The sequence below is a fragment of the Phragmites australis genome, chromosome 1 (genome assembly GCF_958298935.1).
Source record: "Phragmites australis chromosome 1, lpPhrAust1.1, whole genome shotgun sequence".
Taxonomy (NCBI): Eukaryota; Viridiplantae; Streptophyta; class Magnoliopsida; order Poales; family Poaceae; genus Phragmites; species Phragmites australis.
In genome coordinates, this window is record NC_084921.1 from 36161539 (window position 1) to 36232103 (window position 70565).

The window sequence follows — 70565 nt, forward strand, 5'->3', positions numbered from 1 at the left end:
CTCATCCCAGAGTCGACACCCCCTTCTTGCCATCGCCGTCCTCATCCCCATTATCGTCCTCATTCCAGAGCTGACGCTGCCTCAGCACCGTCGCCGTCCCCGGAGGCCACACGCCGTCATCATTCCCATCACCGTCCTCATCTTGGAGCCGATGCCACCTCCCCACCATCATAGTACCCGGAGCCCGCACACCGTCTTCATCCCCATCGCCCCGCATGCCATCCTCATCCCCAGAGTGTTGCCAGCCCTGCTATCCCCGCCATCTTGGAGCCCCATCCTCATCCCCATCGCCCATGCTATCGTCGAGGTCGTACAGCTCTGCCATCGATTCGGTAAAAAAAATTGGTTACTTTCTTGTGTAATCAGATGACAATTTGGTGGTTGAAGGAATTGATGATCTTACATAGCATTAATTTAATTGTGCTATTGGTTTGTTGAAAAACGAAAGTGAGCATTTTAGTTCACCTGATTAAATGTTAGCCATTATTAATGTAGATGTTATGTTATATTGTTTCAATGTGAAAGTACCTCTATGCTTATAAACTAGTTGAAGAACAAAAGCGACCATGTTGAAGAACGAAAAGGTTGGTTCTGAAATTTTGTTATTGTTGTGTTGGAACTTTCTTAGGACAAGATTATTTAAAGGAGTAAACTAGCATGATGATTTTAACCAATTTTCTGAGCTCGCTAAGTACAACATGTTTTGCATCCCCGACCTGCAGGTCCATCACATTCCAAATTACAGATAGGTAGCCACTAGAATATAAATTTGGTGCTCCCTTATTATTTTCAAGTTGAATCTTGATATACACCAACATCAAGACATTGTTTTAAGCATGTGTAGCTTGGGCCCTAGGGCCGACCTCCAGAGAAGTAAATTTTGTTGGTTTACATATGCCTTACTTTTTTAGATGTCGCGTGGATCTAACAAATATCGTGGATGCATCCGAAGTAGCATCTACATCCCACCACGGGGTCCCCTCGCGTCCTCCCGGTATATTCCTCTACAAACTCGACATCCCGTCCTCATCGGAGCCCTTAGGGATGATCAAAATGGTATACCTCGTATCTATTTTGGTTGGATAACTGATAATCGAAAAATGTGTAGTTATTAAATATATGCATGTATTGATGTAGGTGATTCCTCCTCTAGGTTGGTTAAATTGAATGATTGCTCACATAGAGGGTTGTACATAACCTGTTGTGACTACCACTATAGGTGATAGTGATACAAGAAAGATATCAATTAATTATTAGATGTCAGTAAATGAAGAATCTACCAATATTGTTATCTCTGGCATCCAATCACTTGAGATCTATGTGGCTAAAAAAATACAATGACAAAGATTCTGCAAGAGATTGAGGATTAAGTTAGGTACATTTTACCTGACTATAGCTATTTCAATTGAAAGTGCCTAAGCAAAATGTGGAGGATGTAGCTTCGATGACTATCAGTCTGTCGTGGTTACATACACTTGACATGGTTGGTGTCATGAATTTTAGTCTATAATATTATTTTATATATTATCAATTTTTCTCTTCATATTTATACTCTTTGCCTGTATGATTTTTACTGGAACAACATGATGTATTTGGATATTAGCTTGGGTTCACTCTAACATTATATCATGGAGTGGCTAGGTTTCACAATGATTGGTCCGAAAGTTAAGAGAGTTCATGAAGGCAGGTAGCAGTCTTATGTGGAGTTCAGTGGAGGAGGTTTTGCTGTTTATGGAACTGTGATGGATCTACTATTTCTTGCTCGAGATTGTACACTCGTTTATATACTACGCCATTTGGATGAGATATATGTAGTTGATATCATAGATGTCAACTATGAAGACTATATGATTCGACGTGCAACGTAGAATCAGAGATGATTACATTTGCAATGTATTTAACCTATGGTGTAAACTATGATAATATTTATGTGTGGATGTTGATGAACTCATAATTATATGTAGATATGGATAAACTATTTGTGATCTATATGTATAGATCTTCATGTGATGAGTGCTTACATAATTTGAATGTAAATTTGAAATCAAATTTGAATGTTGTATTATTGAATTTATAATTTATTTGTGCCTATAGAAATATTAGTATCGGCTTGTCACACTAGCCGGCACTGATACTCAGACTATTAGTGCCGATTGGTTCTTATGGACCGGCACTGATACTTATTATCAGTGCCGGTTCATAAGCAAACGCTAATAATTCATGACTATCAGTACCGAGTAATCAGTGTCGATTTAAAATTGTCACTGGTGATATTTTTAAGCCGTACTGATAACAATTTCTATAGTAATGAAGCTGTTCTCCTACTTGTTCGTTAAAAAAAAATGCAAAATCTGGAGCTGTAGAAGCGTTGGCAGAAGTGCAAAAGATTAGCTTCGAATTAGATGGGTAAACTCGTGAAAACCCCACATATTATGACTTGTTTAATTTGACAACAACGACCGCGCTTTTAGCTAGCGGCATGTATGTTCCAGGCTAGGTAGCAGCTGCAGCTGAAAATAACGGTTAATGATCGATTTTTAAAATGTTCTCCTTTTTCTCACACTAGAATCAGGTTCTCCTCGGGAAAAAGCCGGAGTTTGGGTTTAGAAAAGCAAAGGCTACACTTTGAAGACTGGTGCAAATTAAGCCAGCCGGCAAATATTATGCTGCGTTTTTCTATGTATCTTTTTTGGTGAGAACGTGATTCGGCCAGACAATTTCTTTGAGTAAACAAATAATGTATCAGCATGCATGGCATCATTCTACAAAAATGTAATTCACATTAGACTACATAACGGAGCATGTTCTAGAATACCTTAATGATGCGATGCACAATTCTCGCTATATATTTTCAAAGAAGACAAGTCCCAACATTAATATAAAACAGAATAAATAAAGATACTGCTACCAAAAGAAAAATATTTTATATGATATTAGGACACTTGCAATACGGAATTTTTTTTACTACTTTACCCAATAAAAATTCTTAGCGATTAACCTGTCTAGGTTAGGACGCAATTTGACTATAAACTTTTTTCACAGTAGATTCTTTTTTGCGAGACAATATGTTTATATAAGTCATTAAAAGGAATAATAATATATCATAAATTTGTTCATACAACTTTTGCGTGGCCAATGTAAAATATAAAATACAACATACTGGCCAAAGATCCAAATTTGGATGACCGCCTCCTTTCCCCTTTCTATGGTGAGGAAGTTGTGACCTGAGTCCAAGCACTACCCATTCACCTCTAATAATGTAAATAATCTTACAGTACATATATAGCTAACACCGTATATACTTTCTCTTCCAACTTGGTTTCTCTTCTGCAGTCTGCACCCTGCACCATCAACCAACACCAACAAAGACCTTAGACCTCTCTAAACCTGAAAACAACTACTGTTGTCCCACCCCAACGGCCCAACCGATGCCTTTATCCAGACCTCCTATCTCTGGCAAACACAAAGGCCTGACTGGGTTATTGCAAAAAGAACTATCCAAAATGCTTCCTATCTACATGTACTAAGCTAAGTATCTGTATGTTGCAACGAAGATATAAATATTAGATACGGTAACATCAATACAAATTTAAGATATAAAGATGTAGATGCATCATGGGAGCGCCGCCGAGCGAATACGTCGGGAGCGGTGCTGTAGTTTGATTTTAGACAAGATTAAAAAAAATTAGAAGAAAATTATCCACTAATTTTTCTCTTAATTTCTTTATTTATATTTATTAGTAAAACATGTCATATATCCGTAACCAGTAAGAGAGAAGGGCTAGAAAAATAAGGTGGAAGGCAAATATGAGTAAATTATTCAAATTTTAAAGGTTTTATTAGATGAGAGGGGAGTAGGGGAAGATATGATACGAGAACCAACTCATATTTTATATAATAGATATTTGCAGAAAAACTTTGTTAACACATCTAAAACTAGTATTAACTCACTTAATATTGTATAATTCCATATGATCTTTTGTCTATTAATAAAAATATATTGTACAATGTATTACTATACTGTACAATTTTTTGCAGACTGATTGGTCTAATTTTCCAGAAACAAATAACCATAAGACCGAATACTTGAAACTGCCTATTCAGCATAAAAAATTATAAGAGTTCATGCAAGGTTTATATTCCAATTTCCAAAAGAGACATGAACGATATTGCTTGGACCCTTCCGATTTCAGAACTCTCAGCCGTCACTTTCTCACCGCCTCTTGCTGTTGGCTTCCTGCAACAGAGATACAATGTGTAGTAAACCGCAACAATCGGATACGGTAACTCTCACCCCACTGGCCACCTGGGCTTAACCAGTTCCTTTCCAGCAACAAAATTCTCCATCAATAACATTTCCCTGCTTCATTTTTTTTGGGGGGAGAGAGAAACTTGGGGTTTTGAGGAGGCACCTTTCCAGTCCTATTTAACCCCTCGTCTCCACCCATTCCAGCCTAAACCTCACCCTGGCCGCCTGGCGTGCTGAGCCTTCCCATAACTCTTGCACCTTGGCACCACACTAGCCTAGCCTAGTGCCGAGCTCGCACTTGCTCATCCCTGTTCGTGCACAGGAGCAGAGCCAAGAACCGAAAGTTCAGGTCTCGTAGGAGACGACGGCCATGAAGTACGTGCTCGTGACCGGAGGGGTGGTGAGCGGCCTCGGCAAGGGCGTGACGGCCAGCAGCATCGGCGTCGTGCTCAAGGCCTGCGGCCTCCGCGTCACCACCATCAAGATTGGTAGCCATTCCTTTCCCCCGTTCGCTTCCTGGCGATTTTTTTTTTCCTTGGGGGCTCTGGCTGTGGCGTTTCCGCACGGAAATAACCGCCGCGAGCGGAGAATCCGAAAAAAAGGACGGATTTTCGGTGGGAAATTTTGTTTTTTTAGCTGGGTTTGTATGTGATCTCGCCGTGGCGTTTGCTCGGTTTTTGTCTCAGTCGGAGCCCAGAGCCCAGGCCCGAACGCCTTCTTTTTTGTCGTTACAGTTGTGGAACAAGTGCTATCTTGGGCAAAGGAAGCAGCATTTCCGAGTACCGGGGAGCTGCCAGGGGCCTGCGATGGCCGCGTGGCAACCTCTAGTGTGAATGCGCCTGGGATTACTTGTAAAGGGCCATCTTATCTAAGCTGAAACGGAATGGGATTTCAATTTGGTTGAACTATCAAATGAACGGTTTTCTGCAATGCTTGAAGCTTTTTAAACTCTTGTTCTTCAACAAGATTGCATTAAACGAATGCATTTTTGACCTGTTACGCTGTTTTCGCTATTGTTGCCTTTCTCTTCTCTGTTATCGTCCATGGATTTTGTGTACTTGCAATTTGCTTTCCTTTATTGCCTTGAAGTGTTTCTTAGCCTTCCCCCCTTTCAGTTTCTTTGAATTAGAGACTGTCACATGAGAGATGCCTATATTAAGTTAGTCGGAAGCTTTTACTCATTGTTGTTGTTTTAGCCTTCTAGGCCTGATTCTGTACATGTATGCTAATATTCGTGAGTAAGCAGTGGGTTGCAATCATCTGCTTCAGTACCTTAAATCTTGCATTGCTCTACATTACATAATGCTTTTGCTGATTGTTGGAAAAATCTTTGTGTGCCTTCATATTTCCTTTCGGTAAATTAACCGCTTTACCCTCTGTGTTTTTGGACGTTGGTTACTCGTTGCTGTCTCAAAGAAGCTGATATCTGAACTTGGGGTCACAATCTTAGTTCCTTCAAAGAGACGAAATCCTCAGTTGCTTAGGTCAAATCTGTCACCTCATGCATTAAAATCCTTCAGACGAAATTTTCGTACCGTTTCCTGAAGGTATTCGTTTCGTTCTATTTGATGGGGGTGCAAGTACAGATTTTAGAAATGATTGAAAATTTGTGCCTTTTTTCCCCTCCGAGGTGCTGTGTACCTTTATTGGGTTAAGTTGATTGTCATAAGACTCATTTTAACCCTGTGGAGCATCTGATTGCGCATTCCTTAATTCTGGTCAAGAATTTAGTTGTAAGGTTTCTATACTAGACGTTGGCGAAGGGTTTAAAGAAACCATTTAGTTTTGTTAGGTGAAGATTACTTGTTGTTGTTACTTTCTTATGGTTGTTCACTTGTGACTACTCATCTGCAGACCCATACCTCAACACTGATGCTGGAACCATGTCTCCGTTCGAGCATGGTGAGGTCTTTGTTTTGGATGATGGTGGAGAGGTAACTACAAGCTGTTCCAGCATATCCTGTTCGGTGCCTCTCTTAACAGAAAAATACTGTTGATATAGTCTTCAGTTGCTCACCTGTTATGGATATTCATGGATTTATCTTGTCACATAGTTTCACGTTTCTGAAATAAAAAGAGGGCTAATTGGTCTTTCTTCCCTTTTCTTTTCTTGAAGGTGGACTTGGACCTTGGAAATTATGAACGTTTTCTGGATATCAAATTGACCCGTGACAACAATATAACCACGGGAAAAATCTATCAGGTAATTGGGCAGATCAGCCCTAATCCATGTGCAATTAGAGCTTGTGTGGAAGATTGTGCTATCAAGTCAAAAGTTGGCTTTATACTTCCCTATTTTTTTTGATAAAAAAGGAGAAAATTGTGTTTCTTTTTTACTTTGACCCCGCAGCATGCTATGGATTTGTGCAAGTTATTGAGCGTTTCATTGACTGAATGCACATGGAACCCACAAATCTTTATTGAGTCACTTTATGTTTCATCGATAAGATCCACTGCAGTACAATTATGCATGTGCAAAATTATCTGGGCCTCTAGCCTGCCACTGTTGTCGGAAGCAACTGATAAGATTCAACCTGTCACATGGTGGATCAATTGTAGAGTTGATGCTCTGTTGGCTGTTTCTGTCAAATGGTGGATAAAAAATCCTTCTTCTATTAGCCAACTGCATTTTGTACAGATTGCAAAATAGACTGGTAACTAGGCCTGTAACTACAAGTTGAAACAAACACAACTAGCAGTTAGCTGTTCTGTTACCGTTGTAAGTTAGTAGTACCAAAAGTATTATGCCTTTTTACTACTGTATCATGTGATGTCCTGTTGATTATGCATAGTCAAACTCTTCTTGGAAGGAACTGAGGCTAGCTCAGTTGGTTAAAGGTGTGGATGTACGCCTAAACCACTCAGGTTCGAGTCATCTTCGACGCGAATTTGGGTGCCTATTCCTTCTTATATACAATGCCATCTAGTTTCTCCTAGGTTGGTCGAGTTTTCTAAACTCTTCTTGGACTTAACACCAACTATACCTGCTGGTCTCATGCTCAAATCAGGTTGCCATTAATAAAGAAAGGAGAGGAGACTACTTGGGAAAAACCGTTCAGGTGCGAGATCAGTATGTGGTGGAGCTTTCATATGAGAAAACTATATTACTGTTGACAGAGGTTACTAAACCTGTGTTCATTTTCATTATCAGGTTGTGCCACATATTACAGATGAAATACAAGATTGGATTGAACGCGTTGCAATGAATCCAGTCGATGGTGAAGAAAGGCCTCCTGATGTCTGTGTCATTGAACTTGGTGGCACTATAGGTGAACAAAATGATTCCATATATTGAATAAATAGCAGCATTACATACTTCAAATGTGTAGTGTAGTTTATCTTTGCTCAATTGTTCCCATAGTTGTGCAAGTATGCTGGTGCAGGGAACAAAATCTTTTCGCATAACGACAGTGGCATTCTTGATGCAGGGGATATTGAATCAATGCCTTTCATTGAAGCACTAGGTCAATTTTCATACCGTGTTGGTAAGAAAACAAAAAGCCTTGCCAGGGCATTACAAATTTCCTTTTGGCGTGGTCCTTTTTACAGTTTCCTTTTAGCCTCAGTTGATATGCTTGTTCCTGCTCTGTGTTCTAGGACCTGGAAACTTCTGTCTGGTTCATGTCAGTCTTGTTCCGGTTCTAAATGTAGTTGGTGAACAGGTAAGGTTTTCTAGTACGAGAGGTGTAGGGACTTGTGGTTTTCTGTTAGTTACTTTCATGCAAATGACGACTTTTTTCCATTTATGTAGAAGACTAAGCCTACACAACATAGTGTTCGAGGGCTTAGAGGACTTGGGTTGGCACCAGATGTTTTAGCATGTCGCAGTACTGAGGTACACTATACAGTCGGCATTCTTCAATTTTCAGTCTTTAAAGCCCTCTATTGTTCGTTTCCTTTGATACTGAAAATTGCATCACTCATGGTCATTTCTACGTTTTTGGCAGCCATTAGAAGAACATGTGAAAGCCAAGCTCTCACAGTTTTGCCATGTACCGGTAATGATAATTCTTGCCATTTCAAGGCTACTTTTGAGTTTTTTTCCTTTACCCTTGTCCTCACAATGCAACTTATGTTGCAGATCTCAAATATTGTGAGCCTCCATGACGTGACAAACATTTGGCACATCCCTTTGTTGCTAAGGGTAGGATACTTTTTTTTTTGACGGAATGTGTACCACAAATTCGGAATTCACATCTTATTTAACCATCTACATGTACTTTTTTATAGGACCAGAAGGCCCATGAAGCTATTCTGAAAGTTTTAGACCTTCAGTAGTATGTATTTTTGTGTGATCACAGTAATTTTATTCATATCTTAGTCTGAAGGAGCAATGCTGACATGTTCATTGTTTTTCTTCACATTATGTATGCAGTGCAGGGAAAGTACCTCGGGAACCCAAGTTGGAGGAGTGGACCAAAAGAGCCACCAAGTTTGACAAATTGAAGACTCCGGTAGGATTCATTAGTCATTATTCTTCCTATTGTTGCCAGGCGTGAGGGTAGTATCACCCCTTATGTTTTCGAGCTGCCAGGCGTGAGGGTAGTATCACCCCTTATGTTTTCGAGCAAATGATTATTTAAACTGAGAAGTATATCACAATTAACTTTTCAGGTCAAGATTGCCATGGTTGGAAAATATACCGGCCTGTCGGATTCCTACCTGTCTGTTCTAAAGGTGAAGTTTCTACCAGGTTCAGCTATACACTTGTACTTGCAATGACGACAAACAAGATTCCTTGTACAGTTTTTGAATTTGCAGTTGATAACTCGATGGATATAACTCCACATTTGATTATGAATCAGCGAAAAACATACTAGACCAAAAAGACTCATAAGTTATTTTAAGGTTACGATTTTTCAGTTCTTCAATCATGACACTACCTTATTTTTTGAAAATAAAGGCAGAAGCTTTGCCGTTAAATTAGACGAAAGAAGAAAACAATGTTGAGATGAAACTACCAGTATAACTGTACTGTAAACATGTGCCGCAGTATACAACATACATGCAACTCTTTAGTATTTCAGTTGAATATGAGAAGAGCTTGGGAACCTGCTTCAAAAGATTCAATTTTCTTACATGGTATTTTTTTAAGTTTGTTTAAATTGTAGGCTGTAGCTATGCTTCTTAGTTCATTAGAGTTGTGCCAGTGAAAATTCGTCCTTTCTGGCAAAACAAAGCTGCACTCCTGACAATATTACTACTCTTCCTATTGACTAATTTAGCGTATTTGGCCTTATTTCAGGCTCTTTTGCATGCATCAGTTGCTATGGAAAGAAAGCTTGTAGTGGAGTGGGTTCCTTCCTGTGATCTTGAAGATTCTGCAGCAAAAGAGGTCAGTTTATTATCGACATCAGATCAATTTTGTTCCTCAATGTAGCTTCTGCTGATACTTCCAAGATGTTTGTTTTGTATAGACCCCTAAAGCCTATAAAAAAGCATGGAAACTGCTGAAGGTAAGCGCACTTTACATCAAATGGTAGCATGATGTAATTCTTGAAAGTTCTGTACTTCTGTGCAGTCATGTGACGAAATTTCCACCTCAGGGTGCAGATGGTATACTCGTTCCTGGAGGCTTCGGAGACAGGGGAGTTCAGGGCAAAATTCTTGCTGCAAAATATGCACGCGAAAACAATGTTCCTTATCTCGGCATTTGCTTGGGAATGCAAATTGCAGTGATTGAGTTTGCTCGTTCAGTCATGAAATTACGTGGTGCAAATAGCACAGAATTTGATCCAGCTACAACATCACCCTGTGTCATATTCATGCCAGAGGTAGGTTATGTTCACTGTCACACTTGGTAATTGTTCCTTATTAACCATTTCACTTTGACCTGTACACTTTGGGCAACACTTTCACAGGGCTCAAAAACCCATATGGGGGCTACAATGAGGCTAGGATCAAGAAGAACATATTTCCAAGTCAATGGCTGCACATCTGCAAAGCTGTAAGAAAACACTAGCCCTCTTATCCCCCTATGTTTTTTTTTGGAAAAGGGAGCTTTATTAGCTCTCATTGTTAATATCCCCATACGTCTATTGTATAATTGTGCAATTGATATTTATTCCCCTTTATGTGGTGAAATATAACTGTTGTAAACCTATCTTAGGTATGGCAATGCTAGCTCTGTAGACGAAAGACATCGCCACAGATATGAGGTTAGCCTTATTGGATTATCTGAGCCATATTGAATCAGTATGTCATTGTTTTTCTTTTGTATAATGATGAAAAGTTTTATTTTTTTCAGGTGAACCCTGAAATGGTCCCAGACTTTGAGAGGGCCGGGCTTTCGTTCGTGGGCAAGGATGAAAGTGGAAGACGCATGGAGGTAGACTTGGAATTTTTCTTGGATGTTGTAGACTTAGAAATAGTTGCTAAGAACTTAATATGAAACTTTCTCCATCACCTAACGACTGATGCTCTGCTGGATGCAGATCATTGAACTACCCTCTCACAAGTTTTTCATCGGTGCACAATTCCATCCAGAATTTAAGTCGAGACCAGCAAAGCCATCTCCACTTTTCTTAGGTAATGGAATTGTTCTTTGCAAAAAGACGCAGCATTCTCTGAGTATGGCAAAGTGCTTCATCTGAATCAACAAATGCATCTCTGCTGACAGGACTAATAGCAGCGGCATCTGGACAACTAGAACCTTTGCTTCAACGCAGTTGCAGCGTGGTCGATTCGAATTCTACAAAAGCATGTATCAACGGTAAAGTTTCAAAACCGAAACTGTACTCAAATGGACATGTGAAGAACGCATTAAACAGCTTGGTAAACGGGTACTACGCAAATGGCAATGGCATTCCCATCTAGAAGCATAATGCTAAGAGCTGGCCTTGATTGATATTTGCTTCTATGGTTTTGCTTGTACCGTTTTTCATCATTGGTTCTCTTTCCTTTTTGGTTTGTATTTGTCTCTGATCAACTGAGAAGGCTAAGACTCGCAAGCTCCAGGTCCAGCGCCACATGGTTCCGACATTTTTACGAGGAACGTCCTCCGGTCCGTTTTTTGTGAAGCAAATTAGCTATAGTGTGGTCTAGTGTGATGTTTCTTTTTTGTTTGAGGCCTCAAACTAAGGCTGGCCTTGGTAGCTTTACTGGAGTCTGGAATCTCAACTATTTGTACATTATGGAAGAACTTATCTAAGGACTGAATATACAGATGCTTGGCCATGATTGCTTTGTTGCGTAAATATTAACCACCTCACTCAAATGAAACAGTTGAACTATCTGATTAAAAAATGCAAGCAATATTGTTGTTAAAGTTGGTGCCTGTGTTGCTCTGCTGCAAACTTTTTCATGGCTCCGAAATTTTGGTGCTCAAGGCAACGATGTAGGTGTCAGTATATCATAAATGCACATGCTTTTCTTTTCTAGTTTTGAAACCAAAGAGTACTTTATTCGTCTAGCAGAGAACACATTGCGCATGCAGATATATTGCAGTTGGAATTTGCAATAATGGACTTTATATTTGAAGGTAGAATAATGAGGTTGTAAACGAGTTTGATGGATGTCTGTATGAACCGTTGGTTAGGGCTTACAACCGAAGTCTGCTAGAAGAGCACTCATCATAATATGTTATGCCTGGTTGGGAAACTTGCCTTCATTTTCTGAAAGAATTACCTCAAATGGAACAAAATGAACTGCTATATTCCTGCTGCGATTGAATTGGGCTCCATCAAACATAAAAAAATAAAGTCCAAATATTCTACTAACTCAAGAGTCACATAATATTGTTGCAATTATTTTTATCAAGAACTTTATGGAACTATTCCATTTGCGAACGATGAACTTTATGGAACTATTCCATTTGCCAGTTTCATGTAAGGAGAGCCTCCTTCTGAAAGATTGTGTATGATAGCCCATATACAGGACACAACTGACATGTACCATGGAAATGACATTTTTTTCTTTGTTCAGGACAAAATTCCACGGTACTTTGTTATACAAAGCCATAATAATATAGTGTTGCGGAATACAAAATCCTTGAGAACGTGATAATTGATAAAACCGTCCACACAAAGCAGCAAACCTTCAGAATTTTGCGTTGCTGTCTGTGGGTAAACCAAGCTACGTAGCATAAGCCTGTCTCCAAAATCGCTTCTCCATCTAGAAAATATACCTGTTCATTGTGACAGAGTTAGCTGCTAGAAAAGCACTCTGAACAGGCGCAATAGGCTAACACATTAAGCAGGTTACCACAAAACAAAATTTACGGCACAAAAAAGAAAAAGATTAAACAAACCCTCAGTAATCATATGAAAGAAAGACACAGAAATTTAGTGCGCAGATGTACTTGTTAGTATTAAGCAAATAGCAACAACCTAAGCCCAAAATTAGAAAGGAACAAATTATCAACACTTAGAAAAGTTCAAACTATCATATCATGTAGATTTCTCCTTGAAATTACTAGCCGAATTGCCAAGTTTTTGCTGTAAAGAGTGACACCAAATTCTGCTAAGACAGTCCTCTTCTAGGCAAACACATGTGCACATGTCATGAGCGGGGGTAATAATGAAGTGAAGAATTCTTCACTGCTTCTGTAAAAGGAAAAACTCACCGGTAAGCAATTTACTACAGCCAATGCTGCAGACACATGAAGCAGGCTACTTAAACCATTTCCCAAGATATATGGAATATCTGCAATGAAAAGGAGGAGTGCCCATCGAGGCCGGTAGGGGGATAACCTAACAGAACGTGCTGATGATAACAGATCACCCACATAAACAAAAGATCCCTCACAAGGACTCTGTCCAAGGTTATTATTTGTAGCATGTGATGATGATAAATTTCCTTCTTTCTGTAAACATCCCAAAGAGTATGGCCTGGCATAGGAGACCTCAATCCATGAAAAGCCTGGGGTCAGAACAGGTACCAAGCAGTACTCATCCTGTCAGCATTGATCAAATAGACTTGTATCAAACACAGTGGATAAATCATATAAAAGGATAGCTTTTATTACAAGAAGGAACGGATTCCTCAGGATTGATCCTAAAGATTCTAAATTCATTGTTACATTGTAGTATCAAGTAAAACAAATCAGGGCTCTTATGGTCTTACCTGAAAACATACACAACTACTTCCATCATCTACAGTCCTCCGCCATCCATTTCCACATTTTCTAAGCTTTACTACATCTTTTGCAATCAAACAATATTTTCCCTCAACTTCCTTCTGGTCACTACCTCTGCCAGTCTTCTCAGTGAAAATGACTGAGCCATTACAGATCATTTTTTCAAAGGCTATCAGTTCATCTGGGCAAGACAGCTTGTCACTTATCTGCCAGAGATTCTTGCTTGCATCCATCCATGAATTGGGCACGCAATAACCCTTTCCAGAACTAGTGGCAACATATCTCTGAGAGCCTTCAAGGAACTCAGGACCACTGTTTTTCTCTGTAGTACTTTGATCCAACATTTTGATCCATTCATCAGTTGTTGTTATTTTCAGACCATCCACAGAGAGGATAACATCATGAGCATACAAGTATTCTGACAGAGGAGATGTTTGTGGGATTCCCACGACCTGTTCTGACAGTATTTTAGATTCTAAAGATTGTTAAGTTCAAAATGATGTAAACGCAAAGAAGCAAACTTACCATAAGGCCATCGCCACTCACATAGAGAGGATACAACACCACCGGAAGTAATAGTGTCATCAGCACACATACTGCACAGAGCTATTAAACATGAAATCATACCAGAAACTTGCAGAGCATCAACATGAACGAGTAACATGCTTAGGTAGGATGACCAGATATACCATTAAATTCCACTCTTGAACAATGTCTAAGACTGCAAGTGTTGTTACAGAGTCTACAAACTCCCAACAGTATCCTGTATTCTGATCCTCCTTTCCCTGGATCCATGTAAATAACTGTTTGTGTTTCTAGACATTGTACACTTCTCTAGCCAGAGTTTAATGATCAATTTCTAAACCAGCAATTGTTTCTATTTGCTTTGTATACCTCGAGGATCTGATTTATGCTACAGTCAAGCAAAGGAGAGAAAAGAGAGAAGAAAGCAAAACCATCTCCTAAATATTGGTATCAGTTTCTGATGTCCCGGCCAAATGAAATATTCCCTCCAGTATACTTTAGGCAATATACTCTCTGATGTATCGTCTCAAATATCAACTTGTAGATAAAATCCTAATTACCACCTTAAGAGAAGATCGACACATACTTGTTTGGTGGAGTTAAGAGGTTAATTTCCAATATATCTCAGCTCACATTGTTTAAAAGGGACATTCAGTGACCAATGACACCTTATCCCAAACCACATAAAGCTAATTGTTCTTGTTTCTTGTTTGTTGTCTCAATCATTGCAAGCAAACAAATAATTATGCACGTTTCTTTTGATTTTGGCACTACAATTCTGTATAGGTTAGCAAGAAGTACCACAAATACTGGCAGTAGATAGCAATGCATTATGAAATAAAAAAGAAAGACATAATAAATAAATATGTTTTACTCCTATATTTTGGAAATAATCAATGCACAATAGCATAACTTACCATAACATTATGCCAAATTCCTGCACAATAAATCCGGAGCATCGAAAAGAGATGTAGATTCTGCAGTAGGTCATAGTTCAGAGCAACTAATGCCCCAGGAAAAAGTAGAGCAACAAATATGGCAACATACTCAATCTGTACTCCCTCACTGTTGCATATGTAGCGAAGAATATGTTAGAACTGTTAGGAATAGCAACTTGTATTCAATAGTAGCTCCTGTAGATAATATATAGAGTACATGAGGGAATACAGGATAGGACTTTAGTAACCTAACCTATACGTAATGGATAAGGACTTTATATTCCTAGCACCCTTCAAATGCTAGGCGTATGCAATAGCGTTACATTTGAAAGAGGTGACACTAAATAATAGGTTAGGACTTTAGTAATCTAACCTATACGTACTAGATAAGGACTCTATATTCCTAACACCACCTCAAATGCAAGGCGTATGTAATAGCGTTGCATTTGAAAGAGGTGACACTGAGTAATAAATTTAGTCTAATACATCAAAAAGATTGTCTCTTCAAAGCCGTCGTAGAGTGGATTGCAAAAAAAACCCGTCGTAGAGTGGAGTCTTGTAATCCTATTGAATCATGCCGAAGAAGTGCTAAGCGAAGCACGGGAGTAGAGTCATGATGATGACAATAAAAGAATGCCCTTTGGTCAAGAATCGCAGCAAAGCAATGAGAAGTAGCAAGACAACAAGTAAGTTGTCACTAAAGCTACGAAAAGACCAAGCTGACACAAGAATACCCCAGATCAAGAATTGCAAACACAACAATGACAAGTAGCGAGACAACAAATGAAGTTGTCACTAAAGCTACGGAAAAATCTAGATGGCTAAGTTGCATCAATAATGACGGGAAAAGGATTAGCTAAACAAAGACGAATATTTGGCTAACCCACAAAAGAAACTGATTAATGGACGAAGGAAAATGTGGACTCGCACGGCATAGACGAACTCAAAGAAAGATGTAGACTCGGATGGGCGCATTGGAGGCCAGCAGGCGGCTGGGCGGTGCGTGGGAGGCCGGCGAGTGGCCTACAACGCGCGGATCTAAGATGAGACCGAAGTGGCGGCCTGACGCTAGTGGGTGGAGCCGAGGCGCAACAAGGCGAGCCACGACGGACTGGAGGTGCTGGCAAAGACCGAGTGCGATGCAACCGAGTTGGGAAGAGAGAATATGAGCAAATCCGAGTGGATTGGCTGGTGGGAAGAGAGAATTGATCTGTTGATGGAAAGCAACCGCGTCGGGAGAAATGTGGAATAGATCTAGGACGAGTTGTGGCGTCCAAAAAAAACTCGGCTGTGATACCATGTTAAGAATAGCAACTCGTATTCAATAGTAGCCTCTAGGGGGAATATCTAGAGTACATGATAAGGACTCTAGTAACCTACGTAATGGATAAAGACTCTATATTCCTAACAAGAACATGAAAGAAAAATAATTTTATGGGTGGGAAAAGTAAGACAAAATACAGATGTTTTGAGTATCAAATGAAGAACACAACGCAACACATGTAACAAAAAAAATGTATGAGAAGATAAGACATAAAGACCTTGCAGCTGCAATGGCGTGCCCAAATTCATGAAAAGCAATAGACAAGATTGTTGATATTATGGTGATTGTGGTGTCCATTATAGATAGGCTGAGCCCTGAAGTCTGTAATAAGCAAAAGGCATGGTGGGTTATTGATGTGAGAAACTGAAAAACGAAGTGTCAAATTCTTCTCACCAGAAGGTTCTGTAACCAGGCAATAAGAGATCCACTTCTGAAATAAAACACACCAATTGACTCCCACAATAGCATCTAGAAAATGGAACAGATCACAGTACATAAGATTTGTATACGGAAGGGAAAAATATTATAAGAAATATAGCAATGCCCACATCATACGGAAATATATGTGGACTACCTGTTAAACCAACCCTATATTTATAAAGAAATGATGGAAATTTATAAGATCGAGAACCCAGGAACCAATGAAATTGAAGATACAGAACTACAGATTAATAATATTCAATGGAGTCACTAATAAGCATATCAAATGTTTGACTTAATTAAAGGAAAATGCTTCACATCCGACTAATTTGTCCAACTCCTGTATGACCCTAGAGTGCATGTGCACTGAGTTTGTGGGACCAGACCTTGCTCTGCCTGTGGTCGTAACACAGTCGGATGATTTCATCGTATGCATAGCAGCGTTCTGAATTAAATTAACAAATACTACTTAGTATTCTCGTAATGTCTAGTAGAACCCTAATCAAATGTGTGAGGAAGGCAAGCCAAAAAGATAGAAAACAACTCTTTTGGCAATATTGAACCACCAAAAGCAAATCCCTATGCTTCATACCTTCAGTGAATAAGAACTGAATCATCTGAAGCACTAATGTCAATTTTATAGATCATAGTAACATTAAGAATTGGCCACCGTATATTTAGGAAATTGCATGTAAATTCTCAGCGCTGTCTTCTGCCTGAAGCAGCAGTCTAGCCATCCATCATGAACCAAGACCACTAATAGAGGCATATATAGACTTACAACCACATTCTAGATTCTGTGACATAATCAGCTCATATTGTTCATTGTCAAGATAAAATTGCACCAGTTGTGCTAATTGTTTGAGCAGCAACAATCAGTGACATCATGGAATCCATGACACGAATGAAAAAATTTCAACTCTTGAATTAATATACAATGTAGAGAATATTGGGAACAGTTTTTTTGACATCAACTTACCAATGATAAACCAACTAAAGCAATGAGCGAGAAATAAACCCCTATAGAATACCATGCTCTTATGCATCTGTGAAAAAGAAAAAGAAACTCGGTATAAATTCGACGGTAGTTAATAGCTCCGGTCTACATTCTGAGTATGGTTAAGAAACCATGAGCTGTTTAATATGAGACGATTATCCCTATGAAATAATAGTCTATTTATCAGAAAACAAATACATACAGGACTATATGCTTTAAATTTTAGAGAAGAAAACGAAATAAGCACTCCAGATGAAAGAAAAAAATGCTGAAAGGCGTTCTTGCATTTCATGGTTAGTAGGTTACAGTGTTACACAAAGAAACCAGGAGCTATATTGGCTATCGTATGTCTTAGAATGCCAGGTCTGCCATAATACCATGTTTAGTTTCAGTCTTTTGTATGTGCAACATTGCTTCAGAAGCGACTGAAAACTAAGAAATTTTGAATACAAACGTGTGGATAATGAGGAAAGAAAAATCTATGGTGTACGCAAGCAAAGCAAAGTGACAATAGATCATACAAATTTGCAAAGTAGATCAGTGAAACGAAAGCAGTGCATGGATTTAGTCTGAAAAAAAGCAGTGTATTGGTTATGCAGTAGTTCATTTAATCTTGTATAAGATGCTACAGACTTCTGACAACAAAGAATTAATACCTGAATTTTGCAGTCATGAAAAAAAGTAAGGAATGAAATAAAGCAAAGATAAATCATACCTAGCATACTTCCATCCCAAATTGAACAGGATCTCATTGAAGGCATAAATCTTGCAGTCGCAGTACCTAAAGTTGGCACGACCACAGAAAGCGAACATAAGAGCCACTCCCTCTACTCTTACAAACAAGAATGACGAGAGAGGAAGCTAAGAAGAATGCAATTCAGATCGAGCTTTACTAGTAGAGAGAGCGCGAAGAGGACTGACCAGCAGGAGACGCAGTGCTCGGTGCGGCGGGCTGCGGCGCTCGTGGGCAGGGCCCCAGGCGCGCGCCCACGCCGCCTGCTGCGGCCGGCGCCGCCGATCATTCGAGCAAGGGGGGACGGAGCGGCGCCGCCGGCCGGAATTTCTCAGTTGGGCTCGGCTACTGCAATTCGAGGGAAATCAGACAGCTCCGACGGAAAACCAATTTGGGGTAACTCGGTAACCGTCAGATCCACAGTAGAGGGTTGTTTTCGAAAAAAAAACTCCACCTCAGAAGTCTCGGACAATTTGCAAATGCCCCCTCCAGCTTTTCTACATTTACATCTCCTCCGCTCTCTCTCAGAATCTCTTCCTCGTTAGTCGTCCCGGCCTCGCACAGACGGGCAGATCTAGCGGCTTCTAGAAGCTCCACCGCCGGCCGCTGCACGCTTCTTTTCATCTCCGATTCGATTCGATCTGGGAAGGGATTCCGTCGGGTCGAGCAGGGCGGGGGCGCAAGGCTGGTCGGCAGGAGAAGACAAGAGGAGCGGGAAATGATACTGCTCCAGTCCCCGTCCCGGTTCCTTCTCCAGATCCTCCAGGACCGCGTCCTCAGGTACGTCGCGGCTCTCTGCCACACTTCTTTGCGTAGAGGACAGAGCCCGGTGCGGCTGCTGGTATTGTTGGTTGCCTCCATTTCATTTTATTTCATTTCATGCGGTGTTGGTTCTGTGCAGCGGCGAGAAGGGCGTGGACATCGACTGCCACACGGTGGAATTCGACGATGTGCGGTATCATATTCAGGTGAATGCCCTCTTCCTAAGGGAACGGGATTTCCAGTCTTGTGTGTCGTCTTGGTTTGTGCCCAAACAGATAGGACTGGTGCTGGTATATGAACAAGGTGGCATGCGCTTGTCCAAATTGTGGCAACCATCCAAATGCATATCGAATTCCTGGGGCTAGCCAAATTTTGGCAAGAATGGTTTAGGCACAAACCAAGCACTTGCTCTTAAGGTGGTTATTTATTCATTACTTCAGTCCATAAAAAATATTCAGTTCACAGTGTTAATTCCTGAGAACAGAAAAAGAGTCACTCATTGATTGAACCTATTCTGCCCAGTTTGGTGCATTTCATTTTATAGTTCTTTCACTTTTGGCCTCAGACTGCCTATTTTGTTCATGAAAACAAATAACTAGTAAAATTGAACTAAGAAGCTGTTACAATACTCTTTTCTTCTTTCATATGCTGAGTTTACAAGATTATAAACTAATCATGTAAGTACAGATTTCTTTGGTGTGTCATAGTATGACAAATTTGGACTAGCTGGTCTTCAAGCACACTACAATTTTGAGATGAAAGTATGATCAAATTCATATGGTTGTATTATTCTGTTTTGATTAGGTTTGCATCACATTCTATTGATCTCCATTTACATGCATAACAGCTCTTCTTGGGGGGCGAAATCTACATTTCAACCAATAGACCTTGAAATATTGTTCTTTGTGTTTTTCTTATTTTCATTAACGGAAATGAATGTGAACATGACTCTGTTGTGTACGCATTAGGTACTAGGATCAATTATCAGCTGCTTCCTGTTCAATACCATAATCCTAATGAGTTGAGACTTTGATTTCAGTTTTCGATGAGGAATCCAAAGGTAATGGTCCTATCAGTGGCATTACCTCTCCCACCTCCTGAGGCGATTATGTATGATGGGCTTCCACTTGGTGCCATTGAGGCTATAAAGGCAGCATATGGGCCAGTCGTGCAAATTCTTGATCCTCCAAAGGATGGCTTTGATCTCACAATGAAGATAAACTTGACAAAGCTTCCGCCAGATGAAGGTTCTAGAGTTCCCTTTTCAAGGTCATAATTATCTTGTTGTGCTACATGATCAAATGTCCCCCATAGGCAGAATTCAGTTTAGTTTGACATTTCCAAGGTTTTAGCTGTCTTGTCAAAGTACATGATCAAAACGGCTGATGATTCTGTGTATCTTTAGATATCATCCATAGACAAAATTTCATCTGTATACAAGCAGATGATTTAGATATCATAAGAGTTTAGAAATATGACAGAGATGGAATGCATGATACAGTTAGCTGCCTAGGACTTAGTTGACCTAAATGTGTTTTAACTAGATCAAATTAACTGTTCGCTCTGTGAAAGAAAAAGGCAACTAAAAACTCCAGAAATAGAAGTTCTCAAGTTTTTTTGGCTTTTTTTGATACATGCTTATTACTGCATCCTAGGTATTGATCATAATTCATACCATTCTACCATTGTTTGCATCTTTCCATTTGTTGCTTAATTTTATTCTAATGATGATAAGTTTATTTATTCATTTTCTTATTCTCGATTTGTGCCGTGCAGTTTGTTGAGTTGTAAACTAAGATACTTTTGTTTGTATTGAGGATAGAAGTGGAATTGCTCTGCTGATGGGTTATGTTTTTTCTCCAGACCATCATGCTTGCTTCTTGCTATTGATGTCCATTTGACCATTTCTACATTTGTGTGATATTGATGTGAGGAGTTCTCATATTTCTCTTTTCTTCCATCACATTTGACAAATTTACTTTATTTTAGGCCCTTGCACTTATTCTTCTGAATGTAGTAGTTGGTCGTACTTATTCTGTTTGTTATTCATTTAGGATAAGCATGTCCAAGCCATTGACATCTACTAACAAGTGATCCTTTTTTCCAGTTAAATCATATTCTCCTCTGTAATGGACTGATGGTAACTTTTAACCATCTATTTCTTTACTATATTCCAGAGCAAAGGAATGCTGTTTTGACACAAATTGCATCTGTTAGAGAGGTTGTGCTGGGTGCACCACTGAAGCTTCTGCTGAAGCATCTAGCCTCAAAGACAGTAGCTCCTAATGTTGACAAGCTTGTTGCTCTTGTTCACCGTCCTAATGAATCCTTTTTCCTTGCTCCCCAGGTATAACTTCAAGAACAGCCATATCACATAAATGTTCATATCATGCAAGTAACACCTAGGTGCTTTATTTGATATATCAGTCTATATTAATCTATGGACAGGAGATTTACTATACTAATGTATTTGATGCTTACAGTCAATTCTAAATTTTTTGCTGCATTTATTATATTGTTTGCGCCAAATGGGATTAATCATTGTCTCTTCATCAGGCAGATAAAGTCATTGTTGTGTACCCAATGAGATTTCAGGACTCCATTGATATTGTTTTAGCAACTTCCTTCCTGCAGGTACATTGAATTCTTCCAATCTTCCTTCTATCTCTTTTATCAGCATACTGGCCTATTGTTCTTCATGACCTTTTGTGTTTCATCTGTATCGTACTGGCTACATTTGACTAAAGATTAATGCTAACCTTTTCAGAACTGCTACCATTTCAAGGTGTAATGTATATATATGCGGCAACCATTTAATTAATGAGTTTTCTATGCTCGAATGAAACTTAATTTTTGTTAAAATAGCTATCCTGCCAAAAGACTTTTCGTTATGACACAATCTGATGGGAGTACTTTGTTTATTCATTTTCTTTTTGTTAAATTTAGGAATTTGTGGAGGCAAGACGAACTGCTGCACTTAATAATGCTCCTTCCTGTATGTGGTCTCCAGCACCTCCTCTTGAGTTAAAAGGAGTACCTGTTGATGCCCTGAATACAAATGCTGGCTTTGTTACTTTCGGTAATTTGCACTTTTTCCTAGCATTTCATGTTCCTCCATGGTACTCATTTGTCTCACAGACTTTTTCATTCACACAGTTGTTTTCCCTCGGCATGTTGAGGGTAAAAGGCTAGACAAAACAGTTTGGAGTTTGTTAACATTTCATGCTTATGTAAGCTATCATGTAAAGGTAAAATCCTTTTTTAGCTGGTTTCATATTTTATTTGTATAGAGTTACTGGGTCACTCCCAGCAGGTTCCCTGGAACATCTGGGAATCAACCAGTATTAGTGAATTTGCACTATTCATATGAATGGCTGGTTTGACTGACATGAACTGAAATTGGTTAATTCACATTGAATGACATTATTCTGCCCTATTCTAAGAAACAGGGGGTGTTGTTCTTTTTCATTCCTCAAATCGACACAAGGAAGGAAACATACAACCCTGTCTCCTGATGAATTTTTTGCCAAAAAGAACATCAAGTTTTCTGACTAAGTCCAGGGTCTCTCTTTTTTTTTTTTTTTTTTTTTTTTTTTTGAGGCCACTAAGTCCAGGGGGTTGGGTAAACCATCTGGAACCACTATTATAGAGCCAGGAAATTTTGGGATGTAGCAAATTTCACCACCTACAATTCTAAGCCTTTGAGTCAGAACAATAGAGCAGCTAATACCTGCAACAACCAAAGAAAGCTTCTCCGTCGATCCCCTTTTTGTCACCGGCGAGTTTGAGTGGCAATACAACCTTGCCCACTACTGCCCAACTGCCTGTAATTGCAGACTGCCATCTTGGAACCAATCAGGATTAGTTTCCTTAAGCCTACTTAACAATCTGCATGTCTCAACAGCTGAATAGTTTGGCCTTGGGAAACATTTAATATCCATATTGTTTCTGCAATTTGCTAGTGCTTGACTGCTTGCCAGAAAGAATCGAGTACTTTATGTATCTCGACTACCATTTGCTCAAATTAAATGTTTTTGTGTACATCTAGAATCAAGGATGGTTGCCCTAGTCAGTTATTAAGTTCTTTGAACATCATCTTTGTAAACCAATTAGTCTTTATTCTGACGACACCATCTTGCATGTTATGGGCTCAGCAGCGGCCCAGCCATAGCACTTCTGGTGGCATAGGCTTAGAGATAAGCCTCTATCTTAGTGATTTGATTAGTTTGCTTCCTATCCAAGTTAGTTTGGTACTAAGTTTGTTAGCTAGGAGATTAGGAAAGTATGGATTCGATCAGATTGTGCCAATCACCTCTTGGGATTAAACAATGAATAAACCAGAAATTAATCTCACATATCCCATCTACCTCAACTCTCTCCTCACGTGGCTTCTCTATCTCAAATTCCCTCTCCTCCCTCAAATGCTCTCTTTCATTAGCACCCTTCCTCAAGTCGTTGCTATCTGATTTCCAATGGATGCTTACCCCCCTCTTGTCGATCAACTACCATAACATGCATTATTACCAAGATGCACACGAGCATATGTTATTTTAGGTGTCAAACAACACTTAGTATTTCTATACACAAAACACATACATTCCTCTCTCTTTTTCTTGATCTTATGGAAGCATTTTTCTGCTCGTGAACATAGTAACTTTTTGATATTTAGTTTACACTGCAAGTTGACAACTGTCACTTAATAATTATGCAAGTTCTCAATTGTTATTGTTTCTTTTATCAGTGTTCAGAGGGATTCATGCATACCAGGATGAGGCGTAGGGTTGAGTCGCTGATCCAGGTAGATTCAACTCACTTTGCTGAATCAGGGCATTTTATAGACCTAGTAAATACTTTATTGAATCTCTCCAGTAACCTAGTAACTTTGTGTAGTTCATTATAATTCTTTAGTGCCCTTTCAGGTTTAGTAACAGGTGCTAGTTTAATATCATCAAACAGTTTCAGTTGGTTACAACTTAAACATGAAACAACCTTTAAATGGAAGTGTGTAATAATTCATAGATCATTGCGGGTTAAACACCGTAGTCTGATGGCAGCTACTCTAAGGGGGAGGGGTGAGAGAGGACTGTTGTCTTGGGGAATGTTCGACTTTACTGTTTCTTGCTTTAATCAAACCAAGATACAAGTCCTCACTTACAGAGATGGCGTCTCTAATGGACGGATCCATTTAGTTATTAATCAAAATAACTAGGAAATAAATTAATTGGAATGAAACTAATTGAAATCCGACTAATATATTGATTGCTACAGCACCATGTGGTTTATTTAGGCCCATTAAATTTTCCTGACCTCCTTGACACTGTACTGCAGGCTTTGGACCGAGCAAAATCTGACGCGGAGAAGCTGAAGAAGTTGGTACATGGTGGATCTTTGAAAAGACTGGTTCGTACTTTGTGCATGTAGGTAGCATTCGTGCTGTGCATAGTTCATGTCTTCTATCATTGATTCATGCTATCCTCGCAGAGCCTGAAGAACGAAGGGAACTCGCATTTCTGAAGGTTATACTTCAAATATTTTGACAGATGTTGGACTGTCCATGATGGATCTGTCTGTACTGCTTGGTAGATGACATCCGTTCAGTTATGGGGAGCACAGGCTAGAAATGAGTGAAACAAAAACAGAATCCTACTATTCTTCTCGTGTATTTTGGGAGGAAATTTTATTCAGGGTGGAACATTGATGAGACATAGGTGCAAAGAGACCTGTAAATCGTTCATCAGAACTCTTTGATCTATTTATCAAAAATTCCATCTTGTAATTTTGATGCTCACGTGGTGAATTCACTTTAGACTTTATTAGCTATGTGAAATGGGATTTGCTCGTGGCGGTTCAATTCATTCCTGAAGGAGTGTAGTTGGGTGCCCCTAATCCAAGTTCACGCAATCGTTCCTTTCACTAAATAGTGATAACTTGAGCCTATGATGTCAGCTAAGAGTAGTTGCATGAAAAAGATAAGAAATAGAAAATTAGCCCACCAGTCGGATACACGTTGAGATCCCTGAGAACCAGACCGATTGAGAAATCTGATGAGCCCTACTGCACAATTAAGTCCTCGTCCTCTCCTCTTCCAAAGAATGCTGGGTCTACCTGGAGCATCGAAGGTCATATAGACGCTAATATGTAAAATGGCATCATCTAAGCACCCATAGAAGATTTTACCCGATTCTTTTAAACCTTTTTAAAATAAATATTCTAATAATAAACACTATGCAATTATTATTTTTTAAAAAAACAAGCCTATGCTACAGCAACTACGTGGCACATATACTTTATCACGCCACATGCCTAGTGTGGCAATGGGTGCCACATTGGACTAACTCGAGTCGTGCATGCCCGTGTGGATTTCGTGACATATCTTTGCATTGTGATAGAAAGTGCATTATCTCCCATCAACCTTTTGAGCGAAATGTGGCAAAAGGAAGGAAAATCATGAATACACACAACGAAACCGTGGACATGCAAGTGAAATCTAATCCATAAAATAAATTAACCCATGAATGACGATGTTATGGTAAATATCGTAATGTCATAGAACTTTCTAATTTCTTTAAGATAATGAAAAACAAGTATTCAACCTCTGCACTGTATAACAAGAAAGTAGTGATTGTTTTTTGTCAAAGATAATACTATTACTGTATAGCCAAATAATTCAATATAAAGCTGCTACACCAACAAAGATTAGATTCTTCCATTGTTACCCCATACCCCTCAACCAATCACTCATCATTTCGGTAACAGTACTAGGAATGTTCATATTCAGAGCTATTTTGACTATGTGCCAAACCAATCTAGCGAGATGACAATAAAAAAATAAGTGTTAATTTCACTATGATTATAGAATCAACAATTAATATTCCCATTCTACTAGCAATTGCTAAATTATCTTTGGTTAAGATAACCCCTTTTTGCACATACCAAATAAATATCTTTATCTTCAGGGGTGATTTTAATCTCCATAAGAATTTGTCAGAGAAACTTAGGCCTTGAATAGACAGATGTTGATACATGGATCATACTGAGAATCGCCCATTAGCATGTAGGCTCCATCTAAAAATATCCCTCTCTTGAGATAACCGAATATTAAGTATCTTGTAGACTAGGCTGTGCCAAGCTATAAGCTTATCCCCTATAAGTGATCCATGAAATAAAACTTAGAGCAGTATAGTGCTTATTACTTTTGCCACCGTGATATTCTTATGCCTCACAATTTGAAGCAGTGATGGGTATTGTTCACAAAGTGTGGCATCCTTTATCCAGTCGTCTATCCAAAATCTTATATGGCTACCTTTCTATATTTGAAACATACCGCATTTTAAAAACTCCTTTTAATGTTCATTAATCCTAAATAGCATTGGGTTTCTCCATGATTACCTTCCACTTGAGTAAGGGTTTTATTTTTGAGGTATTTCTTTTGTAGCATATTTTGCCAAACCTTATCCTTGTTTAATATCTTATAGAACCATTTATACAGAAGACATTTATTTTGAATCTAGAAATCTATTATACCTAAGCCCACTTGATGTTTAGGTGTGCACAAAATTTTTCACCTTGCAAGCTTATACTTCCGTATCTGACCATCATTCTGCCAGGAAAACCTAGATCTTATATGATCCATCCTTTTCAGGACTCCTTTTGATATTTCAAAAAATGACATCATAAACATCGGTAAGCTGCTGAGCACAAAATTATTCAATATTAATCCGCTTCTTGCTGACATATGTTTACCCTTCCAATAACTCAATTTTTTCTTGAACCGTTCTACTACATTTCTCCAATCACTATTCTAAGTTTACGATGGAGTATGAAAATATCTAGATGTCTAAATGGGAAAGAACCACATTTACATCCAAATAACTGCATATATCGGTCCTCATCCTTCTTTGCATCTCCAAAACAAAAGATCCCACTCTTATGCAAGTTTATCTTTGACTTAGCAGGCCCATCGCTTGAGCCACAAGCGGGATTGCGCGTGCGGCTACCAATATCACAGAATCATCACACCCCGCCGAACCAACCTCCTGTGGCATGCATCCACCGTCTCCTCTCCACTAGCAGTAAATTCCAGTTCTTACATCGGCGCTACACCAAGGGGAGCTAGGTTGTGTACTCGCGCCCCCTCCATGCCTCTGATTCTTCCTCTCCCATCTTCATTGTCCATATCGGCACCACCGCCATGATCTCTCTCTCTCTCTCTCTCTCTCTCTCTCTCTCTCTCTCTCTCTCTCTCTCTCTCTCTCTCTCTCTCTCTCTCTCTCTCTCTTTCTCTCTCTCTCTCTCTCGTGTAATGCAACCATGACAAAAAATATGTGTACATTTACCATTTTCTAGTTCCATTTATTTTTATTTTGTTGAAAAAATCATGTTCAAAATTGTCAACAATGAAAGTTTGTTGAACTTTGTGAATGTTTCTACAAAAGAAATGTTACAGAAAATTTGAGATCCATGTACATCAATTTTATATTTCACATAAATTTATGAAACTCTGAGTCAGTTCATGAGTCCCTTGGAGATCCTTGCTTAGGCGGCCTGTAGTCTCTTTGGTTGCTCTTCAGATAAGGTCAACAGTTTGGAGAGTGTACTTGAGATGGACAATTGCTCTTCTCAGTCTCCTCCGCTCTCAAGCTAGGTTGAGCCATTTTCAGCAAATGAAGGAATCATCCACGCATTTTCTCGACCACAAGCCAAAGATGGATCCTATCCCATGTTGAAGTGCTCAAAAGTCAAGCCATTACCATAGAAGTTTGTCTGTCCATCCAAAACTAAGATAAGTGTCGCCAATTGGTAATGTCGGTTATGTAAATGCTTATTTATAGTAAGGATATCTGGTCATAAACTATTTGGATCGAAGAGGATGTCACAAAATTTTATACATGTTTAGGCTTTCCTTAGGATAATAGTCCTATGTCCGGTTTCACCTACATTATGATCAGGAAAAGACAATTACAAAAGGAATGTGTCTAAATCTAATCCTAAGGATCTTGGTGAGTTCTCTTATGTTTTAAATCTTGAAGCCCTTGTCGGGTGAATCCACTCGTGGCACAACTCTGTTGTGCATCTCAATGGGTTATTTCTATTCCAATTCGAGTAGGCTTGCACTACTATAGAAATGGTCATCCGTGTGGTTATGAACCATCACTGTCGGTTTATAAGCTCAACCAGCACATAAAAACCAAGCCATCAAGAATCGACAATGATAGTCATTATCACTTTTAGTTCTTATTACCAACCGATACTGATACATCATTGTCAGTTCCAGCTACGCACCGGTAGTGATAAGTTAATTATCATTGCCGGATCATTTTCTGAACCAACAATGATGCATCAATGCCAGTTGGTAATAAGAACCGGCAGTGATAAGGAAGTATAACTACCAATTCAGAAGCTCAACTAGCACATAGAAAGTTGTACCATCAATAACTGGCAGTGATAGCCCACTACTGGTACAACTTCCACACTCCGCCAGTTCAGCTTCTCTCGAAATCCTTATAAATTTAACTCCCCAGACTCCAGTCGCTCCTAGCCTCCCATGCTCTCTCTCTCTCTCTCTCTCACACACACACACACACACACTCTTTTCCATCGCCACTGCTGTTGTGACCTCCTCCGCCATGGAAAATCCACCACCATCTCCGGCCACTCCACCCACCCTTGCGCCTTCTTGCGACGATGAAGCTCCAGTGCTGGAGAGTTCGAATGAGACGCAGTCCACCGACTCCGGATCAGTGGGGTCTGGGTCCACTGACGAAGTCTGAGACTTTTTCATTGATGAGCCAAAGCCGAAGAGGCACCAACATGAGGAAGAGGAGGAGGCGGCCGAGGAGGAGGAGGGCGTTGACGCCAATGACTACTTCTTCATCATGGAATATTTCAACTAGTCGTGGTAGGCATAGACGCCCGGCAGGTGTAGTGGTTCTTTTGTGACAACGGTGACTCAAAAGTTTTAAGGTTACTTTTGTGCATGTGTGGCCACATGTTTGTTTTGGTTGTACAATGATGATAGCTAGCTAGGGTTTAGTTATTAGTGTGATGAAGAACAATGATTGTGGTTTAGTAATATAAAGCTTAATTAATTATGGTCTGTCGGTTTCAATTTTGATTTTTTCCGGGATTACGTATCACTACTGGTTCATATCTAGAATCGGAAGTGACAAGGGATATCAATCAGTAGATTGGAGCCAAGAATCGATAGTGATACAAACAATCATTGTCGATTTCCAAGCTGACATAGATTATCACTTCTGCTTAAACACTGTCGATTCAAAAACCGGGAGTAATACAATTTTTTAATTGACAGTGACGAGGGTTTCTGTAGTAGTGTTGCTCTATATTGTTTATCCGGCTTGGAATACGATTACCTTGGAATTATGTGGTCTCACATTTTTTGCTACCCTTTGGATGTACCCCCTCTCTTCCTTATATAGTCAGATGGAGAAGGCATATCTCACTAGAAATCTCTAAGTGTAACATTCCCAGATTGTATTACTTCCAAAAATCTAGAAGACTCATTCCTAATTTGATGATCGCTTCCATGTAGAAACGATGAACTACATGGAATATCGGCACATGCCTTATCTACCTCATGGTGTTTATGAAACCTAATGTATTGGATAAAAAACATGTGTATGATGGTGATCTATCATCAGGATATACCATATTTCTGATAAATCCTTAATTATTTAATTATGAATTTCTTGTCAACTAGCCCCTCAACTGCTTAGAAAAGGGTAACTGGACTACATGTAGTTCGGGATCAGACTGTATTGGAACTCACATAGTCAAGAATAGTCCTTGATTAGAAATGTTCTTCCTAGTCAAAAATTTCTGGTAAAAAAAACTTCCTCCAACCGAATAGAGTTCCACTTGTAAAGGCTTACCTAGTTGGGAATCACTTCCGACCATAGAAGCTCAAATGTCACCTTCTCATTTTCTGTGTCCTTAAGGAATATTGCATTAAATGTGCACGACTTCTAAGTGGAGTTGAAACAAATTGCTTCAAAATTTGAAATGTTAAGGACACTGTTAACGGGAACGGTAACACCAGCGCTCATCATGAAACAGTTATAAAACCCATCTTCCTTATAAATAGGAAGGGATCCTGATGTTATCTTCATCTCCATTATCGTATTCTCGAACCCTTTGCCTTTGAGCGAAAACTCTTCCCCTTTCTTCAACCTTCATCCCCTAAGCTTCCAATCATGTCCTCTAGCAACTTGTTGGCGACCTCAAAGATGTCGGATGCATGCATCCATAAGTTGGGAACGAAATAAATGATCATCGCCAAGAGTTTAATCCCTTGAAAGCAAGCAGAGGGAGAAGAGGATCTGAGTCCAAACAATGGAGAAATCGTAGTGTTCGAGGCTTTCTTTCATTATGGCTTTTGCCTCCCTACTTTGGATTTCTTCAAAGAAGTAATCTCTTTCTATGGCACTAAGATCGTCAATCTCACCCCCAACTCTACCACTGTACAGAGCATCATTACTCATCTTTGTGAAGCTTTCATGGGGGAAGCTATTCATTCTCCTCTTCCACTACTTCTACTAGTGGAAGCAAATTTTAGTTGCCAGAGTGGTAGGATCCGCCGGCTTTCATCTCCGCGAGGGGCTCACTGGCAAGTACATCGACATCACAATGAAATCATCAAGGTTGGGATGGCATAAGCAATTGTTCTACTGCAAGTGCCTAGCCCTAGGCACCCTTGAGTACAAAGGAGTCTAGGCACAAACAAGTTCTTGCTTGTAAGATCCTCTCGAGGTGAGCCAGCAACTCTAGGTATTCATCGGCTGCATCAAGGGCCTCAAGGCTCGCAGTTTTGATGGCCTAGGATGTGGCATTGGATTTCACCCAGCGCTGTATAAGCTCGTTGAGGTCTCAAGTATATCCAGCGTGGATGTATTCGGGACTCTCAGACTCAACTAGGGATAGTGAGAAAGGTAAAGTTGTCGTATTTTTGTTATCTCCAATTATACACTCGCAAGATCTAATTGTATTTATATTTTTTTGTAGAGATGACACCGGTAGTTATGAATTGGAGAGTTAAGTTCCTCCTTGACAAAGACACTTGGGAGGATGTCCTGAAAGCCCTATGTTATTTGTTGTCTGAAGTAAGGGCGACAAAAATTAAGGTTTGTTTTTGTTTTCTTTCGATTCCCTACATATTCTCTGTTATCCTCTAAGTCATAACTCAAGCAACATTTTTCTTTTCTCTATTGTTTGTCAATTCTTTTATTTTCTGTTTCTAGCACTTCCTGTAAGAATACGAAAACAATAGCCACAAGCTATCTTTGGATTGAAAATGTCAGTGTCAACAAAGTGGAACTTTGTATGACCAAACTGAGTTTTGAGAAACCATTATATAACAAAATTGGGACTGTAAATTATAGCAGTAAACAATAGGCCATGTGGGTATCAATTCCAAATTAATGCAAAAAAATAGCCTAGATGTGTTCCTTCTAATATCCTTTTATTACAGTTAATTACTATATGTTGTCCAATTCTGATAAGTAGTGCTTAACTCATCATATTAATGCAGACTGTGTCATATCTATGTTGCCCTATTGCATGACAATTTTGGTGTTCTAGAGCAGTGGAAGTGATATAGCTACGACTGCAGACTATCATACAAGAAGTGATCTGGCTATGTTTTTATGCTTAGCAACAAGTGTCAGCTGAGGATAGAGAGAGAGAGAGAGAGAGAGAGAGAGAGAGAGAGAGAGAGTTGCAGTTGAGGATCAGGCACTAGTTGAGGCTGAGGTAGAGTTACCTCAAGCGCTCTTTGACTTGGACAGTGATAACGACTCTGATGACGTCGAGTACATTCCTTCGGGCGCTACATCACATGACAACAAGGCAGGAGGTTCCACTCATGCTGCTCCTCAGTTCTCAGCTTCCCTTCCTTTGGCACCTGAGTCGGCACCTCCCGTACCTCCTACGACACCACCATCAGAGTTTGTAGCTATTCTTCAGTAGATGCAGCAGCAACAACAGTAGCTTTTGGAGCAGCAGGCTTTCCAGGCTGAGACGCAGAGACACCATGATGAGGCTCAGGCGAAGCTTCAAGTAGATCTCATACGTAGGAGTAGTAGATGGCTCTTTTACAGTCTCTTCAACATCAGCAGCAAGCCATGCTTTTAGTGCTTCAATCGGACAGGTAGAACAATGATCGGTTGTTTGGGCTCTTATTCCAGGTTACCAGGCTTCTGCTGCCTGCTACCCCTCAAGCCCCTACTCCAGCTTCTAGTCCTCTCCCTGGCAGTGTTAGCGGACTTTCAGGTACTCTGGTGTTAGAGTTTCCTCTCTCACCACTCTACTCCACTAGAGTTTTCTCACAGCCTGTCGGGACATCTCTGAGGCCAGTGCTTCCTTCATTGATTTCACCTTTGACCACTGGACCTCTCAGTTTTGAAGACTCTCCACAGCCGACAATCCCAGCTCTATAGCCACCAATTCAGTCTCCTCCAGCTGTGCAGCCAGCGTTTAACGAGGCAAATTCTACTCTTTGGGCAGCATAGTAATATGTTGACCAGTTGTTGGCCGCCCAGGAGATCAATTCTTCCAACTCCAAGTTTGGCTCAGGATCTCAGTACGTCGTGTTGCCATCTTTTGTAGCTCCAAATCCTCTTCTCCTCCAGCTCCAGATGTCTACGAATGTGCTCTTTTTGTGCTTAGATGCCAAAGGGGGAGAGAGTCTAGAAGCAGTCTAGGTGATAGGGGGAGTCTTCTATGTTGGAGAGAGCTAGTTAGAGTTATTAGTGAGCTTTCTACTTTCTTAGTCTCAAGGGGAGCTAAGACTAGGGTTGGAATGTTGGTTTTTCATGGATTTTGATATAATGACAGGCCATTTGGTTATTAATTGTGTTTCGCTTGTCATCGCATTGTGTTTCCTTTCGTGCTCCCTTTTATTTCTTATTCTACTGGTATGATAGGTTGTTCTAATGCTAGGTTTTCTCTTGTTTAATTGTTATATGTCGTTAATTGCCTAGTATGATATGATAGGGTGTTCTTCAATTCATATCTTTATCTTCCTATTTGTGTTGTCATCAATTACCAAAAAGGGGGAGATTGTAGCATCTAGGTCGTTAGGTAAGTGGTAAGTGTTTCGATGATTAATGACAACTATATTTAGATATGGTTGATGCACACTTGTGAAACTCTAGCAATAAGCAGCCCAGAGCCTGTGGATAAGTTGCTGAGAAGTTAGAACTCGAAATTAGTTGAATTGGATGAGTTCAGAAGAAAATACCTACATCGGATGGTCTGGCGATCTTGAAGATGGACTCGACAAAGTATTCTTGGTTCAGTTTAGTAAGTTGTTGAGTGCACCAGATGATCCATCGATCTACAAAGTCATTTACACTGAAGCATTTTTTGGGTGACGTGACCAGAAAAACAACAAGTCCACGCCGGATGATTCGGCGCTTTGCGGGATGAACACGCCGGAGTGTTTTGACTCAGAAGGGCAATGTCGAGTCTACACACCGGATGGTCTGGCATTGAGGATGAAGAACACCAGAGCATTTTACAGAGAACAGGATTTTCAGTAGAAAAATTGAGTGTGCATGCCAGAAACAAAGGAGAACACTTGAGTTGATTTTCAAGTTCTTTAATGCAAGATTAAGGATATCATTAATGCTTCAAGAGTAGTGAGTTTGCATCTAGCCGTTGTCTATGCTTGATAGGGATTAAGTGAAGCAATTAGCTTGTTACTATTAGTGATTGGTAATACCTAGTCAGTCTTGGTGATTAGAGGTGTTTTTGGTGAGCTTTTGGAGTTTTTATGGGAGCCTCAGGAAGAGCTTGTACTTGATTTGATGACTACCAATCCGGAGATAGAGAAGTGGCAATCACTAGTGCGCACTTGAGTCTTGGTGAGAGCGATATCCTTGTGTGAATACTCCAACGAGGATTAGGAGAGAGTGCCAACTCTTCGATACCTCAGAAAAAATCGGTGTCCTCCTTCCCTATTAACTTAATTTCCCGTAATTTACTTCAAGTATTTACTTTTATGTAAGATTCACTTCCGTATTTACTTTTGAGTTCTTTGCTTGCATATTTGTTTGATTTGTTCTAGCTTGCTTACTCGAGTAGTTGTTTTTCCTTCATCTAAGTGAAGGTTGCTATTTTTTCTAGAATTCGATAGAAGTTAAAATTTGATTAGAGCCATATTCACCCCCCTAGGGTCATTAGATCCTTTCAATGAGTATCTAATGATGCATCGGCAGTTGTTAGTAATCGATCAATTTACAAATTTGTGGCTGTTCATTTTCAGTCATCATTGTAAAATGTAGTAATACTCTGATATAAAGTTCAGTCAGATTTTCATCATTTCAGATAGCAGATCGTGCCAAAAATAAAATACAGGTAATTTTCACTTGATAATTAACTGCAATTTCTATTCAATAATTTTGTTTAGCCTGGTTATAGTATTGTTCATGACATTCTACAAACAACATTTTTGTTCCTCTAAAGTATCAACCTGATTATCTCTTCTACCTATGTACGACCTACCGATGAGGGTGGCACGGTAAAGCTGCACCAATTTTCTAGTGGTTATCTAGAAGTTAGTTTGCCATCTTTTAACACCACACTCAAAAGCATTAGGTTCCCATAAAGAGACAACTTATTTGACAATTGTTGCTGGTAGGATCAATCCGGACTATGTAAATACCTTGGAGGTGTTAAATGTACTACTTGACTAAAGTAATGGAAGCAAATTCTCACGCAAAAAAAAAGAAGAAATAATAATTGTTCATTACCTGGCTCAGCAGTGAAATATATATTCAGTAATTTGTGAAAAGTCAGTATCTGATCGTGACAAATAAATTTGAGCAACACAGAGAACAATGGAAGGATTAAAATAATGTGTGCCATGTTATATTTGCAAACTGAAATGCGAAGAAAATTCTAGACAATGATGCTGCAGAAGCCTCTGCAGTACCACCTAGATGGTCGCCACCTGTGCCCAACGTGTATCTTAAAACAGTGAACAAGATATACTCAACACTAAGCATGCATGATAATTTTCCATTTGAGCGAGATGGTTGCATAGACTCACAACTCACTATGAACCAGTTTCTTCCAAAAGGTCGTTGAGACTACCCTCTCCAAAATAGTAAAGGCGAAACCGGTCAAAAGCCAAATCAATATATAAAACAAAGGGAAGTTGATGGTGTCAGCTGCTACGTTCTTCTAAGGACAAACCCGCATGAACATACTGCTATGAAATTGCTGGCCTTGTTATAAGGTTAGGGGCATCAACTTGATAAAGGCTTCGAGTCACTAGAAATATCAGTTGCGTCTTTCGGGTGATATTTGAGATCCAATGGAAAACCAATTGCAATTCCAAGGAGCAAACTATATTAATTTATAGATAAATGAACTGATTAGATAATTTCCAATCATCTGCGCTGACCAAACATTCTATATATATCATTTATTTAGAGTACCCTACATAACATTAGCATCTTTAAGTTGCATACATTGACAATAATTTGAGGTGTGAATGAATAACCGAAATGACAAGTGACGGGTGATGAAACATTAAATTTGCTGAGAATTTCCATGAAAGCTCAGTTCGCTGCCAGTCTTGATCGGAACTCAGCAGCAACTGCATCAATGAACTCTTCAGTGTTCAGGTAATGGCTTCTTGTAACGCTGCAAGTTAAAAGGAGGAAAAGCACAATGAAATGATAATCAGGGCAACAAAGAAATAATAAGTGAAACAATGCAGTTCAAGTAGACAAGACAAAGACTGAGCAGCATAACATACTTCGAAGATCCATGAACAAGAAGTGCAAGATCTTTTGTCATCTTCCCAGACTCCACTGTTCCAACGCAGGCAGCCTCAAGTTTTTGCACAAAGTCAAGAAGTCTAGCATTGTCATCAAGCTTTGCCCTGCAGTGCACAGACAAAGGAGATGAGAAACAGCTTAACTCCAACAAAAATCTTTGAACTGACCCAGGTGATGATACACGTATGCTGATTCACTACTTTGATGAAAATTACATTGATGAGCAATTAAATTGGAAATAGTAGCTGAACAAAGATGAAAAGAAAACCCTTAGATTCCCCATATACATGGTTACTAGAAGTAGGGCTGCAGTGCTAGAGACAAGTAGGTAGGTAGTAGTACCTGTGTGCAAGTCCTCGTGTCCACGCAAAGATAGAAGCAATGCTGTTTGTGCTGGTTTCACCTCCCTTTTGATGAACACGGAAATGACGAGTAACTGTGCCATGGGCAGCTTCAGCTTCGATGGTTTTCCCATCAGGGCACACCTACATATTGAGCCAGTTAGCACCATGGTAAAAAAAAAAAAATATGCAAATGGTAAACTATTCAGTGGAAAACACATATTGCTCTGAATGATATAGATGTATGGTGCATATTCAGTGGAAATTATCCAGTAGATACCACAAATTGAGTTAGATATTGAAACTCTTTTGAGCTAAGCTGCAAGTCAACATGGAAAATTCGAAGAACGATACATAGGCATGTTGTACCACCTTTTAAGATTTTAGCTTCAAACTCAGAATGCATTAGAAGAAAAGGAAACGGAAGATGGTGTGAATATTTTTCTCTTTCTCCTTTTCACTTTGATTTATCATTTCTCAGAATTTTCTCATTTTCATCAGTCTCAATATAGATTGAGCTTGAACTTGAAAGCCTATGCATAGTCAGACTAAATTAGTACATGTGCAAACTGCCTTCAGATATTTCATGCGTACAAGCTGTGTGCTCAAACCGAAAGAGCTTTCTAGTTTGCATTGAATTTATGGTTTCTATGTACCCTGTTGCCATAGCTATATGTCAAAAATCTGACATGGTCCAACCAGAACTCAGGTTCCTCACACTAGGCACTAGTCACCAAAAAAAAAGCTTCAAAGCAGTAGTAATTTGAGATTTAATCAAGAATATGAATAATAATTAGAAAGGAAGTACATACCAATACTGATGTCATCAAACCCAATGAGCCAAAACCTGCACAAATATAAAATCAATAAGTTATTTACAGCTTATCAGAAATTCAGAATAAGATAATATTAAGCATATCTATGCAAGGATTCAAAAGTTTAGCACATTGTGACCTTGAGCTAAGAAATCACTCTGCACATCTCCGTCATAATTCTTGCAAGCCCAAACATAGCCTCCTTCGCTCTTAAGTGCATAGGCAACCATGTCATCAATAAGACGGTGTTCATACCTGCCAGAAGTCAACACTGTTACATACTCTGACAGAGTTCCCCGCAGAATTTGAAGTAACAACAAGTTAAGAATCTACCATATTCCAGCAGCCTCAAATTTGGATTTCCAGTCAGCTTCATAGACCTCCTGGAAAATATCCTTGAACCTGCAAAATAAAATAATGTAATTCGAAATAGACAAATAAACCAAGCAGTCCAATTGCACAAAGCAAGCTTTAAATAATAGTATCAGTGCAACAAAAAATTACCTGCCATCATACTTCTTCAGAATTGTGTTTTTGGTGCTAAGATACAGCGGCCATTTCTTCTCATAAGCAGTTGTCATAGAAGCCGCAGCAAAAGCTTGAATTGACTATACAAAGTAATTAAGCGAATGTTCAAAGAAATACTTCAAATGAAACATATAATATTTGGTAAATAAAGAGAACTGGTATGGAAAGCTCAGTACCTCATCAGTGTTGTACATTGACAAAGCAACTCCTCCCACACCAGTAAAGTTAAAAACCTCCAGATCAATCTGCTCTTCTTTACCCTCTGGCGTAAAAATAGAAGATAAATTGAACAGAGATCAAAATTTGGTCACATCAGTACTCTCAATAGAGCTACTGAAATCTGCAATTGTTTACTACTTCAGTTTAAGCAATGTAAAGTAGGCAACCATACCAAACACTAATTTGAGCTTCCCAGGCCCCTTCAGAACTGCATCAGTAGCCCGGTACTGATCACCAAAGGCATGCCTTCCAATGCAAATGGGCGTAGTCCATCCTTATTTCAACAGCATTTCAGTTTACAAGGAAAACATTGCATACCAAAATGTAGAGTAGTTTCACATTTTCCTTAAATACCTGGAACAAGCCTTGGGACATTTTTACATATAATTGGCTCTCTGAACACAGTGCCTAAAGATAGCAAGCAGAGAGAGAGAAATGTGAACAACAAAACTATGTGCATTAAATTAAAATAAAAGCAGCACCTTACCATTTATAATGTTCCTAATTGTGCCATTCGGGCTCCTCCACATTTGCTTGAGGTTGAACTCCTTAACCCGGGTTTCATCTGTCACGGTGTTGAAAACAGTCAGAGATAAGCAAAATGTACCTGGGGTATTTCAACAACATGAAGATTATATTCTATCTGCACAAGAATCAAATGTACCTGGAGTAATAGTCGCACACTTAATAGCCACATTGTACCTGCAAAACATTGGGTCAGATCTAAGGAATATAGAACTGAAAAGTTACTAGTACACGGTACAGTATTACAGAAAGTACCTTCAAAGACAGAGCTGACACTCGTTGTAAATCAAATTCAACAAAACTACTAAGAATCTAACACAATATACAGGTTACTAATGATAAAAGTTGCCACAGCAAATTGCATTCATCACAACTCTTTGGAAATACTGTGATTGCATATCAAGCATATCCTATGCATGCCACTAAAAATATCTAAAAGATTCTTACTTGAGAGTAGCCTCTGCAGCCTCCACCGTGACCTTGTCATCAGTTGCGTCACGGTGCAGGACCCCCAAGTCATAGTACTTGATGTCCAGGTCCAAAAATGGGAAGATAAGCTTCAAGAACAAAAATTATCAGCATCTAGCCAAATGAATACAGGAATAAAAAGAAGACTAAGTAATGCAGATTAATCAGACCACAGGGAGCCATGGAATATTGATTACCTTGTCCTTGATAGACTGCCAGAATACCCTGGTCATCTCATCACCTGTAGTAGGAAAATGACACAAGATATCAGCACTACAATGGATGAGCAAGTTAATTAGTCTTGTGCTTGCCTGATGGGAAAAATCCACTGATATACTTTACATGCGAATTTATCGCTACGATGGATTTATTCTTATTTTTCGTATTCAAAGATGGAAGAGTGATTAATTGATTGTCATATGGGCCACAATGCAGAGCACCGATCATGTTTGAACCCAAAGCATAAACCATGGCACCCAAAATTCCTAAAGTTGCAGTTTGAGCAAGTATGTATCTAAGCGAAATCCCGTAATTAGAAATCCACCAAAACTATTCCACCAGGCAGAACAAAAAAGTTAATAGCTAAAACCATCACTTGTTCTGTATTTTCAGCCTCCTCTTACGCAGGCTGCGTCCAATTTTTTTGTACCTTTCGTCCGGCATAGATCATCATCAGCGTAGCGAGCGCATGCAACATCTGAATCTCTCTACGTGCGTAAACCCAATCTCTGAAACGGCAGGGAATCACCTCCCCCGCTTCTGCAAACTCACGCGGCAGCAACTCGACTACAGAGAGATTCTTGGCTAAAACCTCCGCACACGAACTCGACCACCAAGCCTTAGCCCAATAAAGCGGAGTTAACCAAAGGCACCACCAACCCCGTCTCCCGGAGGAAATTTAAAATTCAGCACAGCCAACGCGAAGGCACTACGATTCGATTATTATCAGTAAGCGATTCGGATCTTACCGTCCATCTCAACGATGGGGTTGGCGACCTTGATCTTCTCGAACGCCATGGCGGCGGCGGCAGCTCTGCTTGGCTCGGAGATCGGGAGGAGCCGGGGTGGGTAGGGAGACGTGGAAGAGAGATGGGCAGATGGAAGGCACGGGGGGGGGGGGGGGGGAGGGGAGAAGGAGCAACTTCGCGAGCGGATTTAAAGAACTGGAGGGGCGCGACGGGCCCACATGGCAGATACGGATACGCTCTTGCATGTGGGCATGTTTATTTCTTGCAAGTTGAATTATAAAAATTGAATGCTATAATTTAGCTTTTAAATTATAACAATCTAGTAATTTATCTTTCATCAGTTTCTACAAATTGTAATATTTAATTTTTACAATCTAATTTTTAACAATTCATAATTTATAAGTTTTTTTTAATTCATAACTAAAACAAACCGACACTTAAAATCGGACAGTGATGCCTACTTATATGGATCGGGGTGAGTAGAGATGGACGGTGGATTATGGTGTGCTGGTGTTGGGACGTGGAAGAGGACTTTGGTGACCGAAGGAGTTTGGCGCAGCAACTAGGGTAGTTGATGAATCAGAATCATGGATTTTGTTAGATTTTTTAAGCGGTTGGGTTTGGTAGGCTGATGACCCGAGGAGTTTTGACTAATCATTTGAAAAGTTGAAGTAGGAGAATCTCTAATTCTGCATATCGTACAACACTACCAATTGCCAAATCACTCTCATTGAAAAGTGCGGTTTTTCAAATGCCTTCTTGTAATTTTGCAACAACTGGGTGTCGCACACTTACATGTATGTAATAGGTATGCATGGCTTGAGAAATGAGATGCCTAAACTAAAGAGAAAAGTACGGAGAAAGAGCCGTCTTGAATTTGGTCTCTTGATTGTATAATTCATGATTCTATTTCTCAATAGGATGGGGAAGATGTATCACTAAGTCATACGAAGTCACTTATATGGTAGAAGTCATCGATTCAAGCATGATTATCCCATTAGAGTTTAAAGTCGCACTAACATGATTTAATGGTCAATGTCTTAAATAGACAAAATAAACTTTTGTATGATAGTGAGATAATCATGTTTGAATCGATGAATCGAGGTGACATTGTATGACAGTGTGATACATCATGAAATAAACTTTTGTATCTTTTTCCTAAAAGAAAAATATATACTATGTTGAATTGGATAGCATAGAGATTTACTAAGTGAGAAAAACATCATATGAAATGACTCCAATAAAACACACAACAATATGAGCATATTAGCAGCCTAAGTGTCCATGAGCCTGTTTAACCTCCCACCACCCTGGTTTTTAGTTCTAGGACTATCAAGAAATAAGGAAACATAATTCGGAGGCAGTTTAACCTTATAGGTTCGAGCACTAGGATCCGCTTTGGAGGTCATCGAAGGAATGTGTGAACTACTGGACTTTTTTTGTAAGAAAGAAAGAAAAGACCCATACACAACCTAAACTGAAGGCACATCATTCTGCCATGTTAGGTTGCTGTCTGCACTCCACACCTAACGCCCCAGCTCCAAAAGGGTGTTACATACAACCAAACAATACTGTTGAACTCTAATCATCAGTGCATCACACAGCAACTTTCACCAACCTAAACCGACTACAAATAATCAGCCTCGTCTAATCATCCAAGATAACATTCTTACGCAAGCCGGTTTAGGTAGCCCCATCTGGTGCACTGACAACTCGACACCTCACAAAATTTATGTCCTACGTGTCAGTCACTTCTCACTACGGTTACCGGATATGCAGTAGCGGTGCAGCAGGTTCGTATGTCAGCGGGCTTGCAGCAACGATATAATATGTCAGAGTAACTGTGTTTCACTTTGAGTGGCTCTCAACAAGGACATCAATATCCGTCCGCATATGCTTGCAGGACCACATGCTATCTGATCTTCCTCGTCGCCGTCGTTGCAGTGATGCAGGTGAAGTTTTCCCGTTTGGGTTTCCGATGTACTCGGACTGCATTCGTTTTTGGGATAGCGTTTTGGACCAGCATTTCCTGGAGTTGTCACAATTTATTTTTGACGGCAATTGCCCTGATTTATAGCCTGGCTGATTCGTCCGTTCTACTAGAACCGCTGTTCATGGGTCATCATCGATCGAAACATATTCTGCCTGGCGTAGAGTGAAATGCTATTTGGCCTGTCAAATCTACTATCACTAACTAATAAAGAGGGATACAATCAAGGGGACTTTTTCACTTCATGTGTGATACGATACCTTGAAAGGTCGAGGTGAACGAGTATTGTAACCGATCATGAGCACTGCGGAGTGTTAAGCTCAACTTACACTCTATTTTACAGAGCTATTATCACCTACTTTATATTAGATCTCGTATTTATAAGTTAAGATAAAATAGTTTATCTCTATTTTTAGATTAAAATAGAAATAAAATAGTTCATCCAAACATTCTCGATGAATACCTACGGCTTCAACTTATAAATTTCTAAAACTAGAATTACTTAGCTCCAAAAATTTTTAGCGTTGAAGCCCTATCAACCAAACTTTTAGTATGGTGATTCTGCAAGTATATACTCCTTGTATTATTGAAAGTATAATGATGTCGTCTAGAGGGGTGAATAGCCGGTTTTACAAAAATCTATCCTCTTTTACCGTTGGCCTAAGCTTGCAACGAAAAATAAACTAACTGATTTTTTACAAGTGAAAAATTTAAATATTTAAATTTAACTAGTGCACAATCACCATAAATAAATGTAAAAGTTACAATTCTAGGATGATAAGAATTATTCAATTCTAACAAAATATATATAAGGAAAACTCTAACTAAAAATTCTGAAAACACTGTTCATCCAGAGTATCCGAGTCAACCGAGATACTCCGAGTTGTACAGTATCCGAAACCTCCGGATTGATTCGGAATATTCGGGTTTCTGTACAAAATGAGCTCAAAACTGATGTTAAAGAATAGCTAAAGAGTTCTAGCTTAAACTAAATGAAGTCGTGTGTTCCAAGTGATGATTCCAAGTAGATATATGAAAAACCTACAATCGAATACACAGAACAAGTTGATCGAGTAAAATGCACAAATATTAAACAAGAATAAAAAACAAGGAAACAAGAGAGGAGACATCAGGTTTATTTCCCGAAGTTTGGATACCTGCTCTAGAGATTCCTACGTCTGTGTCACGTTATTGATTTGAAACTTTTTGTGAGTTGAAACTTCTTCTCGGATGGAAGCGATGCGAGGCTACTTGTTCAAAGAGGAAGGTACGAAGGTGCAAAGATGAATAAGGGTGCTGAAAAGGGCAAGCAGTGCGAGTGGCCACATTCTAGAAATAGGAAAATAGTTCGCACACATGCTATTTTGCAGGCAAAGGCAAGCCATCGCTGGCATGCATGCTATTAATCCAAGTAGAATAGGACGTAGTACTATTATCATAAGAAAGGTCTAAATCTATATAAAATCTTATGTCATCTTTTTTATACATAGAGTTGATGACTAATATCCCTACTTTAAATAAGTATTTGTATAATCGTCTTTACCAATTGTCAACAACTGACGTTGTCCATGAGAATACGGCAAGATATGTTTTTGATCAACTAAGCGCATCAAGCTTTTGATCTTAGCACATAGATGAGATTGGTTTGTTTCTTGAACCGGTCTCGATAGGTCCTTGCACAAATATTTGATATTCCGGGTTGTATGTTGTCACACTCAGTTTTAATGGACAAAATCAGATGCGGCTTGTATGTTCTTAAGATGTTCAACACACATAAAGACGTCACAGGTGAAATAACAAAAGCAATACTTTTAAGGAATAAACTTTTAACTCTTATAGCGATTGACATATATTATCTTCTATGAAGATATCTGCAGCGAAACAGAAGCACTAGTGCCCAACAACACTGCATGTAACCGACCGGGAGACACATGCCTAAAACGTCACTTCCTTGTCTTGATAGTCTTCAATATCTTCACTCACTGAGCAATACCACATATGTTACATGGCATAGAAAAAATAGCAAATATGAGCACATGACGTGCTCAACAAGTATATAGGAGAATAATGATATGCAGTCTTATAACAAGGACAAGCTGATACATGGTATATTTGCGTCAATGCAATTAAAGAAAAGATATTTAGACTCAAAAACATCAAGAAGTTGTTAAGTGAATGTAACCCAATTAATCTAACCATTAAGCATCACTTGGCTAACCACCTTGCAAACCATAACCATCACTATACTGTAACCAAAACCATATACATAATCATTCCACATCCATAACTCAAACCAACTAATCATGTGAGGATTTAAGTCTCTCATGACCATGAGAACGATTGATGTATCAGATTTTACACTCTACAGAAGTTGTCCAGCTTTCCCTACTGTTGGGGATGATCTCCGCCCCCCCCCCCCCCCTCTCTTCGGAGGGTACCACGAAGTCTATTGGAAATATTGCATGCTTGCCATTGCAGCTTTGTTTTAGGGACTTCATCTGCAAGCGGCGAAGATCACGAAGCGCCATCGGTCGAAAGGTGTAGGCGCACCCGCATCTTCGATCTCCCGTACCGGCGAAGACGAGGGCGATCTTCGACCGGCGGGCGAAGATACGAGCTGACCTTCGCTCGAGGGACGAAGGCCATCTGACGGACATCCGAGTGGAGAAGGCTTCGGTACATCTTCGGAGGCAGAGATCGTTGCGGAACAATGGGCCCATTTTCGGTCATTCGGGGTAGGGTTGTAATTATGTAATTATGCTCATTCGTACCATAATGCCTCTGGATATTCCAAGAATGTAGCAGGTGAGGGGGTAGGATTTGTAAATCGCACCTGTGGTGACCGGGTATGGGCTATAAACAAGGCCACACTGTACCCGAAAAGGGCATCGAAAGACTGTTCTACCTCTAACACATGTCACTCTGAGGGCCCTTCGATATCCCCGTATCCGAAGGCCCACCTTGTCTGGGATTTCGGTCCCAACAGTTGGCACCGTCCGTGGGGATCGAATATTTTGACGACATGCCACCCAAGAAGAAATCGAAGCCAGTCGGAATAGTGGAAGCATTTCCGAAACCTCCAGCCGCAGCTGGGCCTTCGGCTGAAAGACCCCCTTCGACCATGCCGAGATCAAGTAATGCTTCGGCTGGTGGAGCTTCGGGCGGACGAGAGCAATGTTGCGGAGTTGAAGTAGTGCCACAAGGACCCAGTGATGGCCGCCACAACGAAGCAGTCCGGGTTAGTGTGGAGCCGATGCAGGTCATGGAGCCAATTGGTCGTGCACACTTCGAGCCTCCGGCAAAAGAAGGCGAAAGGGTGCAAAATCAATGGGAAGACCTTGATGACTTCGTAGAGTATGAAAACGAGGATGAAACAAATGAAGAGAGAACAACCAGGCAAGAAGCCGAAGCGTTGGAAAGGCAGATAGCGCAGAAGAAGCGCATGTTAGATGGCCTGGGAAGCAAGTCGAAAGGCCGCAGAATACCACAGGCGGGCAAATGAAGCTAGAAAAACATTGGAAAAAATCCAAGAGGAAATCGATATGTTGCACCAAGCGGAAGGCATGTCTCGCCAGGTGACGTCGCCGGGAGACATGGCACGAACTTCGCAGGACCTTCGGCGGAGGTCATCCACGGGAGACCCAGAATCCCCATTGGCCATGGATCTGCAAAATCAGACATGGCCGCCAGGGTTCAAGATGCCCAGAGTGGTTATGTTTGACGGAGAGTCGGACCCAATGGAATTTGTAATGAGCTTTGAAGCGGCTGTGGAGTCTGCCAGTGGGGATGGTACAACACTGGCGAAAGCCTTTGTATTGGCCATAAAAGGGATAGCAAGATCCTGGTTCTCCGCATTGCCCCCGGGATCCATATACTCATGGGAGCAATTGCGTAGTGCACTGTACAACAATTTCCAAGGAAATCGAGCAGATAAAATTACCGCTACCGACCTCTTCGCGCTGAAGCAGCAACCAACAGAAACGTTGCAGAGCTACATGCGCCGCTTCATGCACATACGTTGTCAAGCGAAGGGGCTGAGCGAAGATACAATCATCGATGCGGCAATACAAGACATCAGAGGAGGGCTATTAGCAGGAAAGCTCACGAGAAAAAGACTCGAAAGCGTACAAGAGCTGCTTAACAAGATGGAAGAATACTCAAGATCTGAGCTCGATCATCTCCGAAGGAAAACCGAAATGGCAGCCTCCAAAGTAAAACCACATGCATCAGCTAGAGAGGTAGGCAGTAGCAATCCTAGAGACAGATTGCACCATCCAAGAAAGCCCGAAGTTTTTGACTATTTAAGACAAAAAGAAGTCAATCAGATTAACTCCAGCCCGTTCGAAGTCGCTCAAGGGGCAAGCGAAGCTCACAGTGCGGCCAATAGAGGAGGCCGAGCCGGTAGGGGAAGAGGCCGCGGAGGCCGAGGAGGACGGGTTCCGCAGGACCCAACAACCTTTTACTGCGAGCTGCATGGCGAAGGAGTCGGCCACCGGACCAAGCAGTGCCCGCAGGTTGTGGCTATGAAAGAGAGCTTGGCGAAGCAGTATCTTGATCACGCAAGTACCGTACACTGTGCAGCAAGTTTCGGGAGAAGCGAAGGGTGGCAAAACCACAATCAAAACATGGCGTTTGCAAACCAGTGGCGACAAATTCCTGCACCGCAGTATACACCTGCAGCCTCGGCTCAGTTGGATCAAACGAGGCAAATGAATCTCCAGGGGGGAGCTACCTCCGCCACCACCGAGGCCCGCGATCGAAGCACCACCAGAGAACAGCAAGTCCGTGAACACGGTAAATCATGGATACAATGTGGTGTTGGCCATCTCAGGGGGATCTAACCAGCACACAGAATCTAAGAGACAACGGAAAGAATATGTGCGAAGGGTCAACCATGTCGGAGTGGGACCAACGTACATTCATTCAAGGTGGTCAAACGTTCCTATTACATTCTCGCAAGAGGATATGAGGGTCTTAGACTACCCACACACAGATGCCTTCGTTATTACAGCAAACATCTCGGGAAATGAAGTGCACAAGATCTTGATAGATGGAGGAAGCTCAGCGGATATCATCTTCACTGATGCTTTCGACAAGATGGGGCTTCGTCGAAGCCACTTAAAGCAAGCTAGATCACCGCTGCTAGGCTTCGGCGGAAATACAATAAACGCTCTGGGAAAGATAACAATCCCAGTGTCGTTTGGCGAAGGGACGAGTTTCCGCACGGAAGATATTACCTTCGATGTGGTCGACATTGATTACCGATACAATGCGATATTTGGTAGGGGAATCCTCAATACATTTGGAGCAATACCGCATCATGTGTACTTGTGCATGAAGATGCCTGATCCTGAAGGCGTCATAACGGTATTGGGAGACCAACGAGTGGCCAGACGAATCGAAGTGGGAATAACTCCAGGAAGACAAAATGTCCACATGATAATAGAACCTTCGACAAATCGGGAGAAAAGTTACAACTAGTCGAAGATAAGCAAGGCAGCGAAGGCTGCACCAGAAGGAGCAACCAGAATAGTGCAGCTACATCAAGAAAAACAAGATAAAAAAGTCACCATAGGAGCAGAGGCTCTGGCGGAGGACCAACAACAACTTATAATGTTCCTCCGCAATAATGACGATGTCTTCGCTTGGTCCCCTAAGGACCTGGAAGGAGTAAGTCGGGAAATCATTCAGCACAGCTTAAATGTGGATCCCAAAGCGAAGCCAAGGAAGCAAAAGCTTAGGAAAGCTTCAACTGAAAGAGAAGAAGCAACGAAGGCTGAAGTGAAGAAGCTACTCGATGCCAGAGTCATACGTGAAGTAATGCACTCAGAGTGGCTAGCTAACGCAGTGTTAGTAAAGAAAAGCAACGGAAAATGGAGAATGTGCATCGACTTCACAAACTTGAACAAGGCTTGTCCCAAGGATGACTTCCCATTGCCTAGAATTGATCACCTGGTAGACTCCGCGGCTGGTTGCAAAATGTTAAGCTTCCTAGATGCATACGCAGGGTACCACCAGATATGGATGGCGAAGGAAGATGAGGACGAGACAAGTTTTAGAACCTCCTTCGGCATATACTGCTTTTATGAGGATGCCCTTTGGCCTCTAAAATGCTGGTGCAACCTTCACCAGGTTGGTGCAGACAGTACTAAGTTCACAGCTAGGGCGAAATATCTTAGCCTATGTTAATGACATAGTGGTCAAGAGTACCAGAAGGAGCCAACATCTCGAAGACCTGCGTGAAACCTTCGGAAGCTTGCGAAGAGCAGGGCTAAGGTTGAACCCAGAAAAATGCGTCTTCGGAGTACAATCCGGAAGACTACTGGGGTTCTTGGTGTCGAAGAGAGGTATCGAAGTAGAACCTCAAAAGATACAGGTGATAATAGATGTGAAACCCCCACAAAACATAAAGCAAGCTCAATGCTTGGCAGGAAGATTGGCGGCATTAAATAGGTTCATTGCAAAATCTGCAGAGCGAAGTCTACCGTTCTTCAAAGTATTAAAAAGCTCCGACCCATTCAGATGGGATGTGGAGCAGCAAGTAGCCTTTGATGAATTAAAAAGCTAACTGACGAAGCTTACAACACTGTCCAGCCCTAATCCAGGCACGGATTTGTTGTTATACATAGCGGCATCCCCTTCGGCAGTCAGCGTTGTACTTGTGCAGGAAAGACTCGAAGACAACAAATTGCGCCAGTTCCCAATATATTATGTATCAGAAGCTCCGGTAGGCCCAAAAAAGACTTACACAAAACTGGAAAAGGTAGCATATGCACTAGTGATGGCATCCCGCAAGCTTCGCCATTACTTCACGTCTCACAAGATTACAGTACCAACTTCCTCGCCCCTTCGCGACATGTTTGAAAACAAAGAAGCCATTGGAAGAATAGCAAAGTGGGCAGCGGAGGTCACCCCATTCATGATGTTTTTGTGGCAAGAACATCGTTGAAATCGCAAGTATTGGCAGACTTCGTGGCGGAATGGACTCCGCTAACCGAAGCCTCGGATGACGAACCGCCAGAACCTGTCTGGACCGCATATTGCGACGGAGCCTGGGGAGCAACATGAGCAGGAGTTGTGGCGATATTATACTCACCTTCGGGCACAAAGCTGAGATATGCCGTCAAATTAGAGTTCCGCTCTACAAACAATACGGTGGAGTACGAAGCGGTCCTCCTCAGACTTCGCAAGGCAAAGGCTTTAGGCGCCCGAAGAGTGCTGGTTAAAACAGACTCAAAGGTCATAGCAAGCCAAATTGACAAGACATTCCAGGCAAAAGACCCAGAGCTTGTTAAGTACAGAGCATCGGTGCGAAGAATGGAAAAATGCTTCCTAGGATTCACAGTCAAGAGTATATCAAGAAATGATAACTTTGAAGCAGATGAGCTAGCAAAAGCTGCTTCGCAAAAGCTGCCTATGCCATCAGATGTTTTCTACCAGAAGCTGAGTGAACCAGCCGCTGAGGACACTTTGAAGCAATCATGTCCTGTCACGATGATCGAAAGCGAAGATTGGCGCTCTCCAAAACTGGCTTATCTTCGTGGTCAAGGCAATATTGAGGACCATGTCAGGGAAAAGCGTATGGCCCAAAGAGCAAGAAACTACAAAATTGTGGAAAATAATTTGTACAAAACCGAAGTCTGTGCACCATTCTTGCGATGCATATCTCAGAAAGAAGGACAGAACCTACTAAGAGAAATTCACAGTGGGTTGTGTGGTTCTCATGTGGGTACAAGGGCTCTGGTCGGAAAAGCATATAAACATGGCTTCTATTGGCCAACGGCAGTGAATGATGCAGATCAAATGGTCCGAAGTTGTCAGCAGTGTCAGTTCTAGGCGAAGGGGTCAAACAGACCCTCGACGAAGACACAGCTCATTCCGCTGATTTGGCCACTAAGACGGTGGGGAATCAACATTGTTGGCCAGCTGCCTCCCGCTCCAGAAAATTTGTGATATGCTGTAGTTGCGGTCGAATACTTCTCCAAATGGGTGGAGGCAATGCCACTCATAAGCATAACGTCAAGAAACATACAGAAATTCCTATAGCAGAGTATCATATGCCGCTTCGGAGTCCCGAGCGAAGTAACAGTAGACAATGGCACTCAATTTGATAGTGACGGTTTCAGGGATTTTTTCAATAGCCTGGGGATCAAAGTAATTTTTGCATCCGTATACCACCCACAGTCTAATGGGGTGTCACGTCCCGAAATCCATAATTGCGTGTTTAATATTAAACATGCATCAATAGCTTCATATTTGAATTTGGATCGCTTCCGATTGCCAGATTGAAATTTGAGCTGCGATTCTGTGATCAGATGCTCCTAAGGATTTTAATCACGACATAAAAATTTCTCGGATTTTGCAGCTCAATTGCACCTCAATTTGGATTAATGAAGTGAGAGAAAAGAAAATTGGAGAGAGAATTGAATTAGAAGCAAAATCGGACTTTTTCTCTAACTTGTGAGGCCCACATGAGGGAAATATCTCTCTCTCTCACTCAAAAGGGGGGCAGCCCACCCTCTCTCTCTCTCCTCCCTCACTCCCCACGTGCTCCTCTCTCTCCCTCTCACCTCTCTCTCTCTAGCTCTCCCTTTCCCCCTTGGTTCCCACCTCTACAAGCAAAGCCGAGGTGCGTATGTGGTACCCACGCGACCACACACTAGAGAGCTACTCATCCATCCAATTTGTTTTTGTTTTCTCGAAGGATTCGAGCCGGTTTTGATCATTTTAGGTGTTCTAGGTTGAAACACTTGGAGCACCGGAGTTCTTCTTCGTCCCGAGAGTTTCGCTTCTTCCCGAAGGTCGCAAAGTGGGGCAAAAGCATCCTTGGTGAGTCCTTTAGGCTTCCCATGGCATGAACCCTCATTTGGATGATCGATTTTGGATTTGGATCGATTTTTGTGAAATCAATGGGTTCTTGAGCATTAGGATAGAATTATGGATTTGGTTGAGAATTGATTTAGGAATTGAGTTGCTAGGTGGTTAGTTAAGTTCTAGACTCTCAAAACTATCCCAAACATATCCCCCTTTGGAGTGGAAAAGATTGCAAATCAATTTGGCAAAGTTTCCCCTCAAATAGGAGCAGTTCTGGAAAGTCCAGAACCTGCGGAAAATTATCCGGAGGTTCCGCAGTCCGGAACCTCCGCAGAAAAGTGCGAATAGTCCGCAGTGCGGAGGTTCCGCAGAAAAGTGTGGAGGGTCCGCACTTACTGTTCATCAGGCGCGTAGAGGCTTGTAAAATTCATAATTAATTCATCCGAACTCCAAACGACATGAGACAAGTTGCGTTAGCTTCGTATGAGTATGAACTACATGTTAAAGGTGTTGGAACTCCATAAAATACTTTTGATAATTGATGAGTTAATTAAATGTGATTCTGCTTGTTTAAATCACCGATAATCAATACCATCTCCGAAAATTGTGAAACCACTTGGGCAATTCATGTTTTGCGCATCTTATGGTATGCATTGTTGCATTTCATCCATACTCATGGCACTGCACGCGTTATTATTTTTAGAGAACGCCGATCCGCCGATCTCGACGAGCGAGGGCGGTCCGGAGGCACCCCACCTTTTTTATCCAGGGCAGCAAGGCAAGCAACTAACATATTTCACCTATGTCAAATTTGGAAGTCTCAATTGATGAATATGCTTATGTATGTATGCATGTGTCGGGTACCCTTGGGTAGAACCTATGCCGATTGCATCTTTCTACCTTGGTCAATTGTTCAAGTAATTTTCTTGTAGCCTAAAGATGGTGTTATGTCTAGGTATGAGTACGATATATATGCTTAGCAATGCTTAGGTCTTTCGGTAGAAGTCGAACGATGGTGTTTTCCGTTGTTCGCGAGTATAGGGATTACTATTGATTACAAATACATGCTGATGGTGAGATCGTTGGTGCGTGGTGAGTATGAGACGAGATGTGGGCGGTGTTAGGGGTGTCGTCTGCCTCGGTGGAAAGTCCAGGGGGCAGGTCGGGAGAGGAAACCCGAGCACCATAGACCGCTTGCATCGTTTAAGGCCGATCGTCGGGGTTGTTGGCTTTAGCACTTACCTTACTCACCACATGCTGATCTAATGGTAAGGCTAGCTGAATACCTTTGCAGCTGTGGATTTGTGGGCGTGGACATCGACGGTGTGAGTGGGCGGGCTTGTAAGCGGTACTAGTTTGCTCCGGGAGTAGTTCTAGTATCGCTGCGTCGAGCGATGCATGCCCCACACGATTGGGGCTGGTTGGGAAAGGTTGTCATGGGTACCCTCTTGTGTGCACTTTAGTGGGTGGCACAAGCCGTATGGTCCTCGTGTCGTGTGGGTCCAGGAGTATCCCCCTGCAGGGTGTATAAACAGTTTGAACTGTCGCGCTCTCGGTCATGAGCATGCTATTGTTTCATCTGCACCCGGTCGTAGAGTTCTCGTTGTGGTTTGTGGATGATGGCATGAGGTTGATGGTTGGTCATGTGATTATGGTCTGGGTATGGTGGTTGGTGGTTGGTGGTTCAAGTTGGCACTTGTTCACATTAATATACGTGTTGTTACATTTACATATGCTCAGTTGTTGGTTATGGCAGGGTAGTTTCACATAAGTTGGTTAAGTTAGTTGCTCACACCTATGTTTGGGATGCTTACCGCTTAATTAACTTAACCATATTTAATCCTTGCTACTAGCTAATGCATGATCCTTGGAGTCGAGCTATGTATATGTGCTCTATATTGTGTAAGACTTGCGAGTACCTTCGTACTCAGGGTGCTGTCCTTAAGTTGATGCAGGTTCACATGTCGGCGAGGAAGAGGCAGTGTTCTGCTACTTTGTGCCTGCCGATCAGGGTGGTGGGCAGGAGTAGCACACTCTACTCCGAACTCAGTGTTTTGGTATGGAGTCTAAGGGCCTGTGGCTCCATATCCTTTTGTTGTATAGTTTTCTTCCGCTGCGTAATTGTTGTTTCCTTTTTGTTGTAAATTGTGGAAACAGCTGCATGTTTAAAGACTTGTAATATAATGTTAATTACTCGCTCTTTCTTAAGTTTTGTTGTGATGTATATGTTGGAAAGGCATGTGTTCCGATCTTGGGTACAAAACACGTGCCGGGACTACCGGGACGGCATTATGATTAATCGTCGAGGTTGTGATTATGAAAAATGATCCGCCTGGTCATTAATTTGAATACCGTTTGGATGGTTCCTCACATGGGGCAGTTGAGAGAAAAGGCGACGCACTTCGAGCACAAGTCGGGGGCTAAGAGTGTCTTCCCCCGCACCGAAGGAAAAACAAACCTTCGGAAGACAAGCCGAAGTGTCATCCGACCTAAGAAAGGGCGATGCACTTCGAGCACAAGTCGGGGGCTAAGAGTGCCTGTCCCCGCTCTGAAGGAAAAACAAACCTTTGAAGGACAAGCTGAAGTGTCATCCGACCTAAGAAAAGGCGACGCACTTCAAGCACAAGTCGGGGGCTAAGAGTGCCTACTCCCGCACCGAAGGATAAACAAACCTTCGGAAGATAAGTCGAAGAGTCGTTCGACCTAAGAAAAGGCGATGCAAACAAAAAAACAAACGACTAACGCAAAAGCATTCGATCAACAACATAAATTTCTATCAGCCGAAGTTACCTGCGACCAAAAATGGGGGGGGGGGCGTTTGAGAAACTATTCCTGTGCAATCGCAGGTACCTACGGTAAAAAATCAGGGGGGGGGCGACGTTGTTCGGTACATTGTGGCCAACGCGACACCCCATATGAACAATCGAGAATGCCATTCGCCAAAGATAACACCGCATGAATAATCGATGAGGCCTTCCTAAAATCTGGAAACATCGTAAATCGCAAACGTCGCTTAGAGCGCGGTGCCGCCGAAGTGCTCCAAAGGAAAAAAGTGATAATGCAAAAACAAAATTTATTCCGCAAAGCGGTCAACATCAGGATCAACAAAATCCTTATACCACCGACTGAAAGCAAACTGAAAAGCAAGGCCTTTGCTTGCGTGAAAACGCATGGTTGGGGCCAGTGGGGCCCCAACATGAGTCGAATATGATGGAGGTGCTCGAAGACCATCTTCGCCGCCGTCGTGTTCTACTATTTGCGAAGAAGGGCCGCGGCGATAGCAAAGCTGCGGCCGGTGCAGGAGGGGCTTGTCGTCTTGAGGCTCAACCTTCGGCTCAAGGAGCATAGACGGACCTTCGACATCTCCCCTCACGGTACGGCGCAAGTCACGCTCAGCTCGGCGATTAGCTAGTATTCATATCATACGCTTTACGCTTTACGCCTAGTATTCATATCATCATACGCTTTACGCTTCGCATGCCAATACCGCTCGAGCTCAACATTGGGATGACGGCGGCGAAAAGACTCCCAGCAAGACCAAGACACATAAAAATTATCTCTCATCATGGTAAGGGGGACAGCCTCTTCGGCTACCTGCGCAGTATCCGAAGGGAGGACCTACGCAGGGAGCGCAACAAGTCAAAAACACTTCGTAACAAATGTAAAATATATTACTGTCACCAATGTGCATTACATTGCCCGATCACAAAATGAAAGCTGAAACGAAAGGACGCTTTGCGCTGAATCATCCCACCTTTCCAGTATCTTCGGCCATCGCAGTTGTTGCTTTGGACGAGGGATCATCCCTCGCCTTGGCCTGTAAAAGAGATATTTCATTAAAAAAAATAATTAGGGGCCACAACCAAATAAGAGAACAAGTAATATAAAGCAGCGTACCCGATGCTGGTTCATCTCCGCTTCTTGAAGAGCGAGCTCGCGGCCCTGTTTGCACCAGTAGTTGGTGATAAATGATCGAGCGGTGCTCTTCAACGCCCTCGTAACGGCCGAAGTTGACAAGTCCGTCGGATACTGGAAGGTAGGTTTCTGAAGAGCAGTATGATGGTCGCAGCCCGTCATCTCAATCGATTGCACAAGACTCCGGGCAGCGACCATCACGCAGAAATCACCGTAAAGCTGAGCAGCAGGGAGAAGGCTTCCGCTGGTTTCACTGATCCAACCTATAAGTCCTCCCAACCTGACGAGATCAATTGCTGGGGGAGTCGCTGAGGCACCAATACCTTCAAAGGTATGGCTGATGGCTTCGCATGCGGCGACTGCCTTTGGCTCGAGCTCCCCTATCACGTTAAGAGCATCTTCGGAGAAAGCCTTCGCCTCGCTCAATTCGGCTAGCAGCTATTGCGCCTTAGTTCTCTCCGAGGCACAAAGCTCCTGCAGGTCACCTACTTGCGCCTCGGAAGATTGCAGGTTTTGGTGCAGGCAGTTCACTTCGTCTTCAGCGGCTTGGTTCTCCAAGCGAAGGGTGTCGAGTTCCTTTTCAAGCTGTTCCAAGCACGACTCAACATCCTTCGCTCGGCGCAATAACTCGCGCTTCTGGTCTTCGGCTTTTTCGGCGCGCTTTTGCAACATATCAATTTGCGCGTGTGCGCTCCAAGCACGGGCTTCGGATTTCTCCGCTTGCTTGCGCTGAGCCCGTGATAAAAGCAAAGCCTAGAATGTCTTACACATGTGAGCAAAATACTAAGTACAATAATATCAGAAAATACCGATATACCTTCGTAATCGCCACGTTGGAAGCGTCGAGGAGCTCGTTGGCGGGTTTCTGGTCGAGCAGGATTTCAAGCTCGGGGAGGATGAAGGTGCTGAAAATCTTCTTCGCGTCAGCAACCTCCCTGACGCTTGGTTCAAAGGAGGAAGGCTTGAACGCCTCGGGCGCTATGGCCTTCGCGTCAAGCAGCCCGCCAAGACCCATCAATCCCTTTCCGCCGCGGCGAGGCGCGCTCGGGGTCGACACCTCAATCCCGGAAGAGGAACTCGAGGGCGAAGATGGCAAAGAATATGCTACCACTTCAACATTATCGGTTCCCTCAACTTCGGCTTCCCAAGTGGTAGCCTCAGGGACTGTTCCCATCTCTGTCATCTCCTCGTCATCACTCAGGATTAGCATTGGAAGGTCCACGCGTGAACAGAACAATGACTTTGAAGCCCAGCCCTCCTGCATGCCTTTGGGAGTTTCCCGCCTGGGCACATCACGCGGTGCGGCGGAACCCTCCGGAGATGTTTCTGCATGGGCAACTTCGGGGGCAGCTTCGCGAGGCCTCTTCCGGAGGGCAAGGGCCTTCTTCATCCGACCTCCCTGAGGTGATCGCTCAGGATGTTTCCTTTTCGTTGAAGGACCACCAGCAGCCTCTTCGCCTGCATCTGCTACCGGAGACCCTTCCCTAGCACCCTGCAGCACAGTGGAGGCCTTCAGTCTTTCGGGATAAGAAAGTCCTCGGTATTCAAAGACTCGATTGAGTCTTCGAACGAGACCTTGTTCGGCGCACAACTGTGCTTCGCCCGATGTAAACTTCCCGACAAGCATCACAGCTCTGGCCTCCACTTCGGCCATCAACAAATCTGAAAAATATCAAAACCAGTAAGCAAATAAGGCCGAAGACATAAATTATATATGAATATTTTACAGGCAATCGTGTACCCGTGAAGCCGTGCACAGGAGGCTGGGGCCGGCAAAGCCCCTCGGGCCCTTTTTCCCCAAATTCCATTATAGTCCATTCCCAGCTGAGGGGCCAAACCCCAGCAGCTATGAACTCCTCCACCAGGTCGTGGGTAGATAGATATTTCGCGCACCTGGCGAAGGCCTCGAGGGCTGTCTATTGCGATGCTTTCAATCGCACGTCTGGCGCGCAGTTTCCCTTAACCTCTTCGCATTTCGATACGAGAAATTCTTCAACGTCAACCTTGTGGTAGAACCACCATTGAGTCCAATCACTAGGCCATTTATTCTTGTACACGACGACGGGCGTAGTTAGCCCAGCGCGGTACGCGAAGTTCAAGCAGCCGTAGTGAACCTCGCTCTGAACTCTGCGGGTGAAAACGGGTTTGGGTTGATGATGAAGCCGATGTGCGGCAGCGAAGGCCCTAGCGGATGCCTTCGCTCCTTCTGACCGAGCGGCCCAGGCAAAGAGCCCCATCCTCACTATTGCATTGGGCGTCAGCTGGTGGAGATAGACTTCGAACAACTTCAGTACCTTAATAACCATGTCATCGCACGGTAGGCGAAGACCCGCTCAGAAGTAATGGACAAACACAACCGCTTCGTCATTGGCAGGCTCCGGTGTCTCCTGCAGACCGGGGAGCCGAACCTTCCAAACATCACTAATCAACCCTTCCTTCACAAGGTTGGCTAGCACTTCGTTATCCACCTTGGACTGCCCGATCCAGTATGTCTTTGGGCGAGAAGATCGGACCTTCGGCGCCATTTGGCTCAAAGAGGGTGACTCAAACAGCAAATTACGTGAAGAGCTAGAAAGCGGGGCTTCCTCCGAGAAAGGCTCGAAAGAACTTAGGAGGCTTCGTATGAGAGCGACAGTTTCAGCAAAGGCATGGTAAAAAATATTGACAGCGGCGTGATATTTATAGTGTAGTGCTATGGCGGTTAGAACTGCACGCGTCGAAAATTGAACCAACGGGAAAAACTATGCTTCGGTGTACATCAAGAGCATTAAATGCATGCAGTTACCAAGGAAGCGTTTGGTAGTTACCAAGGAACCGTTTGGTAACCTATGAAATAAAACAATAATAATAATAATTTTCAACGACATGCATTTGCTACATTAGACTTCGACAGGCCGAAGGGGACGGCGTTGAGACATCTTGCAGACTACAGGTTTGGCCTATCGAAGATAAACCTTACCAGTAGGGGGCTACTATTGGGGATGATCTCCCCCCCCCCCCTCTTCGGAGGGTACTACGAAGTCTATTGGAAATATTGCATGCTTGCCATTGCAGCTTTGTTTCAGGGACTTCATCTGCAACCGGCGAAGATCACGAAGCGTCATCGGTCAAAGGGTGTAGGCGCACCCGCATCTTCGATCTCCTGTACCGGTGAAGAAGAGGGCGATCTTTGACCGGCGGGCGAAGTCCATGCCCGCGGTCTTGAGCGATCGCAGCCGGCAAAGATACGAGCTGACCTTCGCTTGAGGGACGAAGGCCATCTGACGGACATCCGAGTGGAGAAGTCTTCGGTACATCTTCAGAGGCAGAGACCGCTGCGGAACAGTGGGCCCGTTTTCAGTCGTTCGGGGTAGGGTTGTAATTATGTAATTATGCTCATTTGTACCATAATGCCCCCGGATATTCCAAGAATGTAGCAGGTGAGGGGATAGGATTTGTAAACCGCACCTGTGGTGGCCGGGTATGGGCTATAAATAGGGCCACACTGTACCCGAAAAGGGCATCAAAAGACTGTTCTACCTCTAACACGTGTCACTCTGAGGGCCCTTTGATATCCCCGTATCCGAAGGCCCACCTTGTCTGGGATTTCGGTCCGAACACCTACGAGTCGTGATTTCCATGTTACCATGTTTGCAAGACACTTAACACACGTCAGTGGTGTGCCGCTAGGAGATCACTATGAAGCATGGTCTATCAATTAGGTCCTGGTACCCAACAGATGCGAACCAGGTGTCTAATCAATATGCTAAGTTTTACCCATATCAGCCTCATGATTGGTATGGTATTTCTTGGGTTATCGCTCTATGAACCGGTTCCTATATGTGATATTTAGGAAAAAAGTATCCAACAGGAAAATAACTAATAAAACCTAGCACCTTTTCCTGGAACGTATCCACAAGCCCACCACATAAACTACCATTATCAAACCAACTCCTTGCCCGAGTAATAGGGTTCCAGGTTACTATATCAAATTCATCATCACCATTGCATATATCCACTAATTCTTTAAACTACACTTTCCAACATCCCGACAGCATGGCTAAGCAATTCTACCCAAAGACTCATATCAACTAACATCTAGGCTTCAAAGGATGTAGAGGAAAAACTAGGGCAAACCCTAACATATATGACTACCCATTAGATTAATAGACATTGTATGCAATTTATAAAACAAAATATTTAAAAATATAGGTTCAAGATGATCAAGGAGTACACTTGCCTTTTACCCAATACTGCTCAATGTTGTCGAAACCTTGATCTTAAAGTCCCTCGAACTGATTCAAAATGTTATCAACTAATCGTGAGAACTACAGACAAACGATACAAAGAAAAACACTAAGAACATAATACCAAACATCATCAAAATACTTTTAAAACTTAATGGTTGGATAGGTTATGATTTTAGAAAAATTTAGACGCAAGAATTGCCTAAATCGGAGTTAATGTGAAAGAGAATGGGCTTTCGAGAGATGGATTATGCTAAAAAGAAAAGTCTGGTTTACCGAAATCATTGTGTCAGGCTTGACAATATTATTGCGCAAGATTCAAGAAATGTAGGGTAAACCAGACTTTACTTACTAGGTTAAGGAGAATGATATGGTGCTGACTTGACATGTCATGTCATGCTAGCATCGACATTGGGTTTTGGTGATGTTTTAGTGAAACGAGGGAAACATGGCGTAGAACGCGAAAAGACTAAGTCATCTGTATGATTGGTTTTACAAGGGATACTTCGAGGTAGCAACAAAACAACAATGACTGCTGCTATGTTTGGTGGTGACCGCGAATAGATATAGTAAAGAAGACGCTCGTGTTTCCGGAGATAGGTTATGAAATATGAGAAACCGTATAAATAGAGACGTTCATATTTCCCGAGAACACAATGCTATAGCACGGATTTGGACAGATAATCCCCTAAGAGGAAGAACGATCAACAGAGATGAGATGGGTGATGGATGCGACATGCTGCGGTTGGCAACCACGTTTCCATCATGTCTCTGCAAAACTGGTGAAGGACTCATAGAGCCGCGTAGAAGACTCCATGGGACACGACGTGACGTAGATGGCATATATGGCTTTTGGATAGACGGGGAATGCGAATGCAAATCTGGCACGTGCGCAGAACACGTCCATACTGGGGCAACGGGCACTGTGATCATGTTCCCGGTAGTTTCGGCACTCTAATAGCCGATCTAGTTGATGAGAGCGTGGGTAACATCCGGGGGCACGTTCTAGACAAAGGGTATGGCAATTCAACTTCTGGTAAGCTAGGAACGCCAATGCCAATCGACGGCCATGGCGGCACAAGTCGAGCTTTGGTCGTGGCTAGGACTTGGCTAGGGACTTAGTATGATGATAAAACATGAGTAATGAAGGATAAGGATGGGTCCTCATCTTGTTTCGATGATCAGGGAAGGAGGATTCGTGGAGACGACAACGTAGCGTATCAAGGGTGGCGGCAGTGGTGTACGGGTAGGGAAGCAGCGGTGGATAAGGCTTGAGGGCATGGAATAGGGGCAGGGGAGGGCGTGCAACTCCTATTTATAGGGCTGGGGGTGGCTGGCCAAGGTGGACTCCAAGCCGGACACGACACAAGTTCGAGTTCAAGTCGGTTACAATTTCCTTTTTCACAGTCCTCAATTCCGATGACGATATCTCTATTGTACGAACTCCAAATTGGACGTTCTAGACTCTATCTTATAGTACTTGAAAAAATCTACAACTTTGGTATTAATTTGAATTTCTGAAAACAACATCTTGATTTCCAAAATTACATTACAAGAAAAAGTATTTAAACTTAGACACATTTGTGCAGCACTGATTTTGAGGGCTATAACTCATAGCTCTATTATCCAAAAGGGGACTTCCATATGTTCAAATCAAAGCTCTCAACAATACCTACAATTTTGGTATTGTTAAGATTTTCATTTGAGGCCGTCTCGAACTCCGAAACTGCATAAGAAGATGAGGTTGTCTAAGACTTCACGAATATTTATAAATTTTGTAGATCTTTTTTGGTAGGGCTTCTAGAGGACTTGTATGCTGGCTAAGAGCTTGAGCTTGGGCAGGATTGATTCAAAAACACTTTAGGCATATCTAGAGTTTTAGAATAGAAACTTTTATAGAGAAATTTGAACAGGGTTTAAATTTGAATTTGAATTTAGATAGGAGTTGAGGAAAAGAAAAGATTAACTTTCAATAAAGATTTGGATAAGATTTGAATTGAACCAGAGAAGGATTAGGTATGATCAAGAATTGAGTAGATGATGAATTCGAGGATTTTGAATTCCAACCATTTAGGTCCGTAACTAATTCACTATTTAGTTTTATAAAAGACTTTTTAAAACCATTTTCACTCAAAACACCAAAGAGAAAGAAAAAGAATAAGAATTCTAATGCATTTACCTGGCTTCTGCCAAAACTCAGCATGCAATATACAAGAAATAATAACCTATTTTGATTGCTTGCTTATGAAAATAGGTTTAAACCTATTATACTGGCAAAGCTATTTAATAATCTTAATTTTTTTAAAAAGTTGCAAATTCTGAAAACCAAAGTGTTACATATGTGCTTTGGTATCTAACCTTAATATGATTACTGCCTTCATGAAAGACACTCAGAGTATATTAGATCTCCCGAGTAGTACGGAGGCGTTGAACCCTGTCAAACTTATTCTGGCTTAGGCTTGAGAACAAAATAATCTGGCCTTGTTGTTGGTCTCATACTGTTCAATTTGAATCTGAGTCGTCTGAGCAGTAGGGATCTCATAGTTGGAATCAACTATCTCCCAAATTGCACTTTCTTGACTTAGAAGATAAGCCTTCATGTGCACCTTCCAGTACTAAAAGTCTCGACCATCAAACAACGGAATCTTCCCGCTTCTCTCCATTGTCGTCTACGGATCACACAGCAGGTTAAGGTCAACAAGTGATCAAACTGGCTCTGATACTAATTGTAGGACCGATATTGGTGACTAGAGGGGTGAATAGGCGTCTCACCAAATTCTCTCGAATCAGATGACCTTCTCCTTTGTTTCACCCAATGCACCTCAAAACTCAAGCAGAAGCAAATAGAGAGAAAAGAAGAAAAAAACCGTTAACCTGTGACTCCATAGATAAGATATGAACACAAGGTTCCTTTTAAAATCATTCTATGACCATAGTAAAAAAGCTTGCAACTGAAAAGAAACTCTAGAAGATAGTTACCAGGTGAAAAAAAAAACTCTTTAAGTTGATGACTTAGAAGTAAGGAAATGTGAAATCCAAATTCATAATATTGTACATGCATTTTATGCCACTAGAAACAAAGGGATCAACTTCACAAGAGATAAAAAACTGCAGCTCAAAAGAAAAAAATGAAAATCACAATCGAAAAGGAAAAACTTGCAAGAGAAGCAAGTTAACCAAAAGAAGGAGGCTAGAAGGAGATGAACACAAGCTCATACAAGAAAATAAACTTCATTTAGCCCAGAGGTCAGCCTATTTTAGACAGATATAAAGTATTTTTCTCTCAAAAACTCTAACATATTATAAAGGCTAAGTCTACCATCTGCTCTTCTCCAAAACCTATTAATAAGCTCTCAAATGGCTAACTCAAGCCTTCTCTATAGCCCCACCCCTCTATTTATAGGCCTAGAGAGGTAGCTTAGCCCTTAAGCTTCCTTGTTCCTAGAATACCCCTTACGTACAATAGCCTCATACCTACCACCAGAGCATTTTGGTCTATTTTCTGCTCCGTGCATCAAATGGCCGTGACACTTTCATGACTTAGCTTCGCCTCGACGCTAGCTCTGCGATGATGCCATGTGCACTTCACCCCTCCATAGTTTTAAAACCAAACTGCGAAACCGTCTCGCACGCTTCTCAAAACATGACTCACAACTGCTTGCTTTGACCTCAAGCAAGCATCTGATGTCAACGCGTATACTCCGTCTTGTGATCTTGACCGCCGGTAAGTCTCTCCCGCTTTCGATTCCTTGAGCTGCCTTATCACTTACACCGACAACTCATTTGCTTGACTTTGTTAACATGTTGTCTTCATCCTTCCTTTCAAACTTTGCTTAATCTCTATGTGCACAGCTAGGATCACCCACGATACTGCTTGGCCTCCTCAATTGTCTGACACCAAGCACCCTGTTTGGCCCCGATCATTCCGCTATCGATTGCCAATTTACATCAATCACATACACATCATGAGATAAACAGACATGTATCTCCAAAACACCATGTAAACATATCACATGTTAGTTCAAATCAAATCCCTGTTGAAAAAGATAGTCAAAAAATGTGAACACCAGATGTTTCGGTGTGTATAGTATCTGAACATTGGACCATCAGGTAAGTATAATAATTTATTCTCTAGAAACCTCTTTAAAAACCCTCTGGTGAGTACAAGGCCGATCAATGGATCATCTGGTGAATACAACTGCATCAGACTTTATTTTGCAATATCTCTGTTAAATTGTCCGGTGAAACCTTCGGTGCTCACACAGCTTATCATCGTACTATCCGGTGTGCATCTTCTTTCTAGCATCAAAAACACACTTCTTTGAAAAACTGTCCAATATTCACATCCCCTGAACACCGAACCATGCGGCGCAACATTCAAATTTTGCCGCCCAAAAAATAATACTCCAGCGTGCACTGCCTCTACTCACTAGACTATTCGATGAGTAGACCACCCCAAACACCTATTTTCAGCACATGTATTAAATACTCCGGTGTTGTCTCCAAATACTCACTCCATCATCCGGTGTGTATAAATTCTCATACATCAAATCATCCGGTGAATACAATTTTTTCTAGATTTTGATAGAATTATACCAACTCTATTCTTTCAATTTTGATTAATCATGATTATAATTACAATACATATACATACTTATACAATCAAAATATTATCAAACAAAAATAATTCTTTATCACATAAAAAATTAAAACTCATTTCACCTTAGTTTCTCACACTAAAGATCAAACGAGACAACGTGAATGTACGGCGGAGACGGAGTGAGGTGGAATCACCGACGTCTCCCCGCATCCGGCTAAGATGCACAACTTTCCGCACCGTGGATCCGAGCACGGCGACTATTACCAAAAAGATGACTGAAATAAAATTAAAAACAAATCAATTCTCGATTAGTCCCTTGATCTGACTTTCCACAGTGGCTCGATCTGGATCTGGACAGCCACTCCGCGCCTGCGCATGTGCACGATTTTTGCTTCACCAAGGAGATCGACATGAAGAAGTCGAGAAATCCAAAGCTCCGAAATGAGGAAACCAACAGAAGTTCCTCAGCCCCAGATTGAACACCACCATCGGAGCTAAGCAGCCCGGAGCCGTGACTCGAGAGAGGAAGAAGAAAGTAAAATCGAAGTAAACGAAATTTCGTGGTAATCAGCTGCTTCCATGGAGGTTTCCACCTGCGAAAACCATCATCCATCTCCACCTCGACACAGTACAGCATCCGAGCTCTCCAAACGGAGGCGAGACCCATCAGCACAGCGGTCAGCGCCTACCTGCCTACTTAGCTCGTGACATCATCCGAACCACGGAGGCGGCGGACTGCTGCTCCCACGCTGCAAAAAACTTGCTCATGGCCACCTCTCTCTCCGGCAGACCATGCCCGAAACGAACCAATGCCACATCAAATCACTCCAGAAACCATACTCCCCAAGCACATCTCATCAACCAGCTCCTGAAATCCAATCGAAACCGAAGCCCAACCTCAAATCATGCACCAACCGAACCCAAAATCGAAAAGAAACTTCACCATCATCATTTCGTACCACGATGCCAAAATGCAACACCCAAACTCGTACCACCGCACCTCCATGGACGTCCACCAGCGCCAGCGCCTTCGCGGCCACCAGCAACAACAGCAGAATCGGGATGGCAACCGCACGAGCCACTCCCACGACGAAGACGACGACGACTTCAATGTGACGACCCCCCCCCCCCCCACCCCATCCGATCCCCCGTCCGCCTGCACGAGGCCCCCCGAATCGCACGATGAAACTTCGAAAAAACGCATCTTCCTCGCCACCGAGCCGTGCTCCCTTCTCTTTTTTTTCCCCTGGGTCTTGAAGCCCATTAGAACACACAAAGAACAAACACAGGAGCGCAGAGAGGAAAAACTCCCCAAAATCCGAAGCCGATTTCTCTCCGTGCCCATCTGGCCATCTCCATCCGAGGTTGTTTCCCCTTCGCTTTCCGCCGCATCCGCGAGGGTTCGGGAGGGAAGAGAAGCTCCCCAATTCCCGAATTCGCCCGAAGGGCGGGTAGGGTTAGGATTTGCAGGGAAGCTCTCGCCTCCCGATTCACCGGGCGAGGCACCGTGATCTCGCGGCTGGCCGTGAGGGATGATCTTCAAGCGGAGCCAGCGGTCGGAGATCCTCGAGCTGCGGCGCTGCAATGCCGCAGGCGGTGGAGGGGAGGACGAGGGGGGAGGCGAGCGCCGCCCGACGAAGAGGCGGAGGGGCGACGAGTTCTTCCCCGTCGAGCTGCTCGGCCACGTCCCGGCCTCCGGCATCCCGTACGCCCCCTTCGGGTTCCGGTGGAGCGAGAAGCCCGAGGCTGCCTCGCCGGCGGAGGCCGCGCAGCCGCCCGTGGAGGCGAGGCCGCCGGTGGTGCGCACGTCGCGGGGGCGCGCCCAGGTGCTGCCCTCCAGGTTCAATGACTCGGTGCTTATCGACCCCTGGAAGAAGGAGAAGCCGGCAAAGCCGCCCGCGCTGGTCAAGGCAGAACAGTTGGTGCGCAAAAACGAGGTGCTGTGCAATAAAGGTGCAATATCTGACAGGAGATTTGCATTGTCCGAGGTGGACGATGATGATGAGGAGGCAATAGCGGAGCGTTATCGAGCACGACGGAAGTTTGGTGGCTCCAGGAAGTACTTTACCTCCCAGAGCACGCTCACCTCAGTACAAGACGAACTATACCGCAATTACCACAGAAAGGAAGCAATGCTTAGGCACTACTATGATGATGATGACGATGATCAGGAGGACGAGGAAGAGGAAGAAGAGGAGGATGAGGAAGAACAAGAGTTCTCTCATTGGAGCAAAGAGTTTGTGTACGGGGACATTGTGTGGGCAAAACTTGGCAAACGGCAGCCAGTGTGGCCAGGTCTGGTGGTCGATCCAACTCAGCAGGCTGCTGCTGCGGCAATGCCGCCGCAGCCTTGCAGTGGTGCTGTGCTTTGTGTGATGCTGTTCGGCTGGTGCACAAAATCCAGAGATGAGAAGGTACTATTTATTAATTGCTGTTATATTCAAGCTGGCTGACTTGAATTGCCACCTCTTGTCTCTTTGGAAATGTTTATTGTTTAATGATGCATTTGATGATCTGGTGGGTTGCAGAAGTATTTGTGGGTGCGGCAGGGGATGATATTTCCATTTGTCGATTTCATGGATCGGTGAGTAATTATTATAAATTATTACTATAGCAGATAAAATGCTTCTAAAAAACCTGCCCATAGTTATATTTTGGCAACGGAACTGTGGCCAGGATGACGTAAGCATACCTGTGAAGAACTAGCTGTATTTCCATTTCAGATTTCAAGGGCAGACAGAACTAAGCAGTTGCAAACCTGGTGATTTCCAGAGGGCAGTAGAAGAGGCCTTTTTGGCTGATCAGGGATTTTCAGAAGTGCCGATGGATTGCAGTACGGCAGGGCAGCCCGTGGTGTGTCAATCTTTTCCGGCTGAGTTACAAGAAGTCACTTGTTCAAATGAGCTGGAGTGTCAGTTAAATATGAAGGCAAGTTGATGATTCTTTCTAGTCGATGCATAACTAAGGATATGCGTATGTGTAGGACGTTTCAACAATCAACCAATGTTTTATGCTCAATCTTATCTAGTTTTATGTGTAGGACGTTTCAACAATCAACCAATGTTTTATGCTCAATCTTATCTAGTTTTATGTTAATTTTGTCGATCTATGCTTTTTTCAATTGAAAGATTATGATGCTGCTCTGTCTTCATTATCATTATCTCGCTTCATATCAAAACTTTAGGTGTGGGTTGAATACCTGCAAAAGAATTGATGTATGACGGGGCAAACACTTGTAACAATAAACTCTAGCTGATACTGTACTGTGTGAATATAAGCAGAATGGTAGTATACATCATTTGTCTCTAGGGCCTGTTTGGTTGGTGGCCAGAGTGAGCCAAGCTAAAATTCGGCTGTGCTCCAAAAATTTGGCCTCCGTTTGGTTCGAGGCCAAAATTTGGCTGTCCCGAAAAAATTTGGTCGGCCATCTACAGCATTTTTAGGCAAAACTCGGGCAGCCAAATCGTCCGCCCTGATTTTGGCCAGCCAAATTTTGGCTTGGCCTCAAACCAAATGCCAAAAGCCAAACCAAAATTTGGCCGTGCCCTGATTTTGGCCCTGGCCAAAATTTGGCTTGGCCGGTTGGGTGCATGAACCAAACAGACCCTAATTGACTGGCTATTGCTAGTACTATCATATCACTTCAACATCACTGACAACTACTGCAATTATATCATATAATGTCCAATAGACTAATTATTTTTGCTTGATCATGCACACAGCACTACAAAAGAGCACTGCTGTGTGAGAGTTGTGGAAATTGCTTTCCTAAAGATACAAACAAGATGGTGTATGTGACGGGGCAACTTGCTTGCAGGCATTGTGCTAGGGTATGTGTTGGCATGCCAAGTTGACTACTTAAATTATAGTGATGTTGGCAAAATTTGAGCATGTAATCCTTACTCCTAACACTACTTTCTGTATCTGCAGATCTTTAGATCAAAAAAGTACTGTGGAATTTGTTTGAAAAGTTCGCAGCATAAATGTGGCAGAAGATGGGTAAGACACTGTAGATGTTAGAGTATTAAGTCTATCTCATTGTTTGCAGCTCTTCAAATTCTCATGTCGGAAAGTGATTGACCAGGTTTGCTGTCATGATTGTGAAAGTTGGGTTCACACCAATTGTGACAAAAAGCGCAGCAACCTCACGGTTCGTCTTTCTTTTTTCATAATAACGAAACAAATACATCTGCAATACTTTAGTAAATGGCATATGTAACATGCTCACAGTTTAATGTGATAGGATCTACGAGACAATAGTTATTGCTGCGCTTACTGCAGAGTTAAACTTAATTCAACTCTCTCTGAGAAGAATACAAAAATTTCTGATGTCAGGTGAGCTAAGATCATTTTTTTTGTGTAATGCTTAGATATTTAAAGTGTCTGCTTTGTTGATTCAACGGTAACGTGCATACTGTATAATCTGTTTGTGATGCAGAAAAGATAATTCTACGCAGAAAGGAAGGAAGCCTGACAAAGTTGCAGTTGTCTGTTTTGACATGGAAGGAACTTACCTACCAGACCTCGAATTGTAAGCATCCGACTATTTTAATTAAATATGAAAAATCAGTAATGTTATGGCTTGCTTTGCATGCTCCTGTCCATCACTAAAGTTATTTCCATTCCTATCCAGTCATTCTGATGTCTGTATATTTTATTTGGAATCTTCTTATGACTTCTGGAAAATCTTTTTGGCAGAATTTCTTGCCATTGTGCCCCTTGCAAGGGACAGAAATTTTTGTTCAACGAATGGGAGCGTCACGCTGGCTGCAGAAGTAAAAATTGGAGGTCCAGTATTAAGATTAAGGGTGCGTTGATGCCATTCGGAAAATGGGTGCGTATAATGGTCACAACATACTTTCAGCCTTTGCCACTATATCATGTATATAATGAGAATATGTTATCTTCCAAAGTAGGTTTGTATCTTTGTATCTCTATGTTTTGTGCTTTCTGTTTTCGTATATTAAGATTGTCAAACATTTTGATTTACAGATAGATCAACATCAATCAGGTGTGTGTTCAACGAATCCTGCAAAACGCTCATCTCAGAAAATGAAGAAACAGAAGTTAATTGGTTTGCTAAATGGTAAGTAACTTCGATTTTACTCTTCATGGTAGCCTAGTTGTTTCGAGGATACTTCTGCCAGGGGATTTGAATTCGTGGAATCGGATTTGTTTGCATTACAGAACCATATGATCCTGTAAATGTAAGATGGACGACGGAACGATGTGCAGTCTGTAGATGGGTTGAAGACTGGGATTACAACAAAATTGTGATTTGTATCAGGTAACTAATCTTGTGGTATTTGCAATGTTTTTCTCCTGTGCAAATTCATTTGGAAATATGGAGCAAGAGCAAACTCCAAGCTGCAATTAACATTACTCATATTCAGATGTCAGATAGCGGTTCATCAGGAATGTTATGGTGTGAGGGGTAAGCAAGACTTTACCTCATGGGTTTGTCGGGCTTGTGAAAAAACTGAACAAAAGAAGGATTGCTGTCTTTGCCCTGTAAGAGGTAATCCTTGTGCATTTGATAACTATTCTATATTTTTTCCTTCAGTAATAATACTGGGTGAATATTTTAGTGCTGCTACTAATGTTAGATCCTAGGTCTGTTAAGCTAATAACATTAGTGACATGCTGTTTACATGAACATTGTTTGGTGTTTGCTTCACTTCCCAGCTTGCATGACTATTACAGTAGCTAAAATTGAATCACACCTGAGTAGAATGAGTTTGCCAAGTCTGGGATCTGAATATCTGGTTGCAGTGTTCTTTCGTTTTTGTTGAGTATTTTGCTAATCATTAACTTATTTCTTGGTGAAATTTTGTACTTATTGTAGGTGGTGCTTTGAAGCCAACAAATATTGATGACTTGTGGGTCCACGTGACATGTGCATGGTTTCAGCCACAGGTTGCTTTTGCTAGTGACGAGCTCATGGAACCTGCTATCGGGATATTGAATATCCAACCTTTGCTATTTATGAAGGTTGCTTTTCTTTCGTACTATCGTTAAGTTGCTTAAGTGGATTCATCATCAAGTACGACATTATATATTGAACTATGACAATCTAAATATGCTCCATTCCATTCTCATCCATTTCTCCAGATGTGCGTGATTTGTAGGCAAATACATGGTTCATGTACGCAATGCTACAGGTGCTCTACTTACTACCATGCCATTTGTGCATCTAGGGCAGGCTATAGAATGGAGGTACAGTAATACTGACCGCTAGCAACGGATACCTTATGCTAATAAATGTATCAACAATTCTTCCTTTTTTTCTATTATTTGTCTATAGAGGTTTAACTTTTACTATTCTTTTTCATGTATGCAGCTGCACTGCTTGAAAAAAAATGGCAAACAGACGACGAAGAAGATCTCTTACTGTGCACATCATCGGTAAGATTTTCTGGGCTGGAGGAAATGCAAAAAATAGAGCAGAACACTTTAGTACAATCAGGGGTCTTTGTTCAAATTCAGTGATTTTATTCGCTCTTTTTCGCCTTAGTGAGAGCTTGAAGGTTATTGTTTTTGTGCAGGAGTCCTAACCCTGATAATGTTTTGATAATCCAAACTCCTGCTGGAACTTTCTCGTCAAAAAAGCTTGTTCAGAGTAATGGCCATGTAGCCACATCGAGACTGATTAGGAAAGATTTTTCCATGGATTCACCATCAGAAGTTGAAATTTTTGAGAACTTATCAGCTACAAGATGTCAGGTTTATGTTAGGAAAGATCTGAAGGTATTACAATATCAAATTCTTACGAATTATGATTATTTTCAAAGAGAACTTATTTTTAGATGAGAGTAGGGATTGCAACTCTACGCTAGCTGTCAGAGAAGCCAGATAATTTGCATTTAGCATGGTAACTTAAGCAGTCCTTTGCAATGAACTTCTAGAAAAGTGTTTGTGCATCATAGGATACTAGAAAGTGCTACTCATGGTTCAGTAGAAGATAGCAATAGTAGCGAAAGCTATTAATTTCTAAGCATGCAAAGAGGCTACTACCATATTATTGGTTTAGTGGTCTTGGAAGCATAATGTTCACTTAGCTTTGAAGTCTGTCATACCATAAGAAATAGTTCATTTATGTGCCTGGATGCTACAAGATATGGTGAATTTTTAGCCAGATATATAGTCTTACAAATAAGGTTGCTCTGGAACTGCTGACTTGCAGACTACTGCTAATATGGTTGTTACACACTTACAGGGACCAATCCTGAGACCAAATTTGAAGGGAACTTTGTAGTTTAACAAGTATATGCGATGATAGTTCAACAAAAAGTCAGTGTAACTGTGTAAGCTGTTGAAATCTTCTCTT

The 70565-nt window shown here is 41.8% G+C and overlaps 5 protein-coding genes across 6 annotated transcripts in view; 3 read left to right on the forward strand and 2 right to left on the reverse strand.

The window, feature by feature from the left end:
- The first annotated feature begins 4435 nt into the window (after positions 1-4435).
- Positions 4436-11425, forward strand: LOC133916924 (uncharacterized). Its single transcript, XM_062360825.1, has 21 exons — positions 4436-4737; positions 6104-6183; positions 6366-6452; positions 7258-7308; positions 7401-7518; positions 7678-7734; positions 7847-7911; positions 8001-8084; positions 8197-8247; positions 8331-8393; positions 8480-8526; positions 8625-8703; positions 8864-8926; positions 9495-9584; positions 9667-9705; positions 9796-10023; positions 10111-10196; positions 10359-10407; positions 10497-10577; positions 10684-10777; positions 10869-11425. Exons 1-21 carry the CDS (start codon positions 4620-4622, stop codon positions 11063-11065), a joined length of 1827 nt encoding a protein of 608 aa, XP_062216809.1. The 5' UTR covers positions 4436-4619; the 3' UTR covers positions 11066-11425.
- A 507-nt stretch (positions 11426-11932) lies between these two features.
- Positions 11933-18660, reverse strand: LOC133916935 (membrane-bound transcription factor site-2 protease homolog). 2 transcript variants are annotated; one of them, XM_062360835.1, is made up of 10 exons: positions 18451-18660; positions 18245-18310; positions 17512-17578; positions 16506-16580; positions 16330-16433; positions 14768-14915; positions 13851-13931; positions 13313-13777; positions 12813-13142; positions 11933-12374 (listed from the first exon to the last, which is right to left on the reverse strand). In XM_062360835.1, exons 1-10 carry the CDS (start codon positions 18549-18551, stop codon positions 12195-12197), a joined length of 1617 nt encoding a protein of 538 aa, XP_062216819.1. In that variant the 5' UTR covers positions 18552-18660; the 3' UTR covers positions 11933-12194. The 2 variants fall into 2 exon arrangements, with proteins under 2 accessions (XP_062216819.1, XP_062216827.1); XM_062360843.1 differs by lacking the exon at positions 17512-17578 and having other exon boundaries at positions 18451-18505.
- A 111-nt stretch (positions 18661-18771) lies between these two features.
- LOC133916949 (actin-related protein 2/3 complex subunit 2A-like) lies at positions 18772-24862 on the forward strand. The gene is made up of 10 exons (XM_062360856.1): positions 18772-19042; positions 19164-19230; positions 20064-20271; positions 21202-21371; positions 21581-21658; positions 21971-22103; positions 22181-22272; positions 23766-23822; positions 24353-24424; positions 24506-24862. Exons 1-10 carry the CDS (start codon positions 18981-18983, stop codon positions 24536-24538), a joined length of 972 nt encoding a protein of 323 aa, XP_062216840.1. The 5' UTR covers positions 18772-18980; the 3' UTR covers positions 24539-24862.
- Positions 24863-35426: 10564 nt separating this feature from the next.
- On the reverse strand, positions 35427-39837 carry LOC133916956 (cytosolic isocitrate dehydrogenase [NADP]-like). Its single transcript, XM_062360869.1, has 15 exons — positions 39694-39837; positions 38923-38966; positions 38705-38814; positions 38397-38434; positions 38220-38297; positions 38087-38140; positions 37905-38006; positions 37690-37775; positions 37490-37593; positions 37319-37387; positions 37125-37240; positions 36983-37017; positions 36172-36314; positions 35808-35933; positions 35427-35692 (listed from the first exon to the last, which is right to left on the reverse strand). The coding sequence occupies exons 1-15, from the start codon at positions 39740-39742 to the stop codon at positions 35608-35610; spliced, it is 1239 nt and encodes a 412-aa protein (XP_062216853.1). The 5' UTR covers positions 39743-39837; the 3' UTR covers positions 35427-35607.
- A 24086-nt stretch (positions 39838-63923) lies between these two features.
- Positions 63924-70565, forward strand: part of LOC133916966 (histone-lysine N-methyltransferase ATX4-like) — a 9003-nt gene continuing 2361 nt past the window's right edge. The window contains exons 1-16 of the mRNA XM_062360879.1: positions 63924-65652; positions 65767-65822; positions 65962-66166; positions 66961-67068; positions 67169-67237; positions 67323-67388; positions 67482-67573; positions 67677-67769; positions 67937-68072; positions 68231-68324; positions 68426-68525; positions 68632-68756; positions 69084-69229; positions 69350-69454; positions 69579-69643; positions 69784-69985. Coding sequence (XP_062216863.1) covers positions 64771-65652; positions 65767-65822; positions 65962-66166; positions 66961-67068; positions 67169-67237; positions 67323-67388; positions 67482-67573; positions 67677-67769; positions 67937-68072; positions 68231-68324; positions 68426-68525; positions 68632-68756; positions 69084-69229; positions 69350-69454; positions 69579-69643; positions 69784-69985 — 2544 coding nt within the window. The 5' untranslated portion in view covers positions 63924-64770. The remainder of the gene's footprint in view (positions 65653-65766; positions 65823-65961; positions 66167-66960; positions 67069-67168; positions 67238-67322; positions 67389-67481; positions 67574-67676; positions 67770-67936; positions 68073-68230; positions 68325-68425; positions 68526-68631; positions 68757-69083; positions 69230-69349; positions 69455-69578; positions 69644-69783; positions 69986-70565) is intronic.

What these genes read in the sequence shown, in the direction of transcription:
- LOC133916924 (XM_062360825.1), top strand. Translation starts at nt 4,620, where the DNA reads ATGAAGTACGTGCTCGTGACCGGAGGGGTGGTGAGCGGCCTCGGCAAG. An exon ending in ACATCCCTTTGTTGCTAAGG is followed by an intron (nt 8,394 to 8,479) that starts GTAGGATACTTT and finishes ACTTTTTTATAG; the next exon opens with GACCAGAAGGCCCATGAAGC. An exon ending in GCCATCTCCACTTTTCTTAG is followed by an intron (nt 10,778 to 10,868) that starts GTAATGGAATTG and finishes CTCTGCTGACAG; the next exon opens with GACTAATAGCAGCGGCATCT.
- LOC133916935 (XM_062360835.1), bottom strand. Translation starts at nt 18,551, where the DNA reads ATGATCGGCGGCGCCGGCCGCAGCAGGCGGCGTGGGCGCGCGCCTGGG. An exon ending in CCTGGTTACAGAACCTTCTG is followed by an intron (nt 16,434 to 16,505) that starts GTGAGAAGAATT and finishes TGCTTATTACAG; the next exon opens with ACTTCAGGGCTCAGCCTATC. An exon ending in CTGTAGTAAATTGCTTACCG is followed by an intron (nt 12,375 to 12,812) that starts GTGAGTTTTTCC and finishes CACAATGAACAG; the next exon opens with GTATATTTTCTAGATGGAGA.
- LOC133916949 (XM_062360856.1), top strand. Translation starts at nt 18,981, where the DNA reads ATGATACTGCTCCAGTCCCCGTCCCGGTTCCTTCTCCAGATCCTCCAG. An exon ending in CCTTTTTCCTTGCTCCCCAG is followed by an intron (nt 21,372 to 21,580) that starts GTATAACTTCAA and finishes TCTCTTCATCAG; the next exon opens with GCAGATAAAGTCATTGTTGT. An exon ending in ATGTAAGCTATCATGTAAAG is followed by an intron (nt 22,273 to 23,765) that starts GTAAAATCCTTT and finishes TTCTTTTATCAG; the next exon opens with TGTTCAGAGGGATTCATGCA.
- LOC133916956 (XM_062360869.1), bottom strand. Translation starts at nt 39,742, where the DNA reads ATGGCGTTCGAGAAGATCAAGGTCGCCAACCCCATCGTTGAGATGGAC. An exon ending in GCTGCAGAGGCTACTCTCAA is followed by an intron (nt 38,435 to 38,704) that starts GTAAGAATCTTT and finishes AATGTTTTGCAG; the next exon opens with GTACAATGTGGCTATTAAGT. An exon ending in TGTCCCAAGGCTTGTTCCAG is followed by an intron (nt 38,007 to 38,086) that starts GTATTTAAGGAA and finishes TGTTGAAATAAG; the next exon opens with GATGGACTACGCCCATTTGC.